Raw genomic sequence first — 71457 nt, 5'->3', positions numbered from 1 at the left:
TAGAAATTCAATTAATCATTGAAGCTTGTTGTGCAGTCAATATTTTGATGGGCAGTACGGATCCCATAGTTCCTAAACTAAATTTGGCTCTGTTTGTTTCACGTGAATGTCTTTTTGCTAGAAAACTATTTGTAGGCAAATTGATTTCATGGAAAGAAGTTTATTTTCCTGTGTTTGGAGACATAGCATGAAAACGATCAATTTTTCACGTTTGGAATTTAAATTTCAAGAAATGTTTTCCAAAGAGCAAGATGACATAATTATCCGTTGAAGATTTAGCGGAAAATGAATTGTGCAATAAAGTCACCGACAGCACGGCTCCCCCGCTTGAACCAAGGAAACTGATAGAAGTCAAATACAAAAATTGATCGTTTAAATAATCTTTTCGTGCTAACCATTTATCAAAATACACTTATCGTGTGACATGGTTTGGTACGGAGATTGGATGAGTACTAAAAAATAGAGACTCCACCTTTCCTTTGTTTTTTTAATTGTTGAATAATATAAATAAACTGAAAAATAACTCATATTTCAGTTTCCAGTAAATTCTTCTTCTTCTTCTTTTTTTTTTTGTGGGCAATTTTCATCCAATTCAATTAGAGTATCAAATAAGGCCAAATTGCATTACATACGGCTGTATTAGATGTAAATGAGTTTGTATTAGATGCCTGCACTATGTGCAACTTCATTTTAAGTAAATATTCTTTTATTAATTAATTGAGATGACACAAGAAATTTTATCATTTTAACGATCAATTCAAAAAATTGAAAGATCCATACAAAGTCTTGATAATCTTATGACCGTATAATTGTCAATGAAAATTGTAAAATAGCTAATAAAATTATAGTAAAACGCTGAGGACTGGTTCCTGTTTCAAATATGTGCACAATTACATATATAGGAGGAAAAAAACCGCTGATTTTATTCCGAATTTAGTGGTCTTAATTAAAAGAATTGCGGTGAATTGGAATGGACTAAAATGTAAGGGAAAGTGAGACCAAACTGGATTTCTCCCTTTATCCAAAGCAGAACCAATTAAAATCGAGATTGAAAAATATAAGCATGCTTCGAAGCTACATTTAACTGATAAATTCGCATAATCATGTTTGCTTACTAACCAAATTGTATACCTTTTTTCGTAAGTGAAGGTCATTTTTTGCTTTTAAGTGTCATAGGCATTCTTGCAAAATGCCATTTGATGTTGGCAATACATTCAAATAAATAATGTTGGCAATACATTTGGTCATTGGTTATTCTAAATTTTCTATCCCAGTCTTCCTTTTCGTTTGTTTACATATTTTACTGTTGCATATATATAAATTTATTTATTTATAATCTATTTTCACTTTTTTTTATTCATTTTCATCCTATACCCTTGACAGTTTTTTTGAACTGATTTAATCATTTTGCCCCCTCTCTCCCTCTCCAATCTCCATCCTCCTTCTCATTTTAATTTTTTTCAAAACAATTTTTATTTTAAAAATGTCATTGTTCTCATTTTTCTATCAAAAAATTGAATAACAAGATTAATGCGTAGAAAATGTGTAGTGCCGAGAAGTGCGCATGATTAGAAAAAGGAAGAGAATTGGGATGTAACTAAAAACAGCTAAAATTGAGCACTAAAATTTGACTTTTCAATGGAAAACTAGATGAAAACATAAAATAAAAATAACCAAAGGTAGGAGGCAAAACAAGCAAAAAGGGAGGGAAAAAGAAAAGAAAATCACAATTATTATACAGGTATTTAGTTTTATCCTTAATTTTTCATTTGTTAAGGAAAAGAATTGATTTAATTTCACGGACAAAAAATATAAATATCGTACCCACATCATGACCACATATAATGCATGTCAATATAATTACAAAGTATCAACATATAAGGTTTTGATTGAATGAAGCAAAATTGTTTATGATGAAATTGAAGAAATTCTAAAAGGCAAAGGACCAAACTGAATGATATTCAACTTTTGTAAAAGAAAAAAGAGGAGGAAAACTATAACGATCTGTACAACTATGATACAAGGTATCTCTTCGATCGGTCCCCTTAGGTGGGCATAAGAGCTCCTGAATGTCAAGATCATCCAAGCTGCAAAGTAGAAAACGGTTAAGGGTGTATTTTTTTTAAAAAAATTTTTTAAACTCAACTCAACTCCACTTATTTTCAATTCAACATCACAATCATTACTTTTTTATTTTTAAAATTTTTTTTATCATTCAATTTAATTTTTAATATTAAATTCCTTCAACTATTCATTACTTTTCCACAATTTAACAATACAATCATTACTTAATCATTACTTTCTCTTAATTATTTATTACTTTTTTACTCATTTTCTCATAATTTAACAATACAATCATTACAAATAAATTAAAATCAAAACTCAACTCAACTCAACTCAAAATCCAAACGCATTCTAAGAGTGCGTTTGGATTTAGAGTTGAGTTGAGTTGAGTTTTGATTTTAATTGGTTTGTAATGATTATATTGTTGAATTATGAGAAAATGTGTGAAAAAATAATAAATAATTGAGAGAAAATAATGATTAAGTAATGATTGTGTTGTTGAATAGTGAAAAAGTAATGAATAGTTGAGAGAATTTAATATTAAAAATTGAATTGAATGGTTAAAAAAATTTAAAAATTAAAAAAAGTAATGATTGTGATGTTGAGTTGAAGATAAATGAAATTAAGTTAAATTGAATTAAAAAAATTTCAAAAACAATCGCACCCTAAAATTCCATCAAGGGCCTTCATCATGATGTCCGCTTAACCGAGCCGAAACTTGCGAAGTAACTAGTGTGTTTACACGGGCAAAAAATAAATATCGCACCCCCATCAATAGTGTGTTTACACGTGTAACCCTATACCTTTAAAAAAAAAACTGAAGCTTTGTCTTTTTTTTTTTGTTGGCTTTTTTAGGCCCTTTCTCCCCCACGAATCCCCCTTTCTCTACTGTCGCTTCCCAATTTGCTGCTCCATTTTTTTCCTGCTTCCATGTGCCGCCCAACATGGAAGCAGGAAAAAAAATGCAACACGTTCACGCTTCGGCTTTGCACCAGAGGGGTTAGCTTTCGCCTCCAATACTTTGTTCTCGCCCCCGTACAGGTCGATAAAACGTCTTCCACAAAGAAAAAGAAATAAAATACCGCTCCCTCTCGCAATTCTATCCACGGTGCAACAATTTTGGTGAATATGTATTAAAAAGAATGGTAAATAACTTAAAAAATAATGTACTATTCAAACATTTCATAATCTATCACGAACTTTAAAGGAAATTGGGGAGGGGGAGGGCCCGCTAATTACGTGAAGGATAACGGCCATGTTAGTATTTGACGGTTTTCTTTGGACGGAAAGAGACGACATATTATATTAGAGAATATTTTGAAACTTCATGTCTTTCTAAAAAATTTTTAAAATTCGTGCTAGATTATAAAATATTTGAATAATACGTACTTTTTTTTAAGTTATTTACCTAAAAAGAATGGCTTCATTTCATCATTTCCTAAAGATGATTAGGATGAGATAGTGTTATAATTCTTGGAAACGTCAAGTCTCTTATAAGTGAAAATGGATCAAAATGGCGGTTGTCCACTTAACATGGTTAATTAGTTTATATATTTCAAATGCATTTTTCCTGCAAATTGATTAACTGAGTCATCATGTCCTGCAAATTGATTGTACCGTTGTCCGTTTCAAACGCTTAAATTTGACCACTTTCCGCCAATCTCTTTGGCCCCGCATGTCGAGATTAGATCAATAAAGAGGTCCAACTTTCAAGGTGTGCACATTAGGAGACTTTTCTTTTTCTTTTTCTTTTTCTTTTTATAGGTATGTAAATCAGGTGACATGACAAATGCGAGGACTAGAGCATAAATTTCGAGATTAATATATAAATATTTTCTAACTAGAGCATAAATTTTGATTGTACAAGTCTGATTATAAAAAGACAGGAGTATACGAGATTTTAGAAGTCAATCGTGTCATAATATTGATTATCATTTTGGGTGATCGGTTCCAAGTATTTTTTTTTTCACGATACTCGAACCTTATCATGTAAATGATCGATTTTAAGATTTTGAAATCGGATTCTACCCTGTTGAATTTTGGAACCGAAGCCTACCCGGAACCTGTGATATTCAGGTACTTTATTGAAAGCTGTAAATTTTTTTGTTCTTATTTGAAATCTAGTCGATTCATTACAAGTCCTTGAAGTGAATTGACTTACCTTTCGAAACTTCTCCTCTGCCCTTTCCTTCTTTATCCATTCGAGCTCTTCTAGCAGAGCCATTGTGTCATCCTCATCCTCATCATCATCATCGCTGCTAACATGAAAATATACAAGTATGAGAAGGCATATCCTACAAGCCATTCTTGAGCTTCTTGCACATTTTATCTATACTTCTCAGTTCCCAACTGATCAATGCCTAGTTGCTTACAAAATTTCTAAATTCATCTTCATAATCGGCAGAATATGGATCTCACTCTACTGAAGCAAGACTATGCATGCAGTAGCCAAGCACAATGAATAAGAAAAAATGAGTGAAATTCCAAGATAAGGAAAGCACAATGAATAGATTAGATTGGCTTCAGCCTTAGATCAATTTCAAGACCGTAAAATCAACTCTTGGCTTCAACAAATAAATAGTAAGTCATAAAATGCTAGTTGAGGCATTTTATCAAACACCTTTGGATCCAATATAAATTATATGCATAGCACAAGACTGAGAAATATAAAGCTAACCAATATGTTGCAAATCAACTTCGCGAGCTCTTCAAACCTGAACTAAGTATGTTTGACAAATAGAGATGACCATATAATTTAAGTTAGCATAATCTCAAAAAATACCCATCAATCAGAATCTTAGATTTCTCAATTTAAGCATTAACTCCATGAAGAAATCACCACCAATCAACATTATCGAGCTTCTACAATACATACAATCAACAGAGTACTGCAATGCATCACCACAAACAAAATATAACTAAGGTATGAGGTGACGAAGCAAGAACCAGCCAATCAGTCTCAGGGAGTGAGAGCCACTAGTCGAAGATCCTGTTGACGAGTATCGAACTTTACCTTGGCTGTGAGTCAAAGACAGAAGGGAGCCTCTGAAGAGTCGGGGTTGGCAATAGAGAGCGAGAGAGAGAAATCGTCTCGGAGAAAGAATGGAGATTATAAGAAATTTCTGCGACTACAAGTGCCAAGGGCTTATGTTAACTTTACTCTTTCTCTCTCTCTTTTTTTTTTTAAATATTCGGTTCCGATTCCGATTCTAGGTACCTTGTAGGCAGGAATCGGAACCGGAATTGATTTTCACCGGTTCTTGATTTTAATATTCAGACCCTACCCCATTTTCGATATAAGCTGCCATGACCCTATCTTACTGGGTAGGTTCCGACCGGTTTCGGGTATACACGGTATCCGTACACACCCCTAGTTATCATGCGTGGTGTCTTAAAAGACCCCAGCGGAATAATACAAAGCAATGTTATTTTGCTGTGTTGCATTTTTAACTTTACATTTTAATCCACGTTCATCGTAATTGAATGAGTAAGAAAAACTTTTTTTTTTATATTGTCGAAGAACATTGTATTCATTTTGAACCAAGGGGCAAGTAGATCACTAACAAAATGTCATTGGTGCCATAATAATAGACTATACGTTGCCCGTGTTGTTACACTAGTAAAAGTAAAACAAATGAAATTTTGAACGCCCAAAAATATAGTATTATGCTTATCTATTCCTACATTTACAAAATTAAAAATAAAATTATGCTGAAATTGAGCAAATTGTCTAGAATTTAAACATATATCATGGATCTACATTATGAAAACTCATCGACCAATATATTACAAACTTGGCCAAGTAAAAAGTATTAAAGGGGAATCTTACTCTGCGCGCGCGCGCGCACACACACATATATATATATATATGTGGCGTCCTATTACAAAATACCAATGTAATTACATGGAAAACGATTTGCACCATGTTAGATCAATCTATCCAGCATGAGCCACTGTTATGTTAACCTCACTGGTCACCTCTAAAGTGATGAAACGTGTGGTTACATTGGCCCGACCAATAACTAGATTTGACCTCCCGATTATAGTATATGGAGCTGGGCTCAAAATGTCTTGTCGGACTTCCGCTTTTATTCCATATAAAAAATTATATCTAGCCCTATTAAAGATGATTGAATTGTAAATATCTCTAATAAAAAATGGTAGAATAGTAAATGTCTTAATAAATTAATATATTATATAGAAATTAAATAATATTACTTTTATTGTAACTAAAGAAAATATATCCAAAAGAAATATTAAAGAAGAATTCTAATCACTTATTATTATTTTATAATTAATTCCTATTTTATTAGTAAATAAATATACATATTTTTAAAGAAATTAAGAATTATTAACCTTTCTGAGTTAATTTTAATAATCATTATTAGCATCATAAAAGTTAAATTAAGTTAATCTCCCATTGAAATGATTAGTCATTTTATCTTACCTTATTTAAATTTTCAAAAATTAATACATGAAATATGAGTGGGAAAATACAATCGTGAATAATTAATATAAAAGGTTTATGGACTCTATGATTATTAATGTTTCTTTCAATAGTTAGGAATTTTTTATTTTTTGGATTTTATGACTATTATTTTATAAATTAAACCGATAATTGAGATGAAGTATATGAAATGTTTTATATCAACGATTTGCCTATGAGCTCTTAAAAATTAATTTTATCTTGCATGGGTATGAAATCTATTGTATTAAAGTTTATATAGTATAAAAACAATCTGATATTAATATAACCTATTAATCAATATTAATAATTTTTTAATATCTAACATTTTATAATAAACTTTTTTTTACAAAACCCTTACAATGCACGGGTTCAATAGCCTAGTATATGTATAATAAAATGGTTTGTATATTAATGAGCTTTCTATTCATGCAAAATTCTTTTTCTAGCTCTGGTAAAATTTCGTGCATTACATGTGAGAGATCTTCTTCTAGAAAACTATAGGGCATGCTTACTTTAGAAAAGTCTTCTTTTTCTTTTCATTTTTCTTCTCCTTTTATAAATTTATTTATCTAAAAAAATTGAGAAATTATGTTTACAAACTCAAAATTTAGAATTTTCAATATTTTATTCAACATTTAATAACCATTGGAGACTTTCCAATTAAAGGGAGGATATGATATAATTTAAAAAGAAAAAAATGATTGATAAAGAACCTTTCAATTAAAGAAAAGAAAATTGAAAAACTATTAAAAGTACTTCTCTAAACTAATTTGAATTTGGAGAATTAGAAAAATGTTTTTTCCTAAAAACTTGTTCTTCATTTTAAGTAGGTAAACACATATTTTAAGGTTTTCCATTTTTCATGAAAATTTTCTTAAAGTAAACATGGCAATAAACCTTTTATGTAATTCGAGTGCAATTTAATATTTTTAATTTGATCATTATTCCTGCTGAGATATATCTTATTTTCAAATTGAGAGACATAAGCACCAAAACCAAAGACAAATATGGAAAGATGCACGCTTAAAAAAGACGACGCTCCAATCCATCGGTCTTTCCCTATCGTCAAGAAAACTCAATTTCTACACTAAATTCAGATGTTCGAGCTAGCAAAAAAATTCGAAGTTGAGAATCGAGTAGTTAGAAAGGGAAATTGGTTGGTCCTTCTCTTTCTTGAAGAGAAATGTGCAAAAGAAAAAAGAAACAAACTTATTATAATAGTAGTTTGGTACGTGCGTCATCGAGCAATAAAGATTCATTTTGCAAGATTCAACGAGAGAGGGAAAAAAAGGTCATGGTTGCCAGCAAGCGGTGGGATCTGAAGCCAGCCATCGTTGCCCTGGCGAGGTTACTGACGACCTTCACTCTGTAAATTAATTCGAAGACAAAGGAGGAATATGTATTTCTGTCCTCGGGCACAAATTATCATCCTAATTCGCCCTAATTTCAACCTACTATAAACATGCCCATTTTGCTTTTTGAGTTGTCATGTTTATGGGTAGTTCATTAATCCTGCTCTCCTCCAATCACAAGATAAGATAAGAATTTATCGGATCCTGTCCTCCACCAAATCCGATCTAGCAACCAAAAACATTTTAAAACTGGGAATTAGATGGATTCTATTTTCACTCTGAACCATGTTCCAATGCATAGAAGATTTTAAAGTTTGATTAAAGGAAATAACCCTATTTTTACTAATCTTAGTTGAGTTGATCTCCATTGTTCCGAACGGATATACATTACAAAGCAAGCTTTTCACAGATAACACGGATTATAGTTCGAAAAAGTTATTACTGAAACAAAATTACTAGCAATTATTGTTAATTTTAGAATAAGTTTGAAGGTATGTAGAGAACACTAATTTAATAATTTATCCGATCAAATTAGATGATTGATGGAGAATGAGAATGACTACCTTTTTTTATTACAGAGGAGGTCAATAAATCTAGTATAATGAAAATAATAATTTTAATAGTTAATAAAGAGGCATCGACTGATAGTCCCACCGAATATGGAATTTGAAACCTTTAGGTTACTAGACAATGGCGTGCGCTACTCCGCTACATCCTCTTTTGATTACGATCACTTTTTATAATCACCCATTAACTTGTCCAAAGGTGCATCACTTTTGCAGTCAGTGGTTATAATGCAAAATTTCCCATCAAACACTATTTTGATCGAGGTGCCTCGCATTCGACCATGGAGACCTGGAGATTTGGTAGTCTCGGGAGACTCAAAGAACGACAAAGAAATCAACAAAGATGATGGAGAGTGTGTAGCGCAGTAATACACGCCCTCGCCTATTGACTTAGAAGTCGCGGGTTCGATAGCTAGTGAGACTACGGTATCCCTTTATAGGTTATTTAGGATTTAGAATTTCTCTTTCGTTGTATTAGGCCTTAGACTTCCTTTGTAATAAAAAAAAATAGAGTATAACGTAGTGGCACCCGCTTTCACCTAGTAATTAAGAGGTTTCAGATTTCATACACAGTAGGACTACTTATACCCTTTTATTAAATATTAAAATTTCTATTTTTATTGTAATAGGTTATGGACCTTCCTTATAATAAAAAAATATTACGTTAAACTAATATTTTTTTTTATAATATGGTTTTGTTAATAACAGAGTCCGTGAGAAAGGGAATTTAATGTATTAGTACTTTCAAATAGGGATTTGATATCCCTTTAATTTACCTCCATCTGTCATTATTAGGTTATAATTCTTTCTTATAATTGAAAAAAAATAGAAAGCAATAAAAGATCATACTTTGAACTTAGTGACTCTCAGGTCTTCCATCCGTTATTGGTTTTAAACGGGAGGGTGTTTATATATATCCTCATTCACAAGATATACTTCGTATTTATTTCACGTGGGATAAGACATTTTGTGTTAAGATGTGTATGAACGCCGTTAAACATTCTCTAGATATGGACCGTTCATTCATATCTTTCTCAGTCCTGACACAGAAGAAATGAGAGAGACAGAGAGAGAGAGAGGAAGATTCATTTGGCTTGCCATTTGGATGGTCGAAATTAACTTCTCCTTTAACCCGTTTGACAGAGTAGAAATATAGCTAGGGTTTTATTTAGGGTTCTTATATGTGAATAATCTTGTCTGACACGCACGCCCTCCCCCTCCTGATCTTTAAATATAGTCATCGTCGGAACTTCTCCACTGTCCTCAATCTTCATTCGAACTCTCTCTCTCACTTCTGTTCTTTTTTTGAAACCCCATATAAGAACCCGCTAAAGGCGAAGCTTCCGCCGAAGAGAGGACCGGTCAAGGTCAAGATTTTACACCCGTTTAGTTTTGCAATCTAATTTTAACTTTAACTCTATTCACCACACAATAAAAATTAACTCTTCCAATTTAAAAAGGTGAGCCGCATATATAAACTCACATACAACTCTATTATACTCAATTTAATTTTTAATATTAAATTCTCTCAACTATTCATTATTTTTTCAACAATTCAATAACACAATCATCACTTTCTCTTAACTATTCATTACTTTTTCTCATAATTCAATAACACAATCATTACAACCTAATTAAAATTTAAATTTAACTCTACTTAACTCTAAAACCAAACACACCAAGCTGCTGGTTGAGAAGCTCATCTCTCTCTATCAGAATGTGTGTTCCACTCCAATGGCAGATTTTGGAGAGACCGGTAATGACTAAATAATCCTTAAAAGAGAGAGAGAGAGAGAGAGAGAGAGAGAGAGAACACGCTAACCATGAAAGAGTAATAGTAGTTTGTTTCTCTGTCTGCTGCATGCATGCCCATTTCATTTTTCATTTGTAGTAAAGTGATGGACCGTCTTTGGCGTCGTCGTTGTCGTCATCATCATCTTCGTCTTCTTAATTATCATCGTCGCTGTTATCATCATCATCATCTTCTTCTTCTTCTTCTTTTTCTTCATGGAGAGTGGAATAGGGAATTATCAGCTTACCATTAATTATTATCACTAGTATATATACGTATTTATGCATATAGATATTTATATTGCTGCAATGTTGTTATTACTATTAATATTGTCGTGTCACGTACTGTGTGCGGTCATCATGTATTTCACTCATAAATAAAGCGAGTAAATTGATTAAGTTTCCCCTTTTCTTGTCTTCTAATCAGAATTCACTTAGGTTGTTTCCTTTGATCTAATAGACGGCTTTATTCAATTACATCGTTTCCTAATTGGCTGCGCAAAGTTATGGAGAAACATGATCTATCGATGTTTCAGACTTTCTCCAAGTGGAAATAGAAGAGCCAACGATAAAAAAAAACAAAAGAGAAACATGTAAATTAAGAAATAAGCAAATAATCGATACATTTCATTAATTGATTTCCCAACACTCCGTTCGTCATACGGGTAGACTCGAAATAACGATAGATCAGAATTTATTTCTCTAGGCTTACCCAGAAAAAGGAATTTATTTCTCTAGAGCGAAAAATATGACAAGAACGGATACCAAGATCATCTCTTATATATCGTAAATTAGACCTGTTTATGAAAATAAAAGTAGACTTTTAATGTGTCTCATGATGAAGAGAGATGCTGATCTTTTGAGGCAAAGTTGCATATTTAATATGCCTTTTCTTTTATTCTTTGAAACAAGTCACTTAAAATTCGAATTACTAATTAAAACCCTAAAAATCTAAAACACTGAAATTCCAAGGACTAGCTTCCCTTGCTTTCCTTTGTTTTGTTCACGTGAGGAAGCTTTGGCAATTCAGATGATGATAAAGTTGCAAGAAAACGAAAGGAATCTCCCAACCTCCACCATTTTTTTTCAGCAAACAAATTAACCCTAATTTTTTGAGATCTGATAATTGTTGAATAGATATAATAATTAGATATATAATACAACCACTCTTGTCAAAGGAGTGCAATGCTGTTGCACATTCCTATATTGGACTTACAATCCTTTTTTTAATAATTCATTCAAATTTCATTAATAGAGGTGATCTTATAAGGCGAAGATCACAAAAGGTTTACAAAAAGATAAAAAAACAATCCCTACAATCACAAACAAGGGGAAGCACAAGGAGACACTTACAAAAAAGATACAAGACAACCCCTATAATCAGGCAATAAAATCCAAAAGCTTACTAACACTCGATTTGGCTAAACAATCCGCAAAAACATTGGATTCTCTATGAGAGTATTGGTACCGAACTAAAGCAAAGTGCATAGTAGACAATTGAGTGTCCAAGAGTATGCTCCGATATTTCCATGGTGAACCAGTAGCTTTAGTAATTCAGGATAAAGCAATCTTGGGATCCGACTCAATGATAAGAGAAGAACCAAGGAAAATGAAGTTCGAAGCGGAGATTTACAGGGCACGTCTAATTGCAAGCAACTCAGCAATATTTGAATCTATAATGCCAGAAAAAGAAGAGAATAGACAGATAATAAGACCTTTTAAATCTTTGAGAACACCTTAAATACCCGCGGGACCAGGTTTGTCATGAGAAGATCCGTCGGCGTTCCATTTGAACCAATCGGCAAGTGGGGCTAACCAGGAGATTTGAGGACGACTCTTCCTTATATTGGACCAGCTACGGTTAATGACGTAGCCTACACGCGAACAACTGTCACAGATCCATTGATTCCGCAGAATACCGGAACTACGACCTTCAATCTCCTATTGATTTTTCGAATTCCTATGAAATCAACATCCAACTCGAATCGAAATCAAGAATGGGCGAAAGAGCACGGTAGCTCTAAACTTTATTAGATAATCAAAGACGACAACTCTTCAACCCTAGGGTTTACAGTGCTTAACTAGGATTAAAAACGCCTAAATTACACAAAAGACATTAATTTTTCATAAAATTGTAAAAAATGCCCAAATAATATAAAAATGCATGTTTGATGCCCTAAATGATGGAATTCGATCTAAATTTCGTCTTTTCACACCAAAAGCCGTGAGTTTTGCTCCAGATATCGTTTCCCTCGAGACAGGGTCGTCATAACATGTTTTGCTCGAGGTACCAATTCGCCACGTCTCTACCGCATCATTCTCCCATGAGTGGAGAGAATTCGCCCTCGAATCGTCATCGTCCAAGTTATCACCTTGATTTTCACGATAGAGAGACTAATACGTTTCTGCTGTTTTTCCACTAGCCATTTGAATGCCTTCTTCTCTTTGCGAACTCTTTCTCTTAATTCTTCGTACATAAAATTCCATACACCTCTTAGCCAATAAACACTTTCACTGAACATTTATTTTCTTGATCGAGTCACGTGCACTTCAACCAATTTTGACAACTGAATAACCTCCGAAATCGGAACCGTAAACATCCATGGATTCACTTTAACATACGATTCACTTTCGCTCTCTGGATTTGCCTCAGTTTCGAGATTTCCATCTTGTGTTTGTTCAGGGAGGTCTTCTGCTGCAATATCCTCAGCTGGTACTGAGCTATAGTCTCTCTCCTTGCGTGCTGCATTACTTTCCTCCATTGTGCAACTTTTTTCCAACATCTCTTCCTTGATGCTTGCGCTTTCATCAGCTCTCATGAATGCAACATTCTGCTCTTCATAAAGAATGTTATCCCTTTTCGCATCCAATGCATTGTCGGAGTCGTTGTTAGGGTCAACATCACTTCTTGCTGCATCTGAAATCATACTCTTTACTTCAATATCTTGTTTACAGTCTGATCATGCATAGCTTCCCTTGAGTTGATCTCTGTTGCTTCCATAGCCATATTTGCAGCATCGCTTTCATTGTACGATGTCTCGATTTTCAACTTCTCCTGAGAATCTCTCGCCCAATTCTTCTCTCCCAGAAGATTCACTCTCCATGTCTTCCTTCTCACACATCAAATTGGGCACTCCATCTCCTATCACAATCACTTCCTCTGTTTGATCACAGTAGCCCCCACATGCCTTATAAAATACCCACTTGGGCCTACACGGACTTGAGCCCATCTGCAACCCAAAAGCTTAAGCTGATAGGTTATTGGACCCAAGCCTCATATAAGCTTAAGCTTATGATTTCGTTCTCAATTTTTCGATGTGGGACAACATATCTCAATACCCACCCTCACGTGGCAACATGTGGCCCAACACGTGCCACGTGCCTTAAACATCCACCCTTAACAACTGACTCGAGCCGGGCATCCTCTTCCGTGCTCGGGTAAGGGGGGACAAATACCAAACTAGCCTCGAGCTTCACACTCAGGCCTAACTAGAGGTGCACCTTTAGCTACCTCGGAACTGGACCGGACCACTCTTGGGCCTGATTAACATGAGGCGCACTCTTGGCTACCTCGAAATCGAATCTGGCGTGGTGTGAGCCCACATGAGCGCGGGAAAACATAACCCGCTCTGATACCATGTAAAAATACCCACTTGGGCCTACACGGACTTGAGTCCATCTGCAACCCAAAAGTTTAAGCTGATAGGTTACTGGACCCAAGTCTCATATAAGCTTGTGGTTTCTTTCTCAATTTTTCGATGTGGGACAACGTATCTCAACATACCTCGCTGCCCTTCTCGTTGTTTGCATCCTCGACTTGCATACACATCAGCATGCACTTCGTCCATGCACGCACTCGCTTCGCTTGATGCACTGCAGCAAGGGCCATCAGGACCACTACTAAGACAAAGGTCATGCACATCGTCTGCTTTGTTTAGGTGATCAATCTTGCAAGTCCGTTGACGTTTGTGCTGGGAGAGTTTTTTTCTTTCTTTCTTTCTTTTTTCCCCTCCGCCCTTAGCCTCCATTGAGCATTTTTCCTCTCCAATAATAGTAAAAATTAAAAATTGGAAAAAAAAACCAATATATATCTATTACTCTATATTAAAAAAAAAGAAAAAAAAAAAAAAAAGGAGAAGCTCCTTGATATGTTTTCCCGTTGGTTAGTGTGTTTTCACCCGTTCCCTCGCGCCTGCGTCCCACGCTCTCACGCCCAGACACTCACAAACACTCTGTACCCACCCGCCTTCGTAGCCGTTCTCGCGCCCGACTCCGCCGCCACACTGCCGCTCCTGTCATGGAACCTCACTTGCCCCACGGCCTGCAGCGCCCCACCTGCCCCACGGCCACAGCCTCTGTTCCTTCTCCCCACACAGGTTCCGCGCCCCCCCATACAATCGCTCATGCCTTTTCGCGCCCTACCAGTCGCATCTCTTCCTGTCCTTTCTGCCCAAACCGTGATTGTTATAAACTCCACACACATTGACCCCCCACCAATCTCCCTTTCTCTGCTGTCGCTTCCCAATTTTGCTGCTCGAATTTTTTCCTGCTTCCATGTGCCGCCCGTAGCCTGCTCGAGGAAATGCATCTGACAGTCCTGCTGGTTCTCGATAGCACAACTTCCTCTATAGCCCAACACGTTCACGCTTCGGCTTTGCATCAGAGGGGTTAGCTTTCGCCTCCAAAAGCACTTGGCCCTTTCAGTTGTGTGTATACTTCCTGGCATTAATTATGCAGCTCCTGCATGTCCTCAGATAGTGGAAATGTGTCCAGATAGAAGAAAGTAATTGCAGGTGGCTCGACTTCGTGTTGCCTTCCGGGAATATGTTTCAAAAGGTATAGACTTAACAGTAAGGAGAACCAACACTTATGCACGTTCTAGCACGTACCTAAACCAATTAAGATTCTTTTCAGAATAAAGACATAGGTTTAACTGTTTCGCATTCTTTAATTCGATGAAAGTTGTATGTACGGCTTGGAGGGAGATCTTTCTTTCATATCCTTGGGGATCCATCCTAAATTATGGGGTCAAAAAGCTTAGGTGTAAAGTGAGATCGTGTCCGGTTGCTTCTCTTTGCAGGTTTCTTGGCAAGAAGATTTTCATTGTTGCAGCCGCAGAAACCGAATCCATCCCATCCCTGTTAGCCAACCTTGTGTATAGATGTTGACGATTGCGATCTTTTAGCTGTCCTTGTGGTCTGTATGTTATAGCTTCAGTTTGTTGGAGCCGGTCACTGACCAGGGGAACTTTGTATCATCCATACTCAATAGCAAGGCATGGCTGAAACTAATTTGGATGAGATCGTCTTAATGCTCTTGCAGTCCCCTACCGAAAGGGTCAATTTATGTCGACACAATATGATAGCTCGTGTTTGACTATTCTTGATTTCATTAGCGCAAGGTGTGACTTGTTCCATTATTTCGTATAACTAGAATCCGATTAACATGGCAAAATCCTCGCCATGTATCCATCACAGAGGAAAATATCAAATGAAATGTGAACATGATCATCAAAGAAACCATTATAATGTCAGCGTGAGGCAAGGGGCTGGGGACGGGCGGCACCAGCCATTACCGGAAGGTCCAGCGTGACAACATCCAGGGAATTACCAAGCCAGCCATCTGCTGCCTCGCCGGGCAAGGCAGCATCAAAAGCATCAGCAGTCTCATCTACGAGGAGACCCGGGACATCCTCAAGATCTTCCTAGAGAGTATGATCTAGGACGCTGTCACCCAAACTGAGCACGCCCGACCCAAGACCGTCATAGTCGTGGACGTGGTTGATGCCCTCAAGACTCAAGATGCAGGACCGGACGCTCTACGAACTCAGGGGCTGAGCTGAGGCCGAATGTCTCGGGCCTTGTCGTGGCCCTATTGGGTTGACTTTTCATACTTGATGTAATTCACCATTCATCCAAATCTCAATTAGTCCGCTTTTGGGCTTCTCGGACCATACCAAAACATTTGAGCTGTCCACTTAGAAGATGTCCGTGGTCAGTTGATTAATATTGACTTCACATGATATCTTGACTAACATTAGTTCTTGACAAAGCCTATCTTTGTCACCGTAAATGCACAAGTCCACGCAGGGTGCGATGTGCACCGAAATGTAATGGAGAGCTCGTTGTTATTCGGGACGGGGAATCAGCTACTCCACGGGTATTCTAGTTACGTCCAATATGAAGGGTTTATGGGCATGATCCGTTGGCCGTACGAGTAATAACAACACAAATAGACATCGGACCAAACCAAATAAATCTGACCAATGGGTCCGACTTCATGAACCAATGGAAGCAGTCCATCCAAACCTCAAACCTACCATGGCAGGCAATTTACTTGCTATGTCAATTTGTAGTTCTGCTTGCAACTTGACTCCAAATAATATTAATAGAGCTGGGAATGTAGCTCATCGATCATTCTCATTCCTTTGTTTCTGTTTGCATCTTGCAAGCTGTGGAAGTACATCGGGGAAATCGAATTTGACTCTTCAACTTTGCCTATCGAACATTTTAATTGTCAGCGCTGAGAGCTAGCATGGAGTAGCTGTAAATTTGACATGATCATCACTGCCGACTTGTTTAAAAGGTTAGTCTCGTTAAATGACAAATTGGGTTATTATTGATGTTTGTCATCGACAATACCAGTCACCTTCTGATCAGCATCCCGGTCGTCCGAGGATATTTCGGTTATTGTGGCATTGTGTTCAAATGGGGAGAGAATCCATGGAAGTGAACCAGATTTCCAAAAGAAATAAAATCAAGACGGACTATATCCGTCTTGGATATGATTGAGGATCGATGCAAGGAATTAAGAGGGGTTGGTGCCATATTTTAAGACCATTCTTGAATGAACTTGCTATATATTATGTCAAAACTCACACACCACGATGAGTGGTCCGGTAGGTCTTGTGACTGATTAAAAGAGCCATGATGAATCGGGTCGATTTATTGCTCGACTAGCCATGGAAGCTGGAGGTATGGGGATGGATGTGGATGTGGATGGATGCAAAAGTTCCATGTATAGTGTGAATAATTCATTCAACTAGGAAGGCAATGTACCTTTGAATAGTCCTGGCCGTTCCATCGTCCAGGGTATTAATCAATTGCGGTCGAGGTCCTTTTTTTAGGTTGTACAAGATTTAGGTGATACAACATTAATGAATGTATTATTGATTGGAATTAATACTAGTAAATCACTCTCACTTGATAATGTAGGTTACCAAGAGGAGCACAAGTTTCAAATGCCATCGATAGAAATATTAAATGCCGTCGTAATATACTAATCATCACAAGATCATAGATGACTTTCGCTGATCCAACTGTTGAAGCAGTAAACGGAAGTTGAGGGTCAGTGTCACGAGCCGGAGATGAGTGCACTCAAATCGCGCCCCAGTGCCCACACAGTAGCCTGAGAAAGATGATCGGTACCGGTCGCCCCCTTGCAGGTTGATAAAACGTCTTCCACAAAGAAAAAGAAATAAAATGCCGCTCCCTCTCGCAATTCTATCCACCGTGCAACAATTTTGGTGAATATGTATTAAAAAGAATGGCTTCATTTCATCATATCCTAAAAGATGATTAGGATGAGATAGTGTTATGATTCTTGGAAATGTCAAGTCTCTTAAAAGCGAAAAGTGATCAAAATGGTGGCTGCTGACTTAACATGGTTAATTAGTTTATATATTTCAAATGCATTTTCCATATCCCATGTCTTCTAATGCCTGATGGTGATGGATTTAGCCTCATTAACTGAGTTGAATTTGGTTGATAAACACATGTCCATAAATTGTCGCAATTTCTTTTTCTCATGTCCTGCAAATTGATTGTGTTGTTGTCCGTTTCGGAGGCTTAAATTTGAGCACTTTCCACCAATCTCTTTGGCCCTGCAGTCGCCTCCCGCATGTCAAGATTAGACCAATAAAGAGAGTAGCATAAGTCATCTGCCATAAAGCAGAGTCCTCGGCAGTGACGGAAATAATAGAGGTTGGGAAGATAAGGATATACTCCAATGTCCTCAATAAGCCCCTCAATAGAAGTTCCCCCTCCCTCTCTCTCTCCATGTACATGAGCTCATTTTCTGAATTAAATCATCCTATACTTTTTCGATTGCACATAAGATGGTTCATAGCGGTCTCATAAAGAGATCTTGCTTGTTGGATATAATTTTTATTGATGTTTGATGCCGAACCGACTGTATCGTCTCATTTTCATTTGGATCACTGGGGTTCAAAGAGTTGAAATACAAAGAACTGCTTGCTAAATTATCTTGATTGTCGTGCCGTATTTAGATTATTTTATAGAAGAGTTCATTCATTTTATTTTTCATGGTTTATACCATCTTAAAGAGTTGCTTGTAATCTAGTTGATTGAAAAAATCATGACTCTTCATAGAAAATTAACTACCCAATTATTAAATGATGATGATCAATGCTGATTGGATTGGCTCGATGTTTTTCTTCTTTTAGATATTGCACTTGTCGCTTAATAGTACTGTCTCATTAATGGATTTTTTTTTATAAGTTTTGTCTAATTAATTGAAAAGGTTTATATCATGTACTTCCCAATATTGATTACAACTTTCTTATCATCTGGACAGTGGTCAGTTTAAGTGCAGTTACATTCTTGTTTTCAGAACTTGTTCAGTACAACACACAACTTGAGACCATTGCCGACGTAAAATGAAGGTACAAATCTTTTTTCTTGTATCAATTCAATCTTAATGTTTACTTTCTTTCGTTATAGATTACTCTAATGGCTAACAAGATTGGAACATCAAAATTTGTTGGCAGGTCATTGAGTGCTGTTAGAAACATTATGAATTTCAAAATAACATATTATGTTTACCAAGGGAAAGTAAGTTAAGAGCTTCTTAATAAGTGTATATATGTACTTTAAAGAACATCTCGATTAAGTAGCATTGTGGATTATTACCTCCTCGAAATTTCACACGTTTTTCTAATGGAGCAGGCTTGAGGATGCAGGCAGTGTAATGGAGGCTTGAGTATTGAAACACAAGGAAAAAGGGAGCTAAACTTCAACATTTGATTGGATTTGATTGATTATAGTGCATTATTAATCTTTAATATTAGTACCTTGTCTGTACAACCAGAATTTGTGATTTATCATTATCATAGGTTGTTAGGTTTCATTTAAATAAGCCAAAATATTAGCAATGTGAAAGGCAAGCGGTTGCAAAATATTTTGCTTACTCCTTGTTGTACCTCATTGCACAATGCAGATAATAAACGAATTAATTTTACTATATAAATTGTGACATCTTAGGCAGTGTTAGTTATGAATTAATAAGTTTTAATAGCGGTGGACCATATGCATTTAATTCAGCATTTGAAACGGTAGGCCACACTCGGATGTCTGCAGCAAGGGAGGTCATGCTATGTTATTTCACACCAAGGTAAAGTAAAATAAAAGATGGTTATATGCCTTAAAAAATTCCCAGGCTCTTAATATAGTTGTCTTGTAATAGAATATTTTTTGCTTCACCAGTACGCACGATTTAGTCCAACTTTCAAGGTATGCACATTAGGTGACTTTTGTTTTTCTTTTTCTTTTTATAGGTATGCAAATCAGGTGACATGACAAATGACAGGAAGTAATACATAGCCTATATCTAGAACATAAATTTCGAGATAAGTATATAAATATTTTCTAAGTAGAGCATAAATTTTGATTATACAAGTCTGATTATAAAAAGACAGGAATATACAAGTTTCTAGATGTCAATCGTGTCATAATATTGGTTATAATGCGTGATGTCTTAAAAGACCCCAGCGGAATAATACGAAGCAATGTTATTTTGTTGCGTTGTATTTTAAATTTTACATTTTAATCTGCGTTCATCGTAATTGGATGAGTAACAAAACTTTTTTTTTATCGTGGGAGAACATTGTATTCATTTTGGACCACAACAAGGGCAACTAGATCACTAACAAAATGTCATCGATGCCTTAATAATAGACTATATGCAGCCAATGCACGTGCTGTTGCACTAGTATGGTTTAAAAGGAAAGCAAATGAAATTGTGAATGCCCAAAGATATAGTATTATGCGTATCTATTCCTACATTTACAAAACTAAAAATAAAATTATGCTGAAAGTAAGCAAATTGTCTAGAATTTAAACATATATCATGGATCTATATTATGAAAACTCATCGACCAATGTATTACAAACTTGGCCAAGTAAAAAGTATTAAAGGGGAATTCTACTCTGCATATATATATACATATACATGGCATACTATTACAAAATACCAATGTAATTACATGGAAAACGATTTGCATATTGTAAGACCAATCTATCCATCATGCCCTACTGTTATGTCGACCTCACTGGTCAAAGTGATGAAACATGTGGTTACATTGGCCCGACTAAGAACTAGATTTGACCTCCCGATTATTGTATATGGAGCCGGGCTCAAAATGTCCTGTCTGACTCGGCTTTTATTCCCGGTCTACATCATATATATATATCACACCTTATTAAATATGGTTGAATTGTAAATATCTCTAATAAATAATGGTACAGTAGTAAATATCTTAATAAATTAATATATTATATGGAAATTAAATAATATTACTTATTATTGAATTAAAGAAAATATATCCAAAAGAAACATTAACAATAATTCTAATCACTTATCATTATTTTATAATCAATTGCTATTTTATTAGTAAATAAATATACATAATTTTAAAGAAATTAAGATTTATTAAACCTTCCCAAGTTAATTTTAATAATCATTATTAGCCTCATAAAAGTTAAATTAAGTTAATCTCCCATTGAAATGATTAGTCATTTTATCTTAAATTATTCAAATTTACAAAAATTAATATATGAAATATGAATGGGAAAAGACAATTGCGAATACTTAATATAAAAATTTTATGGATTCTATGATTATTAATATTTCTTTCAATAGTTTAGAATTTTTTTATAAATTAAATTGATAATTGAGATCATGTATATGAAATGTTTTATATGAACGATTTGTTTATGAGCTCTTAAATTAATTTTATCTTGAATGGGTATGAAATTTGTCGTATTAAAGTTTATATAGTATAAAAACAACCTTTCTATATATTAATATAAAGTATAAATCAATATTAATAATTTTTTAATATCTAACATTTCATAATTTTTTTTTTACAAAACCCCTACAATGCACGGATTCAATAGCCTAGTATATGTATAATAAAATGGTTCATATATTAATGAGCCTTCTATTCATTCAAAATTCTTTTTCTAGCTCTGGTAAAATTTCGTGCATTACATGTGAGAGGTCTTCTTCTAGAAAACTATAGGGCATGTTTACTTTTAGAAAGTTTTTTTTCAATTTTTTATTTTCATTTTTCTTCTCCTTTTATAAATTTATTTATCTAAAAATAATTTATAAATCATGCTTATAAACTCAAAATTTAGAATTTTCAATCTTTTATTGAACATCTAATAACCATTGGAGACTTTCCAATTAAAGGGAGGATAATTGACATAATTTTAAAAGAAAAAAATAATTGATAAAGAACCTTCCAATTAAAGAGAAGAAAATTGGAAAACTATTAAAAGTACTTCTCTAAATTATTTTGAATTTGGAAAATTAGAAAAATCTCTTTTTCTAAAAAATTGTTCTTCATTTTAAGTAGGTAACATATATTTTAAGGTTTTCCATTTTTTGTGAAAATTTTCTTAAAGTAAACGGGACCATAAACTTTTTATGCAATTCGAGTGCAACTTAATTATTTTATTTTGATCATTATTCCCGTAGAGATATATCTTATTTTCAAATCCAGAGAGACAAGCACCAAAACCAAAGACAAATATGGAAAGATGCACACTTAACAAAAGACGACGCTCCAATCCATCCGTCTTTTCCTCTCATCAAGAAAATTCAATTTCTCCACTAAATTCAGATGTTCGAGCAAGCAAAAAATTCGAAGTTGAGAACCGAGTAGTTAGAAAGGGAAATTGGTCCTTCTCTTTCTTGGAGAGAAATGTGCACAAGAAAAAAGAAACAAACTTATTGTAATAGTAGGTTGGTACGTGTGTTATCTAACAATAATGATTGATTTTGCAAGATTCAACCAGAGAGGGAAAGAAAGGTCATGGTTGCCAGCCATCACTGTCCTGGCGAGGTTGCTGACGACCTTCACTCTGTAAATTAATCCGAAGACAAACCAGGAATATGTAATTCTGTCCTCGGGCACAAATTATTGTCCTGATTCCCCCTAATTTCAACCTAATATAAGCATGCCCATTTTGCCTTTTGAGTTGTCATGTTTATGGGTAGTTCATTTAATCCTTCCCTCCTCCAATCACAAGATAAGAATTTGTCGGATCCTATCCTCCACCAAATCTGATCTAGCTACCAAAAACATTCTAAAACTGGGAATTAGATGGATACTATTTTCACAATGAACCGTGTTCCAATGTATAGAAGATTTGAAAGTTTGATTAAAGGAAATAAGCCTGTTTTTACTAATCTTAGTTGGGTTGATCACCATTGTACCGAGCGGATATATATTACAAAGCAAGCTTTTCACAGATAACATGGATTATATTTTAGAAAAGTTATTGCTGAAATAAAATTACTAGCGATTATTGTTGATTTCAGAATAAGTTTGGAGGTATTTAAAGAACACTGATTTAATAACTTCTCCAATCAAATTAGATGATTGATAGAGAATAAGATCGACCACTTTTTTTTCGGATTCAAAGAAGGCCAATGGGCCTAAGTCGAAAAGCACATGATATATACCATCACGTTATAACCGTATTTTTCACTCTTTGATGAGTTAGGTCACTGAAAAACGGCCCGTGCATAAGGTTCTCTCGATCGCTCTCTATCATCGCCAAGAAAATTCAACTCTCCATTGAATCAAATGTTAGAGTACTGACCAAGAGAACTGAGTAGTTGGAAACGAATCGGTCCTTCCATTTTCTTGGATATAAATGCTAACAAGAAAGAGACAAAAGGTAATTAAACAATAGAAGGGGAAGTGTGGTGCCATCCGCCTTATTGCGATGATATGATTGAACCTGGCATTATGGTGCAATAAAATTCCTTGCCAACCCAACCGAAAAGCAAAACCAGCCAAACAACATTTGTATAATTGCCACTTGTCATGCTCAAACGTACTCGTGAAGAAATTAGGGTATTCGATTACGAGAGACAACCCCACCCCCTATAGTGTCAATTTTCTAGATTCGACAAGGAATTTTGGGGTTGGTGAGATGGGCAATATAGGGCTTTGCCTGTATTTGTGGCTTGAAATATTTTTGTGGCATTTAATTAGACAAATCCCTAGTGGCAAAATGAATTAGATAAATCCCTAGTTAAATAACCCAAATTTGAGAGAAAAATGTAGTAATAGTATATCTCATCATCTGAAATCAAGAGATTTCATATTCGATTCTTGATAATAGAACTTTGAATTCCTCCTTTATATATCTTATTTTTTATATTCATTTATGAGAATTATGAGTGTCTCGCAATAATAATAATAATAATAATAATAATAAAAAAGAAAGAAAAAGGGAAATTTTGAAGACAAATGGGAGCTCGACACTTAAGATTGCATTAATTGATCAGTTAACGCGTTCTTCCCCTCGAGTTTCCTGCCTCACCATCATTACCAGAACAACTTATATGTTGAGATGACACACATTTGAGACCCAACCAATGAATGAGAAGTCTCACATAAAACAAAGCTCATGCCGCCATGGAGTGGCTTACACAGTTTATGTAGTATTTGATTTGTGAGTAACTGTGTCTCCTCCACGACTATATATTCATTTAGGTTGGTTCTGTGAGATGATTCAATTTCCATGTCGGTTGCATAATTGGCAGATAAATCTATATAGTTCTCTTTTTCGATTACAAAAGAGACTTATTGTTTAGTATAAATATAGCAAAAAACTAAATAAAGAGCTATAAAAATTTCAATGGTTAGATCAAATCCAGAACTTTATGATTCTAAGTTGGCAATTTATACTATTACACCAAATCTTTTTTTTTTTTTGTAAATGGTATTGCACCAGATTCTCATTCCCCCATCCACATAGTTTTTTAGATTAAACAAATTAAAATTTTTGGCTAAGATTTTGGATATAGTCAACTTATATTTATTAGATGAAGTATATCGTGTAAATATAGCAAACAACCATAGAGCAAAGCTCCATAAGTCAGCCAAAATCGTCGCCAAGTCATTTAGGATCCCAACTCATATGTTCCATGGGGAGGACGTAAGAGCTTGAAGAAAGAAATAGTATGATTAGGGATGACAATCGATGGCACGTTATGATAACACGACGCGGATACAATCATACAACACGAAACTAAACAAATTCAACATGTTTTCGATCTAATATGGATCGAACCCATATGATCCATATAAATAATGATGTTTTAATGGGTTGAACCCGTGTAATCTCAAACACTGTTAAATCCATTTAATTAAACGTTTTTTACTGTGTCATCGAACCTTTTTATCCATTTAACTTTTTATGTTATTATTTGGTCTTCGGCTTTTGACCTTATACCAAATATGGTGCGTTTCTTTCCCTATATTGAATAATTGTTGGCTAATACTTTACTATACTTAATTTTTTTCTGTGTGAACTTTGTGTTTACTATTTAGTTGGTCTGAGTTTGTGGTTGACATATTTAATTGTGTAAATATTGTACGGATGTGTTCATTTTAGGCATTCGTATCATATCGTGTAATACATGTATACATTTAAACAAGTTTAATTAAACAGGTTAAATAGCTATATTTGTGTCAAATCAGAAATAAAGGATCATGTTTGGATTTTCATATTTTGACACGTTTGATATATGTGTCATATTCGGATTTAGACTTTTTTTTACATGAATTTGTTTAGGCATGACCTGTATAAACACAATACGATACAGATTGGCAATCTTAATTATGATTATGTCACAATGGCATAGCTGCCTCTTACATATAATTATATAAGGTTTGATGAATTTGAAATAAAACATTTATAACAAGCCTTTGTCATAAGATTGAGAGTTAAGAATAAGAGTTAATCTAATATTAAAAAATTGAACAAAAAATAGTGTATAATATAATTGAATTTATCATCATATCTACTCAAACTTTTGAGTTAGATATGAGTTCAATCACTTATAGGTTCGATGGAAATTTGAAATCATATAAGAGTGAGCAACACATCTATATGCGCTTGTATTGCACTACACCATGCCTAGTGTTAGAAGAAGCCAAAGTGCGATTCATGTTAGTGTAGCTTGAATGCGAAATTACTTGTGGACTATTTAGCTCAAAAGCATAAGAGGAAGCCCTCCTCATGGTCATCATATTAAGTCTGGGATGGTAGAGAAAGCATGTCTCGCAGTCAAATGTCTCATCTCGCTTTAGTGTGAAAAGTCCATCTCATAGTTCTAAGTCTGAGTATGTAAGTAGTATTCAATTCGTAGCCGAATGTTGAGAGTAGATGTTCATGTGCACGTGGCACATGGAGTTAATGTCACATGTATATGTGAAAACTGATATAGTGAGTTAAGAATAAGAGTTAATCTAATATCGAAAAATTGAAAAGCATATTCTCTCTCTATATATATATATAAAGATCATTAAATTCATCATATATCTTATGATTAGTTCCAACTTTTAAATTTGAATATGCATTCAGATTATGTGTAGGCTTGGTGGAAATTTTAAGCAAGTTATTCATACCCATGAATTATGTATGGATTTTTTATTTTTTTGGGAGTTGCTAGCATGACCTTTTTAAAAGGTGGATTTGAAGAATGCTATGAAAAAGATAGAGAAAATGACACTGTACATCACAATTTGAAAATTCATTTTACAGTACATCATATTTTGAAAAATTAACATGGTGCATCACGAAAATTTTGAAAATTTTCACCGTGCATCATTTCCGTCAACTAATGGACGGAAAAATGACGTGGCACGTGAATTGGACAAACGGTGCCAATGTGGCCATGCCAACTCAGTTTGTGGGTCCCACTTCCTTATTTTCCCCAGCCCCAATTCTTTATTTCCCACCCTTCTCCGGAACAAAGTGTCTTTGCATGTCCTCTCACAAATCAAGAGCAGAGTTGATCAAAACCCTAAATCTTCAAGGATCAGAGGAAGGATCGACGGAATTCTGAGGGAGAAAGCAGTCGATCGTTGGCTGGTGTGGACTACTTGCGAGAAGAGGAGCAACGACTGGTAAATACAGGAGCAGATACAAGGATCAATAACAGGTACTGTCTTATTCCATTTGCATGTGAATGATTTGAGTTGGTGTTGATGATGGCATTACAGTTCATGATAGTACATAAAATCATTTCTTTAGTTATAAGAGAAGCAAAACTTGGATAAAGTTGGTGACTTGGAGCAGTTGGGGGTCTGTCAATGAATCGTGTCATTCTCATCCCAGCAGATGAAGACAATGAAAGTTCAAAATCATAACTTGATCGACTAGTTTGGCGTGGTTTATTTGTCTACTGCTAGAATAAGTGATGTTTGTTATTGAGTCTATACTGTCAGTGAACTTTTGTTTTGCTATTGTAAGGTGGGAATTAAGTTTGGTATGCAACTATACTAAGGAGGCCAAATGAAACTAACACTACCAGTTGAGTACATAGGGGGTACAAGTTGTATATTAACTGTGGATGCTGATATAATGTCGTGGCATGAGATGAAAGGACATTTAAATGACTTTGGCTACAAAGAACCAAACAGAATGTGGTGTTTACTTCCTGAAAGTAGTTTAGACGTTAGTTTGGTTGACATGAACACTGATTCTGAGGTGATGTCTATGGCTGATGTTGGATTGAAATATGAAATAGTTACTGTGTATACTGAAGCAGATAGGATGGAAGATAGTGGTGATGATGGTATGGAAGCAGGGGTAGCAGGGGCTGGTAATGAGGATGACACTGATGATGATGTATGGGAAGTAGAGGATGGTGAAGAGGATGAGACTGAGAGGGATGACTCTGAGCTAGGTGGGTATGAAGGTGTTAGTGATGGAGAAAATAAAGAGTTTACAGAAGTTAGGGAGAACGGGCAAGCATTTAATATACAAACTGAGCATGGGATGAAGAGATAGAGAATGAGGTCGACTAAGGAACAAGCAGATCACAGTGCAGCAGAAAGTAGTATGGGAAAGGGGAGGAAGAAGTACAGACCATTCAATCCAAATAAAGGTATTTCCAATATCATACTAAGTGAAAATGTAATATTTTCCAACAATGATTAGTTCAAGAAAGTTGTGAAGAGTTATGCCGTTGTGAATGGCTTTGAGTTGAGGTGGAAGAGGAGCTGTAAGATGCATATTGAGGTTCTCTACAAAGAAAAGCAATGTCCATGGGGAATTTATGGTAGCTGGACTCGTAAAAGAGAAGGACTTGCTGTGAAGAGATTTTACCAATGAGCACACATGTTCTAGAGTTGCAAGGAATAAGGGATCAACATATGAATGGCTGGGAATACATTTCATAGACAAGGTTAGGCAAAATATGAACTGGAGGGTTTCAAATATGATGCGAGAAGTTACTATCCAATTTGGAATCCAAGTGTCCAAAGTTACTTGCTACAGAACAAGAGCACATGCAAGAAATCTTATTGTAGGGTCCATAGAAGAACACTATAATATGTTGCATACGTATCTTGCTGAGTTGAAGAAGGTTTATGGGGGAAGTACATTTGAATTAATACTCGATAGGAATAGACCTGACTGTGTAGCTAGGTTTAAGAGGTTGTATGTATGCTTTGAGAGTTTAAGAAAGGGGTTTGTTGATGGTTGCAGAACTGTCGTAGAGTTTAACTAAGATATCATCATTGATTGTCTTTTACCTATAATGATGATGTGCATAAATATGAATCAGGTGTCTAAGCAACCATTCAGGACCAATTATGTTGGCAGGTATAGTGGGCAAATCTCCACAGGAAAAGACCAACAAGTCCATCAACCTAGAAGACCCTTGACCAGAGCACGAAGAAAGGCACTGAAGTCAGCCTCTGCTAATGATGACATGTGCAAAGAAAAACATGATTAGCTTCAGTTTATGTGAGGTCATTTTGTGTAACTTATTGCTGTTGTTTATAGGAAAAGTGGATGTTTTTGTTTAGACTAATTTGTGTGAGTTTTTGGTGTAGTTTATGGGACAAATGAATGGCTTGGTTTTGGCTATTTCATGTAACTTTTGTTGTACAATTTATGGAAGTAGTTGATGGCTTGGTTCTTGCTATTTTGTGTAACTTTTGTTGTACAGTTTATGGAAGTAGTTGATGGCTTGGTTTCACCATCTTTTCATGACTGTCTTTGTTGGTGTATGGATACTTAATAGATTAATACAATCTCTATTGTGTCCATTTTCATGATTGTCTTTTGTGTCTCTCTTGGTATGCCAGTATTAATACTGTTTTCATCAGTCGTATTGTTTGAGGAATTGATGAAACTTCACAAGTACTTATTGAGTGTACCAATGGTACAGAAAGAGGCATTTTATCCATTACAAATCAGTACACAAAGTCATGAACAATGGTATAGAAAGTACCAATATATACATTTTTCTAACAGTACACAAAATTGTCTTGCCAACATTGGTAGCACATACACGCAAACCAAACCAATACAACCAAATGAGTACAATCTTCACTACAGCAGAACAGTACTTTTGTCACGGCAAATACAAGGATTTTTCACTTTTTATGCCTGCATAGACCCAAACCAATACAATCATACACATAAGCATGATCAAAAGTACAGCTTTTATCGACCAAATCCTATTCCAATTTGACTTTACATCTTCCAGTTGCAACCTTATTCCCATTATCTCTTTCTCCATGTTGTTATTTCTCCATTTCAATGCTTCCACCTTATCCTCAATTGTCGATAACTTAACAAGCAAAATCTCATTCTTTTCTTTTATCAACTTTAGCTCTGTTGTAAGGCCTTCTTTCTCCTTAATCAAACACCTAATAACATCATTTGTGTGCTTTGTATCCTCATGATCATAGCATTCAAAATATTCGCAATCATCATCTTGCCAAAACAACCAAACTAGCAAACTCATCATCATATCATGATGCATTAAACCAAACTCACTATCATATCATGATACATTATACAGAACCTTCCAGCATAATCGAGCTCAGGAGAAATTGATAAATCAGCAATGCTTACAAACCTTCCAAAATTTGCATCGCAAGAATCTTCTCTCCGGTTCTTCTCACTCCATGAAGTCAGCATTACAGCTTTAACTCCATGATGACATTCTTTATCACCTCGAGATACACTGAACGATATTGGAGAAGCTTTCCTCATCTCAATTGATCCACTTGAGATCATTTCTTTGACAGCAATTATGCTCTGTACTATGCAACAGCTAGCAACAGAGGAAGCAAAATTAACATTAGAAAATACAAAGGATCAGTCATCACCACTTCTTTTTCCTGATACCAGATGAGAAAGACAAACAGAGCATCGACCTCAGGATCACCAATCACCACTGCTCTTTACCGATTGCAAGTGAAATTAGGGGAAACGGAGATGCAAACAAAGCATTGAAAATGAAATGAGCCATACCAGCTGAGGAAGACAAACGAAGCATCCACCTCTTTGTCGCCGATTACCTCTTCTCTAAAATTGGGGGATATGGGCGAATTGAACTGAAATTTGAGCGAATTGAACCCTAATTGGATGAATTGAACCTAATAAGCATTGAAATGAAATGCACTATACCAACTAAGGAAGACAAACGAAGCATCCATGGGTTTGCCGCCGATTACCTCTTCTCTGAAATTGGGGGAAATGGGCGAATTGAAGTTATATTTGGGGGAATTGAACCCTAATTGGCGAAATGAACCCTAATTAGACAAATTGAACCTAAGACTGTTTAATTGGGGTGGGGGAAAAAAGGGAGTGGGACCCAGATGCTGAGTTGGCACGGCCACATTGGCACCGTTTGTCCAATTAACGTGTCACGTTAGCTTTCCGCCCATCAATTGACGGAAATGATGCACGGTGAAAATTTTCAAATTTTTCGTGATGCACCATGTTAATTTTTCGAAATATAATACACTGTAATACTTGTTTTCAAACTGTGATATGTTCTGAAATTTTCCCAAAAAGATAAGTTTCTTCCTAGATAGAAAGAAAATTGTTATTTTTTTCGGTTAGAGAAAAAAATTGTTATTTAACAAGAGTCTTGTATTCAAAATAATAAGTTTCATATAAAATAATAAATTTCTTATTATTTTATTATCGGCAACCATCCAACAAATTGCAACTTAATAATCTCGGATTGGACTCTATAAAATTCTCGTTTTAAGGGGCATTCAACTGAAGTTAATCCTCTTTTTTTTTTCTGAATATGAATATGTATGGCCCTAGCGGTGCACAAAAGAGACTAGTGCTCTTAAAGTGGTGCACAGCTTTCAAAGTACGAAAGGATTGACCTAATTGCGGGAATACTTTTGATTCCCATTGGTCCATCTCTTTAGCTATACCCAGGACGGAAGTGTCAAATCCACGAAAGCCTTTATTCCATAGAGTAAATATATTGCATGAAGTCATTACTCGGTCCCGTCCTCCGAATGGTTCCTTATCTTTTGTACCTGCGGGTGGTCCGAACTACACTGGGAGATAAGAATCGGTGCAAATCTATTGTCCCAAAGATATAAGGATTGTTCGGAATAATATTTTTTTAAAAAAAAATTCATATAAGAAAGAACAACATATTAAAGTACATAGTTGGTATATATCATTTGTTATTAATTTCTTGTTAATCCACAGCATTATCATCCCACACTATATGGCACCACAGCCACCCCCACCACCACACCAACACCCACTTATGATCCCAAAGGCACGTCCCCCCTCTCTGCCCATCTTTTCTCAAAAAGAATATACATATATGCATCTAAAAGTCCAATGAGAAGAAGTTAGTAGAAAAAGCAAAGCCAGGGAATTAAATAAGTCAGAAGGAATCAGCTCAGATTTGCCCTATAAATAGAGACCCTTGCATTGGAACTTTTCATCACCTCACACTTCAAAGTCTATATGTGCATTGGTTTCTCTTTAATAGTAAGGTTGGATTGGATTCATATACAGAGAGAGAGCGAGAGTTTGAGATTTGGAAAGGGTTTTTGGGCCAATGGGGAGGCCTAAGGTGATAGCCAGTGCTCTCTTGGTCCTATTTCTAGTGGACATTTGCTTGGCGGCACGGTCGACGCCTAAAGCCGTAGTGCTTAAAGGAGGTAGCGGTGGTGGAGGGGGTGGAGGGGGTGGTGGGGGTGGTGGTGGTGGTGGTGCCGGTGCTAGTACGACTGGTTCAAGATCTGGTTACGGATCCGGGTATGGCTCAGGGAGCGGTTCCGGTTATGGCGGTGGACCGGGAAGATATGGTGGTGGAGGTGGAGGTGGTGGTGGTGAAGGTGGAGGCGGTGGTGGTGGGTATGCAAAGGGTGGGTATGGCTCCGGATATGGGTCCGGAAGCGGCCAAGGGTATGGCTCTGGCGGTGGGACTGGAGCAGGCGGAGGCGGTGGCGGTGGCGGCGGAAGAGGTGGTGGTGGTGGAGGTGGAGGCTCCGGCATGGGAAGCGGTTCAGGCTATGGAAGTGGGAGCGGCTATGGAAGCGGTGGAGGGAAGGGTGGAGGTGGAGGAGGAGGCGGGGGAGGAGGTGGAGGCGGAGGAGGTGGTGGCGGTGGCATCAGCTCAGGATACGGTAGCGGCTCCGGATACGGATCGGGCTACGGCGAAGGATATGGCGGGGGCGGGTATGGCGATACGCCTCGAGCAGCCCCACTCATGATCAATACAATAACATAAACTTCTCCACGTGAAAATTGCATTTTCAAAGCCATTTTAAGAATTTAATTGTAGGTTGGGATAAATCAGCAGCGATATGTTAAGTATTTTCGCATGCATGCAAATGATCACGAAGACAGGCGTTCATGATATGGTCATGATGCCTTAAGGCTTCGTTTCCAAAATAATATGATATTATCAATCGCACTAATGATTATTTTACTTTTTATAATGCTCATCCATATGTTAGTTACTAATAAAATGATCGCTGCCTCTCTTTTTTTTCATTAAGACGCGTGCTGATATAGTTTTCCTAGTTTCTTTTTCATTTTTCCATTAATAACGAGGAATATCCAAATACAATCCCGATCAATTTTCACCAATCCACCATGCATATCCATATGGCACGTACGAACAGACATAAGAAGTATTTTCGTGCGTGATGACATGAAGACCCTGCAATATTTTCTATCTTATGACTGCCCATTAGACCATTTTCTTTTTTATTTCGTCGCTTAATTGTGACGACAATAATCCAGCTGTCAAAATAAAAAAATAAAAAAACAATAATCTCACGATCTCTTATATATATCTTTTGCCAAGGAATTACCGAGTCAAAAAAGACTTGATATGACCAAGGAATTTGACATAGTGGTATTCATCAGTCTCGAGTGCTCAGTTTGGTTATTACTAGCGACATCTCGTGTCCCATCTTTCTGGTAGAATCTCCGATGTCCCTTCAATCACCTTTTCCTTTTCCTCCTAGATTCATGAATTTTCTGGTAGAATCTCCGATGTCCCTTCAATCACCTTTTCCTTTTCCTCCTAGATTCATGAATTTCCTTTATAATGACGGCGACTAAGCCTACTCTAATCAATCCTCTTTAAAGCGTCCAAGCCGGGCCTTATTTATCAGGGCCAGATGATCAACATAGGATTCGAGGTCCCCGATTTTTATTCCCGTTGAACAACTTTTCTTGTTTTCGTTTGCATTGATGACTGCCACCCGAGCCAACCTCCCGTCAGCAGGAATGAATCCCTTGTGTGACGCATCAAGACCGGAGCCTACTGCTACTTCGATCCTTATTAACTGGTTCCGACAAGAACCAAAACATTGTTCTTGGTGATATATACAAAGTTTAGTTCTTGATTGCTTTGTCCAAGTTCAAATAAGCACGGAAATTAATAATAACTCAGATACCATATGAAGATTCGAAAAAATGCATCAGATAATCAAAATGCATCACCTGTAGCTTCCAGTAAACAGATACAGTTATACTATCCGAAGCAAAAGACTAAATCGAAAAACAAAAGCAACAGTCGGTGAATATCCCTAACACAGTTCCCTCGGATAAACTGTGTCCCATCCTATAAGCCGCTCAGCTCTCCCCTTGACAAATAACCCCGAAAAAGAAAACACCCAAGTTCCCAGCCTAGCCTCAACTTGACGGATTTCCAGCAACCAATTGAGCAAAAAGAGATGTGGTCTCACAGATTTATAAGCGAAGAAAGAAAACGAAGAAAGAATTTGCAGCACATTGCAGGAAGATCCACAAGACATATAAAGGTCCAGCGAAACCGACTCGAAATAGTTAAACACGCTAATTCTCCGCATCATATGCTACCTTCTGCCTTATCATGGATTCAGCCGCTCGGATAGCTCTCTGTGAACCCGTGATGGTGACTTTCCTGCAAAACAGATAGGCAGACCTATCAGAAACTCTATTCCAAGAAGAAGATAATGCCGAGGATGGCATGTTTAGGTGGTAAAAGGTTGATGGGGTACCTATCAGTTGTCCCAGACATGTAATCACCTCTATCCGAAATCTTTATCCTGGCCCCACTAGCCTGTAGAGGCAAACAACATTATATCAGTCAGGATCAATGCTCAGTTAGAGAACGAAATGAAACAGACAAAACTTTTAAATGTCAACCTGACTGATCTCCATAATGTTCCTTCCACCTCGGCCGACAACTAACCCAATACGGTCATCAGCAATGCCGATAGTCATTGAGTTGCTTCGATCTTCCTGTAGGACATCAGGGAGGCATTTCGTGATTTGAATTGACAATAAAACTAAAATAATTGGTTTACTTTTTGGCCATATTAATTCCAGTCTACTACGGACCAATGCTATCAGCTTGGCTATGATGAGATCAAGAAGCAAAATTTCCAAGGACTCTGGAAATGGAAAAGACCTAGAGATGGAGTCCATAGGTCTAGAATAGGCTGGAAATTATTTCAGAAAGTACGTTTCCTTGGAAATGTTATCTAAACTGCCTTAAGTCAACACTTTGGCAAGAACCTAAAATAACAAGACAAGTTCCAGTTTGAGATTGCAAAGGAGTATGCTGTTTAGCCAAAAGGCAAAGTAGTAAAACAAGCTTTCTTAATACACATTGAAAGGGCAACCTTCCTCCTAAAGATTGAAAGAAAAAAAAATTACGTGCAAACATCCTACAGATAGCCATAGCCAGAGAGGGTCATCGAAACATCAGATTTCACTTCAACTTAGTAACTTTTAACAAATAAACGTTGCCCCTGGCAATGAATAAATAAATAAATGACAAATGAACAGTCATAAATTCAATAGGATATCGAGCCAACCTTGACATTCGGATATTTTGCCCCACCTCCAGTTGGTCCATAGTTGACTGTATTATATGCGGCTGTTGCAACAGAAGGAAGCTCATATGTATATGGAATACCATGAAAACTGGAGAAGTAAACACCTATAAATTCAAATTAAGATAACTTACTAGGAATTATATGTAACAGCATAAAAGAAAAGACATACAACATGAGCATCGTAAAACATTTAACCAGCTTACAAATTTTAGACTAGACATTGTTTAAAAAAAAGAATTACAGTTACATGGTTGATGCATATACAGCTTATTTCGTCAACGAGGACTTTCAAAGATTTTTCAAATTGAGCTCCTTCTCTGTATCGTACTGATTTATAATTCACTAAATAAATTCAAGAAAAAATTCGTTCTACAAATTATTGCTTTTTTTTTTTGCCTTTGCCACAATTATTGCACCTACTTCAAGGGTTATGATTTAAGTCAAACTCCAGTCCTTAAACTTTTCAATCACGTCATTTTCGCCAGGACAAGGAAAAAATTTATTTTATCAGTCATTAAAATCTCAAGCTTAATGCGCCAAAGCCTACCCTTCCCATTATCTGCAAATTTTGCGAGAGAGAATCCCCATCCCTGAGAGGGAAGCAACAAAAACAAATAGATAAAAGCAGTCAAGCTGAAACTCTTGCATATGAACAAATTTCCATGAGAATCCACCTTGTCTCCATTTACACTCCCTATCTAAAGGTGCTCAACACTCATACCATCCTTTGTAATTTCCAATAGTCCCCCTGCATTCACTACCTCCTTTTTCTTTTTTTCTTTTTTTTTTTTTTTTGATACTGTTTGTTGGATAAGTAGATGCCCTCAAATTAAAGAAGAGAAACCAAGAACAGAGGAATAATTTTTTGCTCGATGACAACACCTCACAATTACTTTTTCAACTGGGCATCCTAACTCCACATATATAGAAGATACAATTATGATTTCAAAAGAAATACAGCACTTGACACTGAACAGAGTGATTCATACTGTTTAACTTGTTATGAGTAAATATTGTCAATTTCCCCGTCATCGGCAGCAATGTTACTTTTTCAGAATGCTGTGCTAAACTTAAGCTAAATATTGTATTAATTATCAATAAAGATCGTAAATGATGTCCACAGTATTGTCCTCTACTACCTTCCATACAAGGGCATAACACCAATCAGCAAGTCGAAAGTTGCCGACATATTATACATATGCCACTTTTGAGACAGTGGAAGAGCATTGAATGAATGGAATAACAATCCTACCTATAAAGTAGTGAAATGTATGATACTTCCATCTCATGTACCCGGCAGGCCAATTGATATGTGAAACTGAGTCTACATCTAGCTTTACTCCAACCTTTCCCAACCTAGCAAATGGTAAAAAATTAAATCCCTATCATCCTGCCATCTCCCCACCTTTCCCAACCTACTAAGTGCCATAACCATATTACTAAAGGCAAAAGTTTTATGTTGTATTTCTCGTTGCAGGAATTATAGACATCTCCTACGGAAGCTTCATGAGCATTCATAACCACGAGTCATATTCAGTGTTATAAGAAAGACAACTCATGACTAGTAAATAAAGAAACACAAGAAACACGTAATCATCTATGTACATTGAATCATGCCGTACCTGCATATGAAAATGGTGCATTCATGGACTGGGGGTAGTGCGGGTCTTCGGATAACTTTGAGAGAATCAAGTCAATTGCCCGCATTTGCTCATCTAAAGTGCCAGTCACTGTCACTAGCCTATCATTCAACCCATAATAATTATTATCCTGAGAAGATATTTTGATGCCAGCTTGGGATTCTTCAATGAATGACCTGGTAAAAGGCAGAAGACATCAGCATATCTTTTCCGTATCACTGCATAGCTTTACCATGAAAGATGAATAACATAGCAAGTGACAGAATAATGCTGCAGCTCAGATCTGTGAGAACCATCACCGATCCTACAGCCATGCCAGTGGATTTAGGTAAATGATGTTTAGGGATCCTACAATATTACTCAGTCATTCAAATTAAATAGAATCAACAGAGAATGTTGACTACACGACATTTGAAGTTGTCTTCAAGAAATTGTTTGAATTAATCTCTCATTTATCTTCTCCTCACTTATGTCATTCCTCTTCCCTCATATAGGATAATGTTGCGTTTTGTGGTTCTTTGATAATCTCAACAGAGCCATGTTTGAGTTTCCAGAAAACTTCAAAAGCATTTCAATTCAATGATACATCTTAATGGAGCCCCTCTCGGTTGGCTAAAAACTTTCTTTCGCACATTTAAGATAATAATGCTTACAGTGCCTTCCAATTCAAGCGAAATACAAGTTATTTGTGCCCCGATCCCCCACTATTAGCTACTTGTGCCTCCGCACATCATCAATTGCTCACCATGAAAGTATTTGATGATTAGAGGTTTACAGTAATTAATATATACACATGTTTGAAATGGAAAAGTAAACAGAAAGAACTCAGCATACAAATGACCCTCCAAACAAAGACAGAGCAGTTACCCATCTTCAAAATAAGAAAACAGCAGAAGGAGGTTCAGTCACCCTCGGCCTGGAATCAAAAGGTTTTGGGTTTGATTTTCATAGGTTGGGTTTTCCAGATGCCTCTTTACATTCCCTTGCCTTATTTTCCCACTAGGCCCATGGGCCATCCTTCTAATCCTAATGAATAAAATATTAAAAGAATTGCAAGCATAGAAATTTTCAGACCGAAGCTTCTTTAAGATTACAACCTGCTTTCTATTGAAGTTTCTCTAAATAAAAGCAAATTTTCAAGCTCATCATGAAAATGAGAGAGAAGGCAACATTCATACTTTATTGTAGCTCCTGCCTTGCCAATTATACCACCACAGAAGCTATTCGGAACGATTAACCTCACTTTTGATCTCGGATCGACCTCATTACCCTCTTCAGCAGGTATCTGCAACAAAGAATTCTTGTATTACATTTCATGTTGCTTAGGTGATGGCAACAAAGTTTGTTATATATTACCTCAGTCATCAATTTAGAGAGCACCAGCTCCACTGCCTTGAGTATGTCATCTATAGAACCAGATATCATGATAATTCTATCAGACGTCCCTGGAAAGAATTCATGATTGCGGGAGAGCTGGATACGTGCTCCTGACTGCGACTGAAAGTCAGTAATGGTTGAACCGCCCTTTCCAATGACAGATCCTGCTGCAGCATTTGACACAAGGAACCTAATATACGTGGGCTTCTCCATAGAATCTGGCAAGAGGGACCATGAGAATGAGAACTCCATAGACATTATAGTGTATACCAAGCAAATATTCTCGATCAGCATAATAGAACAAATCTTTAGCCAATTCTGGTTTTAATTTTATAAGTAAAAGAAATGATACTGATCTTTGAGATGGCACATCGCTAATTATGTACCAGAACTGATGGAGACAAACGTAAGAAAAGACCACCTTAACTGAAACAGATAATGGATGGAGACCTCAATAAGATTAGACACGAAAGAGTAGACCATCAACTGAATCGAACCAAGTCAAATTCAAAGACAGTGAGCAGAAAATCATTACATTGCTAGCTATTCACTAAAATCGAATAAAGCGCAAGAAGTACGAATCTCAAGGAAAGCATGCAATTCACCAACATCGAACGAAAAAAAAAAAAAAAACCTAACCTAAGAATTAAGCACCAGAACTGATGCAAATGCTGGATAGAGACCAGAAGGGAATAGAGACGAACGAGTGGGCTATCAGTAAATTAAAGGGCGTGAGCTCAGAGTGGTACATCCCTAACAATTAACCAACATCGATAGAAACCGATCCCGAGAATCAAGCATCTCCGTGGAAGCATATAAGTAGTGGAGACCATCACGCATTACTAATCGTTTACTAGCATCGACGGAAAGCCTAGCATAAGATACAAGCACCTCAACAAAGAAACAGTCGATTCAACAGATGCAGACCACACCACGAGTAGAGGCTAGCTCATCAGTAAATCAAAAAGTCCCAAATTCGAAGACGATGAGCTCGGAAACATTGCATTGCTAATCAGTGACTAACACAAACAGAAACCAAGCACGAACAATCAAGCATCTGAACGGAGAAGCAGACAATTCAGGCGAGCGAGCAGAGGGCAGTTTCGGATAGGGACAGCAGATCAGGTGGGAGTGAGAGACCTGAGGTGGGAGATTTGGGCTGGGGGGAGGAGCGCTTGGGCTGGAGCTCCGGCGAGGACACGTAGGAGGACTCGTTCGACTCCATTGCACAGCTTATTCCGCGGCAACAGACACAGAGACAGAGATGGGAGAGAACGCCTCAGAGAGAGATGGAGAGGGAGAGTGGATGAGTGTTGAGCTAGAAGGCGGGCATTAGGGATGAGAGGGAGAAGGGAATGGTGGGGGAGAAGCTGAGGGAGAAGGGGCGGAGGAGGAGGAGAAATGGCAATGGCGTCGGTGTAGAGAGAGAGAGAGAGGGGCACCGAATGGGGGGGGGGGGGCTTTGAGATTGTGAAGATAGAGAGAGAGAGAGAGAGAGAGAGAGAGAGAGAGAGAAGGAGAGGACTTTTGATTTTTATTTTTTATCTTTGATTTTTACTTTTTATTTCTTTGGGAGGATTTTTAATTTAAGGGAGGATGAGCTGGGGGCTGGTGAGGGTGAGACGGTCACCCCCTTGGCTGTGCGGTGGCTTCCTCTGCGCTGCAGCTGACTTGCCCTATCCGCTTCATTTTGGATTTTTCTTGTTGGCCCCGTCCTAATATTTTTAAGCTCAATTTACCTCAACTAATTTAATTTAATAAGATCAGTTTATTAACATATAAAATTCTTTTGGCGTAAATTTTCTTGATTCACAATACTCAAATCAAATACTTCAAAGGTAAATAAACACATCATCCTTTGAACCAACATGTGTTTACCATTAAAACAAAAATGGATTAGTTACCTAAAAAATCCAAACATTTCGCATTTTATCGAATCTAGCACGAACATTTTCTTTTGATACACAAACTATGAATTTGATATCAATATTAACACTCGTCAACATTTTCATTAATTAAATGGGAATTGCTGCCCACCATCCTCCGATCGAGATAGCCGACGACCTTAATGGTTGCCGGCAACACTACGGGGGCTGTGGTGGCCTTCGGTGAGGCCCTCACCGTCCGAATTTGCAAAAAAAAAAAAAGAGAGAGAGAAAAAGGAAATTAAAGAAAGGAAAGAAAAGGGAAGTTGGCGAGGGAGCCTCATCAATGACCACCATCCCCCAATTAAGGTCGCTAGCGAACTCTATCGTCATAGGCAACCCCAATTGGGGGGATGGCCACTGTTGAGGCCCTATCAATCAAAAAAATTGACATTGTGTTAATATTAATATCAAATTGATAGTTTATGTATTTTTAGATCAAATAAAAAAGTTCATACTAGAATCAATAAAATGTGGAAAAAATGAGTTTTTTAGGTAATTAGCTCAATTAAAAATGACCGATATACCAATCTATATTTAGAAAAAAAAATTATAGAACAAAAAATTGTAGATTCAAAACCTTAATATTAACTCATTGACTTCCGAAAGAACTGCATTGGTTCGAGTTAGTTTAATATAGACTAGTTGCCACTCACGCGTTGCGCGGTAAATTTCATCAATTTTCATATGATAAAAATTAAATAAGTAATATAGCTGTTTAAATGGATGTAGATATAAATAATTATTTGTCAAAAATCATATATTTATCAAATAGACATAATCAATACAACAAAATGTGAAAAGAACTAAATATTATCAAATTAATATCTAAGCGATACAATTATATGCAATATCATATGTATAGAAAGTGAATGATTCTGTAATATGAACCCAAGGATTGACGTGTGTGGCTAGACGACTTATCCCATGGGTTTGCTAGGAATTCATTGTGGATTGACATAATTAGTCCGGAAGAATCTGAATATTCCTCGTTAAAGAAGAATATATATCGTAATATGTATTGGTACAACGAAAAATGGGAGATTTAGAGTGTCGAAAAATTATCATGAATAAAAGGAATAATACATAATGATGAATTTTTTCTTCATACTTATAGAACAGTTGGTCTGTCAAACTTAAAAAATATCATTCAAATTGAGGAGTTCTTTCAAAATATCGAGAGTAATTTTTCAAAAAAAATAATCATACATACAAATAACATGAACGGATAATCAAGATATATTGAATATGAACAAATAAAATATAGTAAAATTTATTGAACTAGAATTGAAAGGCCAATTAACCGTGAAGTTGAGAGTTATCGAATAAATTGATTTGAGCAAGCAACTACATTTTATTAAGAGCTGAGTGTTCTCAAATGAAGCTTCTACATCCGACTTTTATATATTATATATAGATTGTTGGAGCATCCTCTATAGTAATCGCTATTGGGCATCCGCCCAATCCATTAGATGAATCAAAGATTTTACTGGGGGACAGCAAGATGTGCTATCCATAGTGCCAACATTATGCAAATTTTTTATGTGCGCATCACATAATATCTAAAGTAAAATGAATTCCAATTAATTCAATATTAGATCGGATTAGTTCATAAGGAATAAACTTCTCTCATAAATAAATTTTCTCCATTCGTAAAGCTCAAATTCAAAACTTCATCTTTTATTTTTAAAAAATAAATATCAAATCACTAAATAATAGTCACCTCTATTGAGAAAGTGATGATACTCTAACTCTAGGACGCCCGCATAATTAAATCTTGCTTAAAGAATGAAAAAACGCTATGGTTGATGATTTATATGTCGAGGATACAATTACAAATGGTGTACCGGCTCCTCCATAATTAACACCGAGGTCAATTTTGGTTCAGAGAAATGGATTCTTTGTCAAACAAAATGATGTTATCAAAGGAAAAGGACAAGACAAGAGTACGTACATGTCTATGACATCTACAGATAAATTTTTACATTTCTATGTGCGGAATGTCCAATTTAACCTAATTATTATGTACTTTGTACATTCTATGTGCAAGCATTAATCAAACCTAATCAAAGAAATCCCATATCTACTTTCTCCTTCTTTATTTATTTATTTTTGCCTAAATCCCATTTATCTCATAACCTTAGTTATTATTTGTCCACGTGCATATGAAAATTCGTACTTAGATTCGGCCCACATGTCAATACAAAATAAGAGCAATTGTAATCCATTCCATTTCATTTTTGTGGAGTCTAAAATATCTTCACCCACATGTGTTGTCCGGTCAAAATTTGAATTGTGAGTCGATCTCGAGCTTCCTTTTATTAGTGTGACAGCAAAATGTGTTTAATTTAATGCTGCTTTTATTTCCCTTATGTGGAAACGCGTTGGTTATCTATGTTGGCTCTCTACTATATTAGATGAATACCTATCACGATCTCTCACTAAGACTTGAACTCGAGAATCACATTTTCGAAACAAGCAAACACGATCTAACTATGTTTTTCTACACATCATTACTATTAAATGATACTTAAGAGCAAACGAATCTTTCTATTATTATTATTTTTTTTGTTTAACTACATGGACTGGGTCTTTTAATAAGGCTTGTCTTATCTATCCCATTACATTATTGGACCATATAATTTAGTTAATTCAGCACATACAAATTTAAGTACCAAGTTGGTTATTTTATTCTTTTTATTATTTCTTTTATTCATTTCCACCCCCCCCCCCCCCCCCCCCCCCCCCCCCCCCCCCCCCCAACATTTTCTAGCACGTCACTGCTTCCCGTCGTTGGTCAGCTACGAAGCAACCCTTTTCACGCGTTTGCTTCTATGCTTACGCTTCCATCCCCTATCCCTCTCCCACAATTGGCAAAAAAGAATCTGCATGGACTTTGTTAATTATTCCAGCATTGATCAATCATCCCATCATTTGTGTAGTCATCGAATCAGACCTGTCATTGTGCGAAGTACTGCGGCCGTAGCTGGAAGAAGTTTTTTTTTTTCTATTTACGGTGTGTCGACCCGATCGCATAATGAGTTCATTTCAATTATGGAAGAGCCGTTGTCGATAAGGATATTCTCTATTTGTCAACTACAAGTACAATCTCGATAGAGCAGCACGCTCTTGCGCCAAAATGACTACTCCGTAAGATCTTTTTTTCCTGAACCAGATTGATGGGGACAAGAGAAGGTGTTTTACGGGACAAGGAAATAGTACGAGATCGATAATTAATATAGTCGGAGCTTGTGGGGTTTCCGGACTTGCTTGATAAGTGCAGTATCATGCAATAAAATGGAATGGTACGTATAGAAGAACGAAAATTGCATTCTCCCTTTGGTTAGTGTACAAAACATGCAAGTTAGGAGCTACTTGGTCCAAATAATACAACACCATAGAACCAATACTATTCGGATCTTATATCGACCTATCATGACATGGAATTTCCAAAAGCAATTAAAATTGGCATTAGTGAAGGTCCGTCCTGAGGACGTATAACTTTCTGCAATAACGGCATGCCCAACGGTGTATATCGTGTGCGCGCTGTTAGTTCACACAACTTGGTTTAGCCGTATAAAAGGTGTCGTTTTAGTAACAACAATCGGCTTATAAGCAATCTATTACTGTCGTAAATACTTCAGTTACTGAAAAGATGGTGCAGTGAAGTGATCGTCATTGTCTAATGACTAAAAGATTTTAGATTTGATATTTAGTGCGACCACTTGTACTTATTTATTAATTATTATGATTTTTATTTCATAATATTAGACTATGAGTTTCTCTTATGAAAAAAAAAAAAATACTTCACTTTACTTTGATGTTAACTTCTAAATTAATTAATTGATAGCTAAGGCCCATGGCAATTAATAATTTCTAAAGTAATATAAAACTACTCTTTTGTTATATATATACTTTTTCATTTTCATAACAGGCAAAATACAATTCAAATTAAACAAAACACGAGAATGATTTACAGATTTTGCGTGCATATAATTGTTTCCTAATGAATGCACATATGCTATCCCACCCGATCGATATCATAGGGTCTATATGACCCAACCGATTCAGCCAGCTAGCCCCGATCGACTCCCTCCTCGGACGGCTCGACCAAGACTAGTCGACGTGGACTGATACGCAACTCTCAGCCATCATCTGGACTAGTAGGAATCCACGGCGCGAAGTTATCTTATGACAAATCCGACTGTTGATCGACAATGAATATTCATTGGCCTGCCTCCGGCCTCCCTCACGTGCGATCCGCGGAATAGATTCATACACACGTGCGATCACGTGACTCGCACGTGCGTTGTCGTTGGGTTTGGCAAACGGAAAACGACAACCGAAGCCAAATCCTCGGCGCAGGTACGGAACTGAAACCGGGGAAGATAGAACTCGTGGCCTCAAAATTCAGCCTGACGCCCACTGCTTCCATGGCTGCCCTGTAGCCCTCACGATTACTAGCGTTGAATCAGCTCTCAGAGCAGCTTCATGGCCAGCGCTCCAATGGCAGCGGCGAGCTCTGCTTCGCCGGCTTCTTCTTCCTCCTCCATCAGGTTCAGCTCCTTCTCTTACCCCTGCACCAGCGCCCGGAGGCCGCTCTCCTTCCGGTACTCTGTCCCGGGCCTCTCTTCCTCCCCCGATGAGTCGCCGCAGAAACCCTCCGTTCGTGTCTCGGCGAGCCCCAGCAGCACTAAGGCCCGGTTCCTTGCCCGCCGCAGAGAGTCAGTCTCCGTGAAGCAGCTCGGACGCCCTCTGAGTAACCTTCTCTCTCTTGCACTCGAGACCTTTTGCGTTTGGTGTAGATTTGGTTGAAGCTCAAACTGTGTGATGTCTGCATTTGGGGTTGTCGGGAATTTTTGCGCCTGATTTGGTATGGGGATTGAGGTCGCTTGAGTCGGGTTATTGCAGGCGAGTACATGAGCTTGCCGGCGAGCCAGTATTCGGTTTTGGACGGGGAGAGGATCGAGAGGGTGGACGAAAACACTTTCAGGTGCTATGTTTATCGGTTCAAGTTCTTCGCTTTCGAGGTTTGCCCCGTTCTGCTCGTTAGAGTGGAAGAGCAGCCCAGTGGATGTTGCATTAAGCTCTTGTCTTGCAAGGTTCGAATTTCTGCGACTCTTCTTTTCGTACTTTCCCAAATGTCCCCTTTTAATTCGGTGCCCAAGAGAAAAAATGAATGTAGTTTGGTGGTCACTGAATATGCTGAAGATTTGGTTATTTGGATCAATCTACTTGTTCTTGGCTCGGGCATTAGTTGAGTATTTCTCGGTTCAGTGTAGGTTAAACCGAAGAGCTCATGTTTTACTGATTTGTTCACTTGCTCGAGTCCTGATACTTATGTTTTGTCCAATGGCAGCTCGAGGGTTCACCAATTGTTGCTGCGCAGAACGATAAATTTGATGGTAAGATAGTCTTTCTTATCATCATCTGATATTCTTTACGCTATCTTTTATAGCAGAAATTGGAAATGAAGTCGGGCATTTTTGTGTTGTGTCGCGGTTTTCATTTCAAAGTACCAACTGAAATATTACTACCTTCTATGGATGCATAAATTGGTAATCCTCTGTTTTCTCGTTTTCTGCAAACTGAGTATCCTCTAAGTAGCACTTTCAACAGATTTCAATTTAATCTGTGGAGATTCTTTGCTAGAAGGCATCGACATTTCCTCCCTATCATATTCCAATTCCATTTGTTCTCTACTTATTGAATGTTTTTTAATTTAAACTTATCACGGATCACAATCAATTCAGTCTACTACAGTTAACAAGAAAGGATTCAAATTTCTATTTTAGCAGTGTAAATTGGATGACCTACTTACAAGTGTAATTATGCTTTTGTATTATTTGATTATTTCTGGTTTGCTCCATCAGTTTTTTCTGTCTAATAATCTTCTTCATGAATCAGAGGATGACCCAAGTTGCTTTTTTTTTTCTTCTCTAAATTTAGGCATAAATGCGCTTTTCAGGAATGCTTTGACAATGATTTCATATGGGAAATGCAGCTTCCATGGTGAACAATATATCATATGACACCACCCGGAACAACTCATCAGTCCAACGGCTCACTTCTGAGACATCCATCGAGGTGCTCACAGTAATATTTTATTTAGAGAAAAAAACAGGGAAGGAAAAAGAAAAAAGTTTGTTGAACATGTACTTATTTCTCTAGATCCATTGAGTTTCGCATAGTTATTCTGAAAGCAGGTCAGCATTGATGTCCCCTTTGCATTTCGAGCAATCCCAGTACAAGCAATTGAATCGAGTGGTGCTCAGGTCCTTGATCAAATACTAAGGCTCATGCTTCCACGCTTCATGGCACAGGTACTCCACGAAACTCGCTAGGTTTGAGAATTCTTGAAATCTTGAATTGGTTCTTAACTTCCACTGGAATATTTCATTGATAAAGGTCAAGAAACAGGTTTTATATTTATACCGAACATGTAACCACAAAGTGAAACAATAGTATCTGTATAAGAATCCCTTTTTCTCGACATATTGGACATAGGAGAGTCATGTTAATGAGCTATCCCTGCTTATCTGTGATATTTTTATGTATATTTCATTGTTATGCTATTGTTCTTACCACCTTTAAATTATTTTCTCTGAGCAGCTCGTGAAAGATTATCAAGCATGGGCTTCAGGTGATACATCGAGGCAGGCTTTGGGAACCGGTAAAATTTGACCGCACAACTGCAATTTTCACTCAATATTTTGCGTACGAGCCAATCAAATGTTAAAATTTGGTACCAGCTTTGGAAGTTAGTAGGCTCCAAGTATCGTTCTGTTTGGGGCCAAATCAGAAATCAAGTGAAAATTAGTTTCTCACGGCACCAGCTCTTTTGTTCTTGAATGTATGTATGTGTTAGGAGATGTTCTTTTCGCAACGAATGATGGAAATTTGTTTATTTGGTTCAAGAAAAGCAAATAACTGTCGTTTAATGAAGATGGATTTGTCCCTCAGAAAGTTGTATTACGTCCATTGTTCCATTTGTGTTATTAGTTAGTTCTATCTTTCACAATGTTCTCGGCACAGCCTTGAGTTCTGTCTGATATTCCTTGACGGAAAAAAAAAAATGCACCTGTTGAAGTATTCAGACAATAATTAGTATGCCCACTTCTTGAGAAAATGTTGGAAAAAATGTGAAATTTGGATTGAATTTGCATTTCTGAAGCAGAAATTACATCATATTGCTGTGATTACATACACTGGTAAGGATAAATTCTTTTGTCAAAATGAACTGAGTAAAGGGAAAGGGAAAACGGAAAGAATTTCACCGTATAAGAGAAAACAAAGTTCTGCGTTATTTCTTTACATTGCCTTCATCCTCATTATCAGCTCCTCCCTCTCAGCTTCCCCCTGAGCATACTTGAGACTCATGTGGAGGTAGCTCTCCCGTAATTCTCTCAGCTCGTTCTCGAGACTCAATACCTTGTTTGTGGTCCCCGATTCGAGAGCTTCGCTTTCTTCAACTGTTGGCCTTTCGGTAGGGGCCAAGCTGATAGTTTCTCCATTGGACAGTAGGCTGAAAAGGGGAGCAGTTTCAGTAGGAATCAGCAAAAGCTTAATCCAGTTTGGTCTTTCGGGTTGGATTCTATGCTCGAAGAAGTACCATTCTTTTACAAGCAGGATAAATCGAATAAACCGAAAAAACTCAAATTTCTATCATAAAGCCAAAATTTTACCCACCCTTTAAGTTGCTCTTTGTACATGCTATTTGCTTCCAGAGCCTCCACTAGTTCGTTTTTGAGTAACTGAATCTTAAGCAGAGGATCTTCTTTTGGTCCATTTGAAGCCTAAATAAGGGAAAAAAGAAAAAAGAACTTATATACAATGAGCTGAAATTTTAAGCCAGTTAAGTTGATAACAACTTCGTGTACCTCTCTTTGTCGTAAATCCGTATGGCTCTCTTCTTCGCGTATTTCTTCCTTCTGAAGCTGCGATTAAAATATTATGTCTTCAGCAACTTACTCCTACAGATATATATGTTAGCCAATTACAAGTTCAAAGGACATAACGCTGACCGTTGTGTGCTCAGATTCTTCTGAAACAGAACAGCGTACTGTTCCATTCGCTTGCTTCAGCTCCTCCTTGAGAGCTTGAGCCCTTCTCTCGTATTCTTGAACTCTCTTCTGCAACTGATTATTTGTTCTCCTGACACGAGCAAGCTCATTTTTAAGCTCGGCATCTTCAGCATATAATGCTTCTCGAGCAGTTAGATCGCCCTCCAATCTTAAAACCCTCTCCTCTAGCATGACTTTCCTATTTTTGCACACTTCTAATTCTCGTACAGTGCTCTCCATGCTAGAGATCTTCTCGGTGAACGAGTCTCTCTCCAACCTCGTTTCCTCATAATCTCCGAGCAGCACCTGGAAAGAAGCTTCCAGACGCTCATTCTCGAAGTTGGCCTCATCGAGTGTTCTCCTAAGATTCAAGGCGTCAATCTGAAGGAGCTCAGCTTTCTGCAACTTATCTCTAAGGGTTGATATTTCTTCGACAAGGTGTTTTCTCTCGTATTCAAACCGTTTAAGCTTCAACTCGAGTCTCCTAACGTCAGTCTTGATTTTGGCCTCATTCGACTTGAAATCTTCGAGCAGGCGCAGCAGCTTTTCTCGGTCAGCCATCAGAAAATCTAGGTTTTGTTTTGATGCCGAAAGCTCGCCCATAAGCTGGAGAACTTTTGCTTCAGATTCCATAAAGACTCTGTTTTCAAACTCGCTTCCCGATATTGAAAAGGCAACTTCTCTCTTACTTGGATTGATTCCATTATTCTCAAGAAGAAGCGCATCTAGTTCAGCATTAATCGCTCTCTCTTTGAGGGCCGTTTCTTCTAACACAGAGTCATATTTCTCTCGTAAAATGTCGATTTCTGCCAACAGCTGATCAAAAGCCCTTGCTGACTCACCAAGTTCAGCTTGCAAGACTGTATAATTCCTGTTTAGCTCCAAAGTCTCTGCTCTCAACTCTGTATTCGATTTCTGAAGCAAACTGCATTCTTCAATGACACTTTCAGCAGTAGCTTCTAACTTACGATTGGCGATCCTCAGATAGCCACACTCTTCCTTAGTTTCCAACAACTGCTTCTGCATTTCACTCAACTTTCCTCTCAGGTCAGCCTTCTGTGCCTCCATTTCTGATTCCAATTTCTGAACATCTTCCTGAAGCTTGAAGCAACAAGATTCTGACCTCTGCATTGCCAATCGGCTCGTTTCCTTTTCATCAGTCAAATATCTCAGCTGAGCTTCAAGTGCGCAAATCCGTTCAGAGAGGCTGACATTTTCCCTTTCTAGTTCAGACAAATGGGCTTCGAGGGCGTTCCAGTCAACTTCCAGCTCTGATGACTTTCTTTCGAGGACCTCATTGGCTAATATTAATCGGTATTTCTCCTCTTCGAATTCACCAACCTGTGTCTCCAACTCTCTTTCCCGATGTCTCAGGCCCTCGGTCTCTTCTCGACTCAACAAATTTTCAGCCTTAATCTTGTCTATCTCTGAAACTTTGTCCAGCAATTCTCTGTTAAGATCTCCCAGTTTAGATTCCAAACTCATGTGGAGAATCCCGAGTTGCTGGTCAAGATTCAAGATCGTGTTCTCCCCCATTGCTCCTCCCACAACTTCTGTTTGGCAATCTTCTCTCTCAACGAGTCTTCTCATATAGACAAGCCTGTTCAATATGACCTCATGTTGGTCACTCTGAGTGACAAAATATGTCCCTTTCATCATCTCTAAATCCTCTGAACCAGAGCTACACTTAGCATCATCAACTGTGGGAATTTCCCTCTGATTCTTATATTCTTCCAACTGCTGTTCCAGTTTGGCAAACCGAATTTCCCATTCATCTGCATTGGCGCGAGATTCACGAACTTCAGCATCCAGCTGAGAAACCTTGTCTCTGAAAGTCTGCAGCTGAACCTCCAACTCAGCGCACTTTTCTCCAAGAATAGAACATTCTCCATTTTTGGAGGAAAGTTCCTCTTTGAGATCACGCACTTTCGACTCTAATTCCATTTTCTCAGACCCGGATAGCTCATCTTCTAGGCTGTCCTTCACTGAAGCAGTAGAACATGCATCCCATACCCGAAGGTTTTGCAACTCTTTGAGCTTGAATAACAGCTGGAGATTCTCATCAGTCAGCTCGTTGCAGTCTTTCTCAAGCTCCTGCACCTTCAGTTTAAGAGACTCGATTTCTAGTAAAAGATGTCTCTCCCCAGTATTTTCTTCATCAGTATGCTTCTCCATACTATCCGCCGGTTCACTCTGTTTCATTCCACCATCACGACTCTCTTCACATGGCTGCTCATCCTCTGGTTTCACCGCTAAGAGATCAGTTATCTCTTTTTTCTGCTTCTCTATGGTTTCTTCCATCTCCTGAAGAATGGAGACGAGCTCGATGTTCGACTCCTGAGTCTTCTCTAGCTGTATGGACAAATTGGTGTGTGACTCCTTCAGAAACTTTATCTCCTTTTCCAACTCCTTTTGAAGATTACCTATGTTGTCCTTCGCATTTTGCTTCAAATTCAATTCCTCCAAGGACGCTTTCAATTCTCCGATTTCCAACCTTAGCCCATCACACTCTGTCTTTGATGCAGAGAGCTCCAACTTGAGAGCCTCCTTCTGATCCAACTCGTCAGACAACTTCTTCTGCAAATTTTCAAGGTCCACCATAACCTTCCTCGCATTCTTCTCCCACATTCGGGCCTCGGCTCGTACCTCCTCCACTGTGACTTCTACAGCTTCTATTAGTTCCTTAGAGGAACCCGAACCACGAAGAGGCGATCCCGTGAAGGTCCTTGAACTTCGTTGCAAGTCCTCATTCTGGAGAGAGTTTCTCGATCGCGAGGTCTTGGAATTGAAGGAGTTCTTCGATCTCGACGGAGGAGAGTCGTACCCTAAACTGGCATTGAAAGAGGCCGAATCTTGCCTTCCAATATGACTGCTAGTTGCCCCGTTTAGATATCTATGAGGGGAAAAACTTTCCCTCGCAAAGGAGCCTTCCCCGGGGTCGTAGCCGTAGTGTGAACCTGATGCTGAAAAGCTTGTCTCCTGTGGCAACGCGAGAGGATGGGAAAGTGAGGAAAGCTTATGACTCCACATTTTATACTTACACTGAAAGCTGCAAAATGAGGTTGCAGTTCATGAAACATTTTATAGTCTGATATGTATGGTAAAGTGTGATTCGGTACCCTTTGACCTTTCTTCAATGTTTTGGGAAGAGAACTGGAAAAACTAGGAATTTCCGCCTCAAGTTTTCCACAACTATATCAATCGTAAAATCTTATGGAATATGCTTGGCAGGACACAATATACATACCCGACTAATGATTTCTCCAGAATGAAATTGGGCATCCATGTGATTGCTCGATGCAGATCCTGAACTCATGTGCGACAAATTATCAGACACATCGGACTTGTTCTCGATGTCATCGTAGTCAATATTTGTCTCCTCTGGTGATGAGGTCATGTCCTTTCCTGGCTCATTCCTGTATGTGTACTTATTTATTATTTCAAATCCCAAAAGGGGAAGTGGCAGCCCATTTAACTGTAGAAAACTGTTTTGCTTTCTATTTTATTTTCTTGAGAAACACCAAAAGGAAGTCAATGTAAAAAAGCATGAAAAGATTGAAGCAATAAGCCATGTAGATGCATTTTTAATGCAAGCAAATAAGGACCTTGAACGACAATGTTATTGAAAGCAAGGGGAAAAAACAGTCTACCTGATCTTCGTCTTCGGATTTAGGCATTGAACTTTCATCTATATTCATAAAGAAGAGCATGTCCTATTATCAGTGATGGGGTTATTCAGCACTTGCAATACAAAGACCATGAGAATGTCAAGAGTAAAAGACACTGACTTGTATAACGGTCCCGTGGCTGCATTTCTTTAACGGCAAAGAAACAGGTACAGAAGTTCTGGAACTCGTGAAATTTGTCAAATTAATATTAGCCTCTCCTAGCATACCAGATCTCGAGGACCCCTTCAAAAACCGAAAGTTAACCATCAGGTTGAGCAGCAGTATGTATAAACAGGCCTTGATAAAATCAAATATTCGATGGAAAGAGAGGCAACATACCATGAACACAACAATCTTAAGGAGACACCCTTCAGTGTCATTTGAAGCATCGTAGGTCGGTACCCAAACCGACTCGGAGAAGCTCTCCGTCCACTGACAGTTTCCATTGCACACAAGTGCCTTTGCCGATTTACCGACAGCCTTCCCTGTTTCTGCAGAGACAACCGCTACAGAAAGTTTGTCCCATCCTTTTGGCACCTAAATGAAACTGGGAAAGATTACAAACACTCCTCCCCCAAAAAAAATATATATATATACATATATACAATTTCTCGACTCGGATGAAAAGAATGCAACGAAATTCACGAAATGTGATCAACAGAAATGCTGATGATCACAGGATCAGCGCATCTCAGCGGCAATAATCACAAACAAACGAGTACATGAACATAAATTCACTTATTATTCCATTATGAACAAAAAATTGAACGGACTTGAATTTCATAAGCCGTCAACTCTATCTCATGAATTACTAGGAAAACGAGCATTTATGTCCCTTCCAGTATTGATCGCTCTAAATCGAGCTAATCTAGACAGGATATCCTCAGCCAAATTGTATAAGACTTCATTTGAATTTAATGTCAAACTTCTGATGAAACAGGAAACTGACGACAATTGACGTGGTCGATGTCAGGAACAGCCGAAGTCAATGGCAGTCAATGGAACAGCAGCAGCAGCAGCAGATTTGACGAAATGAGAATGTCCGTGAAAAGCCGAACAGAATCACATAAACAGAGAGAGAAAGAGGGAGACCTGAAGGGCCTGAAGGTTGGAGAGCTTGAAATCGAATCTCTCCCCTGATTTGTCGGACTTCTGCTTGTGTAGCCTGAACATCTTCCGCCCGAAGTTTTCTATGCCAAATTCATGGGAGCTTCCTTCTTCGTTCGTCTTCTTCACTGTCACGGCAAATGCAGACTCTCACAGTCACAGACAGAGAGAGAAGCAGAGGAGACCGACGAGGAAGAAGGAGAGAGAGAGAGAGAGAGAGAGAGAGAGAGAGAGAGAGAGAGAGAGAGCCTGTTAGCTGTTATTTGATGCCAAAGGTCTGTACTTCTCCTTCTCGTCAGTGGATTGGCTGAAGTTTTGTATGTTCTTCATTGTCAATCCTCCCATTATGCAATACTTATGATTTTGTCCCCTATCTTTTCATTTTTTTTGTTTCAGCACTCATATCTTTTATAAGTATGTCAAACTGAGTGACGGAGCGATAATGTATAACAAGTACCTTTGGCCTTTTGATGTAAACAATAAAGACCTCCATTCGATGCACGGTTTCCACCTTGAGTTGTAGTTACCGATCCATTATTCCATTATCGTCACCGTAACCTTATTAAAATCACTAAAATTATCAATATCCATCCATTCAGTAATGCTTTACTTTCATTGGTATATTTTTCTCATAATCGTTACTCTACTGCTGCCAACTAGGAGATTGGAGAGTTATTAGCTATTACCATTAATCTACCATCTTAATGATTTTTTACTAATATCTTAGTCATACCATTTCCAGTCACATTTGACACTCTACAGATGCAGATCAACAAAACACACAAATGATAATGCATGAGTTATGTTGTTGATAAGTACATGATGAAGCATCTCTATTAATGCTTTAATATTTATGCACCTCGGTGTTGTTGGAAAAATTCACTTCTTCCAATTGAAATAAAATAAAATTGAATTAGAACAAATATCTTCAATCATCTTTAGATATCTTGTTTTATCTTCCTCTCCTTTTTTTTCTTCTATTAATGATAGATTTCTTCTTCTCATCAGTTGATCGTTGTCATGATATAATGATTAAGAGAGCAGAAAAGGGAAAGATTAGGTCAGCCACTACACTTGTCAGCTGCTACACTAATACATAAGGGCAAAAGCAGACAAATCTTTTTGCAATGTGGGTTAGTTGGAGAATACCTGAAAGGTTTGGACCCCTCCTAAAAAAATAAAACAATAATTTAGGAAAATAAAAAAGGCAGAAAATTCGATTAGGAAGATTTTAATGGGAGAAAAACAATTTATTAAACTCCCCGAAATCTTAAACACAGTCTGGCGTTTCTGCTGTCGGATAAGGGCGGAGAGAGAGAGAGCACAGAGTTGCAAGTTGCGACTCGCCGTTCCTGCCACGTGTTCAGCTCTCATTGGACATTAGATGAGAATTATTCCTTAATCAATTTTACCGGCCGATGCATTATTAACTGACAATAATATCATCACTTAATGAAGACTAAAGGTAATTGATTAATCTCGGATCACATAATAAAGACAACAGTTAGAGATATGAGGACTCGAGAACTTAGAAATCGGCGGTGAGAACGGACATTGAACAAACTCGATCGAGAAGTTAAGTGGACGGAATTTCTCTAGCAAATTGACAAGAACCGATGCCGGCGTTTTTTTGATTCATCAGGATTAATCCCGTCGGACTCGTAATGTATGTGATTAATGTTCGTGTTGACCAGTGATAATATTATATTAAATTAATTATTTCGTATAAGGGTAATATATATATATATATATATATGTATGTATGTATGTATGTATGTATGTATGTGTTTATGTATGTATTAGGAAAACATAAATTAGCTGGAATTATTAATTATGCCATCCCAATGGTCCATGAGCCAGAAACCGAAGGAAAGGAGGTCCTACATGGATGAATCCAAACGGTTGACAACAACTTGAGGGGGACACTTGCTTTTCTATAATTCCCTTTTCTGTAAGAAAACGAACAGGATATTTCCCTTTGCATATCGATCTCGGCCCCGAAGTAGGCTAGGCGGCCACGACGTGGATTCAAATTAGACCCGATCAATGGCCGGCTGTTCGCCGGTGCCTACTGACATAAAAAAAAAAAATTTAGGTGGCCTTGATGGGCTTGGGGCCCATTTAGATAGTAGAACCCCTATCCGAAAGAAAAAAGGATCCAGGCCCAAACAGCAGTTTAGAATTTGAGCATATATCCCTAAGTCGACTTAGTGTGAGAAAAAAAGATACGACCACCACCAAAGCCATGACGAAGAGTACTCGACTATGGTTCAACAGAAGAGTCCATCTAGCGCACCTCGACTTTTATATATTATAATGATTATCAAGCGACCAAGAATCTGTAGAATTTCAACAATTATCAATGAAGTAATTGTCAATCCACTATAAATAATTTTCAAATGGAAAAATCATTAAAATCATTGTAAATACAGTGAAGCTTATCTAACAGAAGTATTAATGGGAATGGTTATTTAATATTTTATGAGGGATTATTTTTATAACTATTTAGAAATTAATCTTCCTCGTGAATGAAGTCATGCAATAGAGAATTAAGGATTTGACATATGGCATCAATTTATTAATTCTAAGATGACACATGGCACATCTCATTGAACAATTTTTTCGTTTCGCTATTATATGTAATATATAGATTCCATTAATTAATATTTTACTTTATTTCATTAAATAAATAATTTACTTATTTTGTTATAATTCCTAAAAATTCTATACATATTAAAAATTTATTGTAAAAAAATTGTATCTTTTAAAAATTCTAATAAAACATATATATATATATATATATATATATATATATATATATATGAAATGCCTTGCGTAACACGGGTGCAAGGCTTGTTTTATTTATATTATGAAAAGAAAACTTATCCTGTAAAATTATTAAAAGAAAACGTTACCATGACAAGAAGTAATTTGACTTGTCTGAGAATATTCTTGTCAATAAAACGTTATAAAAAACTTATATTATTCCAAATGTATATTATACACACGATATGAATTAAAAATATAATAGAAATAGTTATTATTTAAACTTAAACTTAAAATACGGAAGAGCATAATGATCGTGATAGAAACAACTCAAGTTAAGGTGTAAGAAGAAATAAGAGTAGAAAGAAAATACAGTAAAAAATGAATTTTCATGTGCTATGTTTATAGGACATATAGTGCATTGCATTCAGAAATACATTTCATATTTCGAGAAAAAGTTTTAAAATTATAGAGAGAATTCTTAAATTTTTTTAAATGTTCAATTATATCCCTAAGTACAAATAATATAGACTAATATCTAAAATCCATCGAATCAATACATACAAAATCTTGCAAAATTCATTTAATTTAAATAAATCGATACATGAATCTTTTTATGCATTTATTATATTCTTACGAAAATGGACGGATACACGAATCCTTTTATTAGAAATTTAATTTTTCGAGAATGCCAAGAGGCAAATAACCACGAGTTGAGTGTTTGTTAAAAGGCGATGTGTCATGAGAACTTTTTGACTTTTATATATTATAATTGATTTAGAATTAAATTATCCGAGTAGCTGAAATGACGATCAACCATGAGCTGAGGGTTAACTAATAGAGCTCCTATAATATCACTACTTAGCTTTTATATATTATAATTGATATATACTAGTGAAAGGGCCCTCACTTTGTTGCGGGTCCCTTATTTTTATTATTTCTAAACATAAAATTTTAATAAATAAATTTGAAATTAAATTACAAAATTAAATTAATTTATATAATATTATGAGGAATATTGTACTTTTTATCCCTAGTTATAAAAAATATGTGCTAAACTATTAAGCTAAATGTCCAATAATCTTTGTTAAGCATGATTGATGTATATATATTTTTTCATATATATGAAAAAATAATTAATTTTCTTTTCATGAAGATGCAAATTCGATTTTGATAATATCGTGTTGCCATGGTCATGTTTTAATTTTTCATTAATTTCCAAGCAAGAATTAGTCATAGTTCAATATTTTAGTCTAACATTGTGTTTCACCGTAAATAAGGTCAATTCCAACGTCACAAATTAAAAGAGACTACTTAAATTAGTGATTAATTAAAATATGCTTTTTACCAATGTGAGTTGATTTTAGGGAAGTCGGCGCTTGTTGTCCTTTGATAAGGCTTCAACTGCGAACTTTGTGATTAGAGAAAATTTACGATCGCGAGAGATTTATCCCTTAGTGGGTCAACTTAAGATGTGACTTTATTGGAGAAAATTCGTGATCGGGAGAGTTTCGTCCCTTAGTGCACTGACCTCGCTCGAACTTAGACCAATCAGACCTGTTGGACTTCCAAATATCAAGTAGTACGCACTAAAAAAATATTATATACTTAAATTCAATGAAAAATTTAAATTATTAATTTTTCAGAAAAGAAAAAAGAAGAATGGGGGGCTGATGAGACTACCAAAAATAGAGTGGTACTGACCCCGAAAAATTCTCAAATAAAAATTGATTACTTAAATTGGTTATCAATTTTTTTTTTTAATGTGGGTTAGTTTTAAGTGAGTCCGTGCTTGTTATTTTTAGGAAAGACATCGGTACGAATATTGTGATTGGAGAAAATTCACAATTATGAGATATTTATCTCTTAGTGGGTCGACCTCGCTCAAATATAGATTAGTCATACTTAATAGGCTTCCGAATATCAAGTTATTTAAATTCAATGAAACTAAAAATATTAAAAAATAAAAAATAAATAAATCAAGAAAGAGGGATGGATGATGGCTGGGGGTACCACCCTGCTCGCCACCACGATCCCTTGTAAAGAAGAGTTTGAATTGTTTTGTAAGATTCTTCTACATGTGCATGTGGATAAACTGTTAGAAATTCATACTACACGTGTCATTAATCTTCTGTCCGACCAAGAACCTCCCGTGACTACGTCAGGAGATGACTATTGAACGAGCAAATATTTCACTTGTATTACTCAGTCATTTAACTATATAATGTCCAATCAAAATGCCTGAAAGTAAAAAAAATTAACTTCACAATAGGCTCATAAATTTTTATTTATAAGTATTCTAATTGGTTGTTACTAATTCAAAATAAATAAGTAACATTCATCTAATATTTTTTTCTATTCAACTTAAAAAAAATTAGATATGTAATTTAATATTCGAAAGTTCATGAATTTCGACTAATTAAATTTGAGCATATTTTTTCAATTCACAAGACTCGAATTTGAAATCTTATTTAAGTAGATTGAGCGTTGCACTACTTGAATCAATGTAACTCGAAATGAAGATCTATTCCGATATTTTCCCCTCCCGATGGAATCTTCTCCAAAATGTCTCCGACAACTCATATTATCAAGACAGTTTTTGCCCCCGTCTTTGCCATCTTGTTTAATCTGTTTTTGATACTATCCGTGTCTTTGTGGTCTTTATGCATCACAATTTTTGTTGTTCTTTTATTTTTTTGGGAAAGCAAAATTCGGGGACTGAAGAAATATCTATCTTTTTCCCAAATAAAACAAAAAGCACAAACGGCCACTTCGGAAAAAAAAAATTAAAATAATACGAGCCACAAAAATCTCTCTTTTGTCTCAATATGATTATGTGAGTGCACATATGGAAAAAGTGTTGTAATACCTTCCTAGCAATCAATCTAAAAAAATTTAATTTAAAATCCCATTCAGAGCGACATAAGTTATAATTATATAATATTCAAAAATTGTTCAATAAATACGAGTGTAGTTTTGAATTAAAAAAATCTTTAGAGCATACTAATTAGGAGAATTTAACATTTTTATGAAGAAATTATTTCGGATGACATTATGTAAGCGCTCGCAATACAATAGGCTGACACGTATGTTTCCATGCTCCGTAGCTATTTCCCAATGCTCCGTAGCTATCTCCCAATGGAAATTAACCATAACGCCCTCACCAAGTTCTGAAAGTTCCTAATTGTTCAAAAGTTCACAGCTGTGGCTGCGTCTGCGAGAACTCAACTATTGTGTAATAAATATATAAATAAATCACGCAGTTATTTAATTAGATTATATTTTTGCAGTTATTTCAATGTCTCACATATAGTATCGGAGTAGAGTAAATGTCTAATAAGCTACGCACACAAATCCCCTTTAATTGCACACGATGGACTCTCAAAATTAAATCAACCCACGTTATCAGGTAATAAATAAATAAATCACGATGTATAATAAGTTAGCCTTTTAGATTAGACTCATTAGAGTGTTGTGCTCATCCCATAATCTCTTATATATTTTCGACAGCAAGACCAGCTTTTCAAATTGGTCGGGCGCCGAAGAATCCAAATACGACCACTTGGCCCAATCTGGTCTCCTGGAGCCATATGGGCAATCCATAGGCTCGAAGGGAGGCAGGGCACACGAGCATCTTGGATGACTCGAGAGCCTTTTATGATGTTCACTGAGGAGACCCTAGCCTCGAGGGATGTCTAGGCCTGCAAGCTCGGGCGAGATAACCTGGTTACGGGGGTTCAACTTTCACTCTTCATTCCGAGACATTGAACGGGTATGAGACAGAGCTGCATTATAGAGAGAGAGACGAGGGTACGAAGAGTTTTTGTATTACATAATATTTACCTAATAATAATAAGTCTAGGAAATAGCTGGATGGGATTTGATTAATTCTTCATAGCAACATTCGATTTGTAATAAAAAGATTAATCATTCGTTCATTATTTTCATTTTCTTAAAACGGACACTTCATACATTATACATTAGATGTAGTAATTCAATGTAGAACGCTTATATCTCATTCCGCATTACCAAACAATAATATCATTCATTTTTATTCCCCTTTAGTTCCATTCCTCATCCACTCTATTTTCCGTTAATTACTCGCTCATTGATTTTGTTCCTCACCATCAAAGGGGCCATCATCAGAGATTGATGACGGGAGCTGAGCAGCAGCAGCCTCTGAATTCATCTCAGCTTTAATGGCAGCAACCAATTGGTCATAGGCTTCACTCCATGCACTCCCCATATCCTCACCCCACTTATTCCCAACTCCTTCCTCTATCGTCCTTAGCAGTGCCTCCTTCACCACCTAATTAACCAAAATTAAACATGAAATTAAAGAGAATTAATTAATTCATTAGGCAAATTATTTTGTCACTTTTCTTGTTGTTTGGTTGTTGAATAAAGAGAAGATGCCAATTAACATTTAACAAACCTCAAAATGGGCTTCAATGACCCCTTTCTTGAGATGGAGGGACCCCAGGTCCTTGAGGGTGGTGGCCGCCACCACGACCTCGCCGCTTTCCCGGAGCTGAATCGCCGATTCGCATGTCTACACTCGACGGTTGGAATTATAATCATATTATCAGAAAAGCTAAAATCAAATCCATCAATGCAAGATTTAATTTCGAAAGAAAAAAAAAATTGATTAAGAAGATAAGGAAGGGAGAAGAGGACCATCTTGAAGACTTTGACAGCGTGTGACTTGAGCTTGAAATTGTTTTCAGGGATCTCATCGGAGCCCTCCATGAACGAGAACATGCCCTTCGCCGCAGGCGCTATCTCAAATATTGTACATTACGTATCAATCGCAGCAATGAATTAACGTGGAAATATAAGATCTTCCTAGTGATGAAAACAATTAAAGAAGAAGAAGAAGAAGAAACGAAGAGAGATATGAACAATATATATTACATGGTGAAGAAACGAAGGCTGTGTCGGGGGATGTCTTGCTTCAGTATCTCCCATGACTCCTTCACCAGTGTTTCTTCCTTCTCTCCAAATAATCCCATCTCTCTCTCTCTCTACAATATGTTCCAATAACGATTAGGATTACATTCTTATATAGCTTCTAGGGAGGGTGTGGGACTCAACATGTGAGTGGCTGTTGGTCCAATAACATTAAGGCTAGGCAGTTGATTTTTCCCTTTTGGCGTTAAATTGATATTTATCTATATCTGCATTAACATTATTATTATTATTATCATTATTATTTATACTAATATGGATGAAGAAAAGTAGTTGACGTGACTTTCCTTCTCTCTAAAACGCTCATTACAAGATAGATATTCCAAATTAAAAGTTGTGAAAATAATCAAAGAGTGTGTATAAGCAAGAAACAATATTGTCATATAGCGAATAGCACGGGTATGAGTCTTATGTTTTATACCGATTAAACGTGATTCATGCCATAAACTTTAATGGCATATATGTTCGGCAGCTTCATTGGCGAATAACAGAATACACAAGGGAATTGATGGGGAAAAAAAAAGGGATAACGAAGGGAATTGAAAGAGACTTATTTTTCCTCTCAAGAAAGAGCACAATATTTATAAAATGCTTTGCTTGGTGAGCAGAATGGGATACAAGGAATGGGGTGAGGGTGAGCGCAGGGATGGATTTAAGGTAGCCGCGAAAGCGAGACTCTCCTTGGACTCGGGAAAATTCACAAAATTTGTATTAGATTTTGTTGACTTTATCATCTTTACAATAAAATCATCGTATTTCATCCCCTTGATTCTATGATATAAAGTCCCTTTGAATTTCGCCCTCCTCGATCACAATTCCTAAGTCTAGCTGTGGCGGAATGAGAAAGATATAAAGTGAAATGACCAGACTACCCTTCTTACAAAATTAAATACATTCAACAAATGCTAAGCAGCGTTTTTATTTATTTATTTTGACGAGAAGGCAAAAGTTGCTCTACGCATAAATAAGAATCATTTATGATATACAATATTATTATTTTTTTGCTCGAAACAGTAATGAGGATCTATCATTCATACTCAAGTGGATACAACAGTCCACTGCAAAAGTAGATACAAGGGAAAATACACAAGTAGAAATTACAAAAGCAGGATACATTGGTTGACTCGCCAGACAAACTACAAAGGAAAAATAGACTGATGAGTCACATCGAGTAAAGACAATACAATTATAGTAGGCCTTTCTAAAACCAATAATCACGGTCGACTACCTTCCTACAACAATTCTCAATGGACCCCAATGAAAACTGGGAAGGGGGATCCATAGTCCAGTCCATTAATCCACGATGAACTTCTATCTCTAAAGTAAGAGATAAAGCAGGAAGAATGCCTCGGGTTGGTATCCGAACGCAAGCTCCCACTACATATCACAATTTCTAAACAGTCAAATCAAAGGAACTAGAGTAACTATGCTGCAAGAGCTCCCTCGATCGGCTCAAATTAGTGACTGTTATCTAGTATTAATCAACCAAACCTTACTAGCCAAAACCCAAGATGATCAAACCTAAGGAACTAGAGCAGATACACAGTTAGAGCTCCCTAGATCGGTTCAAATCAGTGATCGTCATAGGGGAATTAGACTTGTTTATAATCAACAAAAAAAGGCAAGCCACAAAACATTGATTTGAACAAGGGAGGAAGATCAGACCAGTAGAAATCGCAATCCTATTTGTGATGGGTGAGGATGCTATCGCTGAGCTGGAGTAGAGTTACTGTAGACAAGAAGCTGCCACCGGGGATAAGGAGAGCAGAACAAAGTAGGGTAGTTAGAGAGGGTGCCGCCATTGGATGTGGAGCAGTATGCTAGCCAAGGGGCGGGTGCTATACTATAGAGTCGAGTTTGTCGAGTCATGGAAGGTAAGTCGGATCAGGCTGGTCGGGTCCGGTTGGTTAAGTGGAAGTCGGGGTCCTACGAAATCGGGTGGGGCCGCCTAGTCAGAGGTGGCGTGTCCTCCACTGCAGTTGCTAATGACCCGGAATCGAAGGCTGACTGCTCTTCGCTTAAGATTTGCTCGGAGAAGGAGAAAGGGTAAAGCCGGTGAGGAGCGGGAGACTGCTCCATCGAGGGTCACCTCTTCACACCGTCGGTAACGAAGATGAGGAGGAAAAGGGCCACTACGACCTGCGAGACTCCTTCAAACAGTCTTCGCCTCTGATCCAAGACAACAAAGATAGCCTCTTGCTCCGAGGATTATCAGCGGTGAATGGGATGGGAGGTTGAGCCGCCACCTAGACAGGGACTGAGAAGCCCGCCGGAAAAATGTCTTCGCGAAGGGACAACAACGACTACGACAAGCAGAGAAGCTCTGTGACCCGCTTCGAGACAATGAATCTCCTTGACCTGCGTCAGACTGAAGCAGTGAGCTACCGCACAAAGGAGTTTGAAGAATGACCAGCTTGAATCCGATGCCGATGTCTGCATCTCACAACCCTTATCTTTCCGAAGGTTAAAATAGTAGAGAAGAAAGGAGAAAAGGCGAGAATCCACCGAGAACAGAGATAACCGGCAGATAGAGGGCGTTGCCAGCTTTTTGATCTTTGGTGGAGATGCGACTGGATGCGCTCGGCCAGAGTTGGATGCATCGGTGAAGGAGGCACATGTCTAGGGTTTCTCTGTTAGTGTGGGGGAGGAAGGGAGAGGAGAAGAAAAAGGGTCTTTAGCTAGGGATGATAATATGTGTTGTGTCGTGTTTAAATGGGGTCGTGACGGTTTCGTGTCAAAAAACTCTAAATCTGAACACGACATGTTTAATAAACATGTCAAGATTTTCAAACACGAACACAACATATTTAATTATGGGTTGACACGGACACAACATGTCTAACCCGTTTAACTAAGCGTATCTAAATATGTATGTGCACTTATCTATACGATATGACACTATTACCTTTAGGTACATATTATACATAAATGATATGACACTATTAACTTTAATTACATATTACTGTACGATTGACATGAGAAAAATAACCGTTAATTTATATAAATAAATTTGGATGATTTTAGTGTATTTTCTTCTATAAATAGATACAATATGTTTTTTTTTTGAGGGAGGTGTTAGCTTCACTACTCCAAAATAATATAATTGTGAAGGTCAAACCATAATTACAACGAGAGAAGGAAGAAACAAAATTTAGTTTAGATTCTGTTCCGCACTGCGAGTCACTTTATGCAAAAAGAAGAATTAAATTTATGAATAATATTATATTGATTTATACTTGATTAGATTCTATTTCGCACTAAGCGGATTCAATATAGACCAAAATATGTACGAACTGTGCTTTCCTTTCTTGGTGAATTTTTTGGTGAACTACGAATGGTGTCTTTTCGGTTATAAGAAAGGTTCATGGATCTAGTACAATGAAATACAAATCCTAATTGCTAATAAAGAGGCACAGGTAATCAAATTGAGTATCGAATCTGAAACCTTTTAATTATTAAGCGAGGACATATGTCACTGCACTACACCTTCTTTGATAATAAAAAGTTTACGTACATAAAATAATAAGTAAAATTGAAATTGTAATTATTAAGATAAATTTTAAAGCTATACATGTATATAGCATACAAAGTTTGTTTTATACTATAAAACATACGCAAATTATAAACAATAATTCCTTTGTTTCAGAATATCGATGTAACCTCGTGACAGCTGCTTGAACTTTGCGTATACTACTTGTTCATTTAATAAAAAAGCACCTAACATATAAATAACTATTTGAGAGACCACTAGCTAACTTAGCAGATTATCTCATTTATAAAATATGTAGTGAAAAAATTATTTATTAATCTCTTTTCTAAATAAGTTTAATTCATGTTGATATATATGTTGGGTAAGTGTGGTAAAACTAAAAATTCTGAGAGGAATTAGAAATAATAAGAGCGTACAATAATCAAAGCGTATCATGCTATCTCTCACACTTATATTATACAAGCAGGTTAGGGGCGCAAGAGCGTGCGTCAATTGCAATTGAGAGAGGGCAGCGAAGTGAGCTCCTTGAGGAGAGGAAGAAGAGGGGCTGCTCCATGTCGGGTACGTCGTATTTGTGCGCACCCAAATTTCGTCTCGTCGGGGCACGCATGCGCGCGCCTAAATGCAACGCGGCTTGGGAGTGTCCACCTTCCCGGGGACGCGCGACGGACGCACGTGAGAAGGAGTCGCCACTACCTGTTTACGACCCGAAGGTCGAGGGCCGGTGAGTTGCCCGGGTCTAGGGGTATGGGGTACACCTAATTGCTAAGGCATATGGTCTGCGAAACACGAGGTTCCGAATTCGGGGGTTCTGTTACATGCGAGCCTATATCTCGCATGCCCTATCGGTACTCTAGCTTGTCTAGGCTTGCCATTTTTTATTTAATTACCGCTTAATTAAGTTCCGCTCATCTTACGCGTTTTGACACCGTAAATTCGAATATATACTTGGACCGTCCACTCTCCGACAGGGATTATTACATGAATAAATATGCATCATAAAACCCTTACATTGTTCTCTCAAATAAAAGATAAATTACAATGACTGAATCCCAGTCGGTTCGCGTTCGACCGTTATTTCACTCATGCTCACCGTATGATTTTGGAAAAGACTGGAAATTAAATTAAATACGCACTCGGTGTATGGGGGCATTGGACCCCGTGATCGAAGGTTATGGGCATTGGACCCAGTGAATCGTATCCCTAAGGATCGGGCTCGATCTGCATAACAAACAAGTGCAAAAAATGTAACAAGCAAGCTCAAATAAATAAACAATGGAGTTTTCTTTTTTATCGCCGAATTTACGTGAATTAACTGATTATTAACCGGAGTACATTAGCATACAAATCCTACCTTAAAACAAACAAAAAGGGGTGATGGATAGGGTATGTAGCATCCGGCATTATTTTATCGGACTCGACAGACATGATGTCAATAGTCAAGTCTCGAATGTGTGGGTTATTTTTTAGATTATTCTGTATCACGATAATATGGCTTTTACCAATTAAGAGTGTTTTTCACCTAAAAACCCAAAACCTAACCCTCTATTTGACTATTTGACCATGTTTGATTAAGCCGAGTTTGAGGTTAATCCGTTTTCCCATGTTTTAACCCGTTCTAAACACAAACCTACACTAGAGTGACGGCAGGACAAGAACCGGTAATCATGCCCTTAAATCGGTAAATATGTGTGTGCATGAAAATCAAGATTACGTTGTACGTATCTCGGTGCTTTTGAAATTGTGAATTTTGAAAAAGGCATGATTAACAGTTCTTGAACTGTCGATGCGATTACAGGTAATTAAATCGGTTCGTGCAATTCATTTAAAAGTGTCAAGTGATTTAATTTAACCAAATTTAACGTCCCGATTATCCCGTATGTAGAATTTTAGATTAGTTAGAAATTTGCCGAATGCTTTAGTTTACGGCTTTCGAGCCGTCGAGATAGTCATTAATTGACAGCCCGATAAACTCTAATTTCCGACATAATCACATAATTACAAAAATGAAATATTTAAATGGGGCACATGCATTGTCGGTGGGTGATCTAAGTAGAAAAGGGCCGGATATTTTAGAAAATGTCCAGGGACTGAATTGAACGATTTTAAAAGAGCAGGGACTGATTTGAAAATTCTAAAAACATTGGGGACTGATCTAAAAATTCTAAAAGATTGGGGACTGATTTGAAGATTCTAAAAATGGGGAGTGTGTAAAAAATTACTGAAAGTGTCCTAGGGCTTATTTGAAATGAATTTGAAAATCGGGACTGATCTGAAAAATAAAAAATGGCCCCAGGACTAAACTGAAACAACTCGGAAAGTTCTTTGGGATGCTTGAAAAATTCTGGGAATTCCAGGACTGATTGGGAAATAATAAAATGACTGGGACTTGATTGAAAAGAAATTTTGAAATTCGGGGCAGATCTGAAAAGGGTGAAAAATGGCCCAGGGACCAAACTGAAACAACCTGGAAAGTCTTTTGGGACGCTTGAGAAATTCTGAAAAATCCAAGGACTGATTGGGAAATATTAAAATGACCGGGACTTGGTTGAAAATAAATTTTAGGGTTCGGGGCAGATCTGAAAAAAATAAAATGAGTCCTCTGGACAGAAATGTAACAAAATGGAAAGTTCGTAAAATCGAGTTCGGGACAAATCCGATCACCCACGCGACCCAAGAACACTCAATTCACATTATATCCATCAAGCAAGCAATAATATTCAGGAAATGAGTCCTAATCATGCCACTAAGTCGATGATTTACCTAATCCGGAAAGTTGAGGGGCTTCTCTGTAAATAAAAAAAATAAAATAAAAAAATCGCCGGACAATCGGGTCGGATCGGACCGGATCGGAGCGCCCGCCCGAAGGATAAACCGCCCGGAAGAGATGCTGGGCTGGACTGGGCGTTGGGCCTGAATGGGCCAAGCTTCCGGGCTGGGCCTGCAAAGAACGAACTGGGCCGAAGCCCGTTAGCCAAGGGCAGTCGGGATCGGGCGGTCAGCGGCGGCCACGGAGCTGCGGGCGGCGGTTCTCGCCCCTGGACGCCGCGATGAGGGCCGGAATGGACGCGGGAGATGGCTCTGGGCACCGCTTAGGCTTCGCCATGGTCGATCGAGGCCTCACCGGCGTTTAATCAGTCGGAATTGGGGAGAATTTTGGGATTTTCCGGCGAGGGTATTCCGAGTTCTCCGATCTCCAAATTCCTTAAAACGGGAGCAAATTTTCCGATTTCTCTCAATGGGTCTTGTTCCTCCCTCGCCGAATTCCATTTCTGTTTATTTAATTGCAATTTCTTCCCCGTTTCCGTTGAGATTTCAGCCGATTTGGAGAAAATCGCCGAAAACCGCGATTTGGGGGCAGTTTCGGGCCGGCGGGGATCGCGGGCAGCCGGTGAGCGCTGCCCGGCCCTGCCCGATTAATTTTTTTTTTCTTTTTTTTTTGAAATGCCGGCGGTCCCGGGCAGCCGGTCAACGCTGCCCGGCCTGCCCGGGACTGCCCGAATCTTTTCTATCTTTTTTTTTGTACATATATAATTCAATTTAATTAAAATTAATTTAATAATTTTTTTTAAAGAAAATGTGATAAATTAGGAAATGACAATTTTGCCCCATTCGGAGCCGATGGACCGAAATTAGATGCTGACAGCTTGCCCCTCTTTGGTTGCGTGCTCGAATAGAGGATGTAGCCAAAGACTATAAGAAGCACCTCGTTTGGTCCTGGCGACCGTTTGACAATTCTCGTCGTTTTTGCTAATATGTAGGCCTGCTGCAAAAATAGTAAAAACCATAAATTAGTAAATGTGGACGCATACTTGAAACATTAAGTGAGGACACGAAGTTCAAAAAGTAGTAAATGCGGACACGAAGTCCGGAATGCAATAAATGTGGGCACGAAGTCCAAAATGCAATTGATGCGGACGCGAAGTCCAAAATGCTGTAAATGCGGACAAGAAGTTTGGAAAGCAGTAAATTAGGACACGAAATCCGGAATGCAGTAGACTCGGACACGAAGTCCGGAATGCAATGAATGTGAACACGAAGTCCAAAATGCAGCAAAGATGCGGACGCGAAGTCCGAAAAACGGTAAAGATGGACACGAAGTCCTGGATGCGAAGTCCGAAAAGCGGTAAAGACGGACGCGAGGTCCGAAAAGCGGTAAAGATGGACACGAAGTCCTGAACACGAAGTCCGAAAAGCGGTAAAGATGGACACGAAGTCCTGGACGCGAAGTCCGAAAAGCAGTAAAGATGGACACGAAGTCCTGGACGCGAAGTCCGAAAAGCAATAAAGATGGACACGAAGTCCTGGACGCGAAGTCCGAAAAGCAGTAAATGTGGACACGAAGTCCTGGACGCGAAGTCCGAAAAGCAGTAAAGATGGACACCAAGTCCTAGACGCAAAGTCCGAAAAGCGGTAAAGATGGACACGAAGTCCTGGACGCGAAGTCCGAAAAGCCGTAAATGTGGACACGAAGTCCTGGACGCGAAGTCCGAAAAGCAGTAAAGATGGACACGAAGTCCTGGACGCGAAGTCCGAAAAGCAGTTAAGATGGACACGAAGTCCTGGACGCGAAGTCCGAAAAGCGATAAAGATGGACACGAAGTCCTGGACGCGAAGTCCGAAAAGCAGTAAATGTGGACACGAAGTCCTGGACGAGAAGTCCGAAAAGCAGTAAATGTGGACACGAAGTCCTGGACGCGAAATCCGAAAAGAGATAAAGATGGACACGAAGTCATGGACGCGAAGTCCGAAAAGCAGTAAATGTGGACACAAAGTCCTGGACGCGAAGTCCGAAAAGCAGTAAATGTGGACACGAAGTCCTGGACGCGAAGTCCGAAAAGCAGTAAATGTGGACACGATATCCTGGACGCGAAGTCCGAAAAGCAGTAAAGATGGACACGAAGTCCGTGGACGCAAAGTCCGAAAGGCGATAAAGGGGGACACGAAGTCCGAAAAGCAGTAAAGACGGACACGAAGTCCTGGACGCGAAGTCCGAAAAGCGGTAAAGAGGGACACGAAGTCCGTGGACGCGAAGTCCGAAAAGCGGTAAAGACGGACACGAAGTCCTGGACGCGAAGTCCGAAAAGCAGTAAAGATGGACGCGAAGTCCGAAAAGCAATAAAGATGGACACGAAGTCCTGGACGCGAAGTCCGAAAAGCAGTAAATGTGGACACGAAGTCCTGGACGCGAAGTCCGAAAAGCGGTAAAGAGGGACACGAAGTCCGTGGACGCGAAGTCCGAAAAGCGGTAAAGACGGACACGAAGTCCTGGACGCGAAGTCCGAAAAGCAGTAAAGATGGACGCGAAGTCCGAAAAGCAGTAAATGTGGACACGAAGTCCAGAATGCAGTAGATGCGGACACGAAGTCCGGATGGTAAATGCGGACACGAAGTCCGAAAAACAATGGATGCGGACACGAAGTCCGAAATGCAGTGGATACGGACACGAAGTCCGGAAAGTAGTAAAGCAGGACACGAAGTCCGAAAAACAATGAATGCGGACACGAAGTCCGGAATGCAATGAATGTGGACACGAAGTCCGGAAAATAGTAAATGGGGACACGAAGTCCGAAAAACAATGAATGCGGACACGAAGTCCGAAATGCAGTAAGTGCGGACACGAAGTCTAAAATGCAGTAACGGTGGGCATGATGCGAAAATGCAGGGAATGTAGAAGCAACGACTAGTGTCAGGGAATGGCGCGGGGCGCCGAAGAGGGGCGCTTGGCATTAGGTCATGGCTTGATCGGGATGGTGCAGTGGTAGGCGTGGCTTGCATTGCCGCCGGGGTGGTTGTGCTTTGCTGGAGACACTCTTTTTCCCCTCGGGCGGTTGTGTGTTTAATTCGCTGGAAGCCGACCCTGCTGTTGGATCGATTGTTTGTTACTCTTGCTGGCAGCTGGTCTCGTCGCTGAAGCGATTGCTTGCTGGGAATGCCCCGATCTCGCCACTGAGACTTTTACTTGCGAGGTGGTTGCTCGTTGCTCTGCCGGATCGGCGTCTTGCGATGCGGGACTCGAGCTCTGGGAGCGCCTACGTAGTTCTTGCGTTTGTTGTACCCGTGATCCTGACATCATTAGTAAGTCATGGGATTACTAGTGATTTGTAAGCACAGGTAAAATGATGTGTTTGCGACGCATGTTCTTCAGTTTCGGGTTGCTTGGGCGACCTGTATAGAGTTTTTGCTTTGGCGATGCGAATGAGATCCCATTTTCGAATGCCTCAATGTGAGGCTTCCAAGGCTCCTGTTGGCCTTGCACGAGCATATCGAGACATTCTCAATGATGCCCTAGCAGCTCTGTCGATTATTCGACGCGCCCGTCGGCTTAGGACCCTTCTCGTCAAGGTACCATAGGGCGGCTGCGCTTGTGACCCGCGTGGGGATTTTTTTGCCCAGATTTGATCAGACTCGATCTGACCATTTCCAGAATGCTATAACTAGACCTCAGAAAGGAATGTATGGGATTTCGGCTTTGTGGTAGCCTGTTGAAGGGTGGTTGTGACCCATTCTGGAGTTATGCAAAGACAAACAGAAAAGAGAAAGCTTGGGAGGAACGCGTTGCCCCAGGCTAAAAGGATACACGAGTTCACGCCTGTAGCGAGATGTACCCCTTTTCCTATATTCTTCTGCTGTGTGGGCTGTATCAAACTGCTTGGATAGCATGCCCGGTTTGCCCACTGTGCTTAAGGAGGAATCCGCGCTGGACGGTTGAGTTGTGTTGGAGGGCTGATCGAGGATCATGTTGGAGTAGATAATCTGGCCACTTCCGTTGAGGATCCTTAGTCCGCACGATGTGTGAGAGACTAGGGGGTCAATTTTATCCATCTCTCATTTTGCTCTCATTTTGCTACGGTCACCCACCTCGGGGCCGCACCTCTCAACCTAAAGGGGATTAGCTCTCCTTTTGCCACGACTGCCCGCCTCGGGATTTTCAGTCGTGCCTCTCTCTTGCCCTAGCTTTTGCCTAGGTTGCCCAGATGAGTTTTCGACCTAGCGGGCTCAATTCTTTTGTCTCTTGAGCTTGCACGGGCGAAGGGTTCGAAGGATTCGACCTCCGAGTGCGTTGTGTTCTGTCTCCGTCGAGGAGTTGCGTCTGCTGCTCTCCTTTTTGTCGGGGTTTGTTGATTTCTTCTTCGAATTGGCGGTGGCGGAGTTTTATATCTCGGCGGTGCCTTGTTTTGTTCATTGGCGGGTTTTTCCCGCGTCTTTTCTCTCTCACTTCATTGGCGTATTTTTTTCCACTTCTTTCCGCTTTGTTTTTCTCTTGTAGTTGGGGTTTGTTTTGTGCCCCATGTCTTTGTTTGAAACTCCACGATTTTGCATCGCCGATGCCGCTTTGGTGTGCTTCGCCTCGTGGAGACTTGTTGTGTGTTACTAGCCCTATTTTGTGAGGACCGGCTTTCTTGGAAGTTTGACTCTTGCACACTCGGAAGTCGAATTCCGTGTCATTTGCCCTTGCAAGCATTACATGTGAATTTCCCTTGTTGTCTAGGAAAAGAAAATGTCAAATTGCCCCATGTGGAATAGGGAACCGAGATTGTCTCGGCGCGAATGTTGAACGGGGATGCCCCGGTCTTCATTTGTTGAAGTGGTCCGTGGTAGGCGCCTGGTGTGATGTCTCCGATCATCTCTTGTTGTTCTCTGCAGCGCGTGCCTCTTAGAGGGTGCACGCTGTTGAAGCCACTGGATGTTCGAGGAAGACGGTTGCATCAATGCTGAGTGATTCGCTCGATTGTCCTTGTTTTCGACTTCATAGGG

At 38.0% G+C, this 71457-nt stretch overlaps 5 protein-coding genes and 1 long non-coding RNA gene across 8 annotated transcripts; 3 read left to right on the top strand and 3 right to left on the bottom strand.

Moving 5' to 3' along the window:
• Nucleotides 1-14348: 14348 nt before the first annotated feature.
• On the top strand, nucleotides 14349-15541 carry LOC116194802. 2 transcript variants are annotated; one of them, XR_004154526.1, is made up of 3 exons: nucleotides 14350-14908; nucleotides 14996-15077; nucleotides 15322-15541. It is a non-coding gene; the product is annotated as an uncharacterized LOC116194802 (long non-coding RNA). The 2 variants fall into 2 exon arrangements; XR_004154525.1 differs by having other exon boundaries at nucleotides 14349-15077.
• Nucleotides 15542-31412: 15871 nt separating this feature from the next.
• LOC116193865 (putative glycine-rich cell wall structural protein 1) lies at nucleotides 31413-32087 on the top strand. Its single transcript, XM_031522610.1, has one exon. It carries the CDS (start codon nucleotides 31413-31415, stop codon nucleotides 32085-32087), a length of 675 nt encoding a protein of 224 aa, XP_031378470.1.
• Nucleotides 32088-33269: 1182 nt separating this feature from the next.
• LOC116196336 (protein BTR1) lies at nucleotides 33270-39155 on the bottom strand. 2 transcript variants are annotated; one of them, XM_031526005.1, is made up of 8 exons: nucleotides 38853-39155; nucleotides 37692-37930; nucleotides 37514-37620; nucleotides 36318-36511; nucleotides 34675-34799; nucleotides 34001-34096; nucleotides 33853-33914; nucleotides 33270-33755 (listed from the first exon to the last, which is right to left on the bottom strand). In XM_031526005.1, exons 1-8 carry the CDS (start codon nucleotides 38935-38937, stop codon nucleotides 33668-33670), a joined length of 996 nt encoding a protein of 331 aa, XP_031381865.1. In that variant the 5' UTR covers nucleotides 38938-39155; the 3' UTR covers nucleotides 33270-33667. The 2 variants fall into 2 exon arrangements, with proteins under 2 accessions (XP_031381865.1, XP_031381866.1); XM_031526006.1 differs by having other exon boundaries at nucleotides 34675-34736.
• A 4841-nt stretch (nucleotides 39156-43996) lies between these two features.
• Nucleotides 43997-46612, top strand: LOC116196012 (uncharacterized protein SYNPCC7002_A1590). Its single transcript, XM_031525512.1, has 6 exons — nucleotides 43997-44396; nucleotides 44549-44739; nucleotides 44997-45042; nucleotides 45642-45724; nucleotides 45844-45960; nucleotides 46250-46612. The coding sequence occupies exons 1-6, from the start codon at nucleotides 44129-44131 to the stop codon at nucleotides 46319-46321; spliced, it is 777 nt and encodes a 258-aa protein (XP_031381372.1). The 5' UTR covers nucleotides 43997-44128; the 3' UTR covers nucleotides 46322-46612.
• A 156-nt stretch (nucleotides 46613-46768) lies between these two features.
• Nucleotides 46769-52739, bottom strand: LOC116196011 (paramyosin-like). Its single transcript, XM_031525511.1, has 9 exons — nucleotides 52461-52739; nucleotides 51708-51905; nucleotides 51489-51611; nucleotides 51351-51388; nucleotides 50948-51116; nucleotides 47662-50679; nucleotides 47518-47574; nucleotides 47327-47433; nucleotides 46769-47162 (listed from the first exon to the last, which is right to left on the bottom strand). Exons 1-9 carry the CDS (start codon nucleotides 52539-52541, stop codon nucleotides 46949-46951), a joined length of 4005 nt encoding a protein of 1334 aa, XP_031381371.1. The 5' UTR covers nucleotides 52542-52739; the 3' UTR covers nucleotides 46769-46948.
• A 6410-nt stretch (nucleotides 52740-59149) lies between these two features.
• On the bottom strand, nucleotides 59150-60307 carry LOC116197184 (non-symbiotic hemoglobin 2). Its single transcript, XM_031527237.1, has 4 exons — nucleotides 60156-60307; nucleotides 59919-60033; nucleotides 59677-59793; nucleotides 59150-59550 (listed from the first exon to the last, which is right to left on the bottom strand). The coding sequence occupies exons 1-4, from the start codon at nucleotides 60251-60253 to the stop codon at nucleotides 59347-59349; spliced, it is 534 nt and encodes a 177-aa protein (XP_031383097.1). The 5' UTR covers nucleotides 60254-60307; the 3' UTR covers nucleotides 59150-59346.
• Nucleotides 60308-71457: the final 11150 nt, after the last annotated feature.

Source organism: Punica granatum, chromosome 2 (assembly GCF_007655135.1).
Source record: "Punica granatum isolate Tunisia-2019 chromosome 2, ASM765513v2, whole genome shotgun sequence".
Classification (NCBI taxonomy): domain Eukaryota; kingdom Viridiplantae; phylum Streptophyta; class Magnoliopsida; order Myrtales; family Lythraceae; genus Punica; species Punica granatum.
The sequence above is the reverse complement of the archived record's forward strand: the minus strand, read 5'-3'. Positions and strand labels throughout refer to the sequence as shown.

What these genes read in the sequence shown, in the direction of transcription:
- LOC116193865 (XM_031522610.1), top strand. Translation starts at nt 31,413, where the DNA reads ATGGGGAGGCCTAAGGTGATAGCCAGTGCTCTCTTGGTCCTATTTCTA.
- LOC116196336 (XM_031526005.1), bottom strand. Translation starts at nt 38,937, where the DNA reads ATGGAGTCGAACGAGTCCTCCTACGTGTCCTCGCCGGAGCTCCAGCCC. An exon ending in ACATTATGGAGATCAGTCAG is followed by an intron (nt 33,915 to 34,000) that starts GTTGACATTTAA and finishes TTGCCTCTACAG; the next exon opens with GCTAGTGGGGCCAGGATAAA. An exon ending in ATGTCTGGGACAACTGATAG is followed by an intron (nt 33,756 to 33,852) that starts GTACCCCATCAA and finishes TCTGTTTTGCAG; the next exon opens with GAAAGTCACCATCACGGGTT.
- LOC116196012 (XM_031525512.1), top strand. Translation starts at nt 44,129, where the DNA reads ATGGCCAGCGCTCCAATGGCAGCGGCGAGCTCTGCTTCGCCGGCTTCT. An exon ending in TTAAGCTCTTGTCTTGCAAG is followed by an intron (nt 44,740 to 44,996) that starts GTTCGAATTTCT and finishes GTCCAATGGCAG; the next exon opens with CTCGAGGGTTCACCAATTGT. An exon ending in TTCCACGCTTCATGGCACAG is followed by an intron (nt 45,961 to 46,249) that starts GTACTCCACGAA and finishes TTCTCTGAGCAG; the next exon opens with CTCGTGAAAGATTATCAAGC.
- LOC116196011 (XM_031525511.1), bottom strand. Translation starts at nt 52,541, where the DNA reads ATGTTCAGGCTACACAAGCAGAAGTCCGACAAATCAGGGGAGAGATTC. An exon ending in CTGGAGAAATCATTAGTCGG is followed by an intron (nt 50,680 to 50,947) that starts GTATGTATATTG and finishes GCGTTGCCACAG; the next exon opens with GAGACAAGCTTTTCAGCATC. An exon ending in TACAAAGAGCAACTTAAAGG is followed by an intron (nt 47,163 to 47,326) that starts GTGGGTAAAATT and finishes TCCCCTTTTCAG; the next exon opens with CCTACTGTCCAATGGAGAAA.
- LOC116197184 (XM_031527237.1), bottom strand. Translation starts at nt 60,253, where the DNA reads ATGGGATTATTTGGAGAGAAGGAAGAAACACTGGTGAAGGAGTCATGG. An exon ending in CTGTCAAAGTCTTCAAGATG is followed by an intron (nt 59,794 to 59,918) that starts GTCCTCTTCTCC and finishes CGTCGAGTGTAG; the next exon opens with ACATGCGAATCGGCGATTCA. An exon ending in TCATTGAAGCCCATTTTGAG is followed by an intron (nt 59,551 to 59,676) that starts GTTTGTTAAATG and finishes TTGGTTAATTAG; the next exon opens with GTGGTGAAGGAGGCACTGCT.